The 72,089-nt window shown below is 39.2% G+C and overlaps 3 protein-coding genes and 1 pseudogene across 3 annotated transcripts in view; 2 read left to right on the forward strand and 2 right to left on the reverse strand.

Annotated features, from left to right (window-relative positions):
* The first annotated feature begins 20,720 nt into the window (after positions 1-20,720).
* AWAT1 (acyl-CoA wax alcohol acyltransferase 1) lies at positions 20,721-26,839 on the forward strand. The gene is made up of 7 exons (XM_004694454.1): positions 20,721-20,831; positions 22,342-22,449; positions 22,727-22,797; positions 23,907-24,111; positions 24,786-24,957; positions 26,273-26,472; positions 26,685-26,839. The coding sequence occupies exons 1-7, from the start codon at positions 20,756-20,758 to the stop codon at positions 26,837-26,839; spliced, it is 987 nt and encodes a 328-aa protein (XP_004694511.1). The 5' UTR covers positions 20,721-20,755.
* Positions 26,840-44,450: 17,611 nt separating this feature from the next.
* On the reverse strand, positions 44,451-46,080 carry LOC101637337 (annotated as a pseudogene).
* A 19,124-nt stretch (positions 46,081-65,204) lies between these two features.
* P2RY4 (pyrimidinergic receptor P2Y, G-protein coupled, 4) lies at positions 65,205-68,090 on the reverse strand. The gene is made up of 2 exons (XM_012733916.1): positions 66,986-68,090; positions 65,205-65,263 (listed from the first exon to the last, which is right to left on the reverse strand). The coding sequence occupies exons 1-2, from the start codon at positions 68,088-68,090 to the stop codon at positions 65,205-65,207; spliced, it is 1,164 nt and encodes a 387-aa protein (XP_012589370.1).
* Positions 68,091-71,922: 3,832 nt separating this feature from the next.
* The window catches only part of ARR3 (arrestin 3, retinal (X-arrestin)), an 18,663-nt gene continuing 18,496 nt past the window's right edge, over positions 71,923-72,089 (forward strand). Inside the window, 1 exon segment of the mRNA XM_012733917.1 lies at positions 71,923-71,971. Within this exon segment, the coding sequence (XP_012589371.1) occupies positions 71,923-71,971 (49 nt within the window).

The following is a 72,089-nucleotide window of genomic DNA, read 5'->3' on the forward strand; positions in this document are numbered from 1 at the left end:
AGGTAAGCACAAGATCTCAGATAGGAGATCCAGGAGCAAAGAGATATCTTCACCGAAGATACTGAATATGTAAAAAAAAGCCACAAAAAAAAGATTCTGAATTAATTGCAATCAAGTATAGTGTTTTAAATAGCATCAAAAAGGCAGAAGAATTTCAATGGTAGAAGACTCAAGTAAACAAATTACACACTTATTAGAGCGTCAAGACAAATGCAAATGAGGAAAATACGAGAAATATCAGACTCAATACACCTTACAGGAGAAAGCATGCAAGCATGCATTGTACAAAAATGAACAATAATTTGTGTGTGTGTGTGTGTGTGTGTGTATGTAATAAAAACAAATATCAGACTGAACTAGAAGAAGAGACATAAGAGTGATTGGGATCCCCCAAGATGAAGAAAAAGAAATAGCAGTAGAAACCCTATTGAAAATATAATAACAAATGAGAACTTCCCAAACCTATGGAAATTCAGCAAGCAGAGAGAACACTTAAATTATTAAGCACAAAAGTCCTACACCCAGATACATCATTGTCATACTATCAAAAGTTAAGACAAAGAAAAAATTTTGCAAGAAGCAAGAACAAAAATAACTTGTAAAGGCTCCCAAATTAGGATTTCATTTCAGACAAACTGTAGACAAAAAAGAAGAGTGGGATAAAATAGTCACAATCCTAAAACAGATGAATGTATAGAGAAACTGTGGAGCATACATTCTATGGAATTTTACACAGGTGGGAAGAAATATGAAACAGTAGCACTTGGGACAAAACAGATAGACCTTGAGGTGATTATATTGAGTGAATTCAGTCAAAAAGTTAAAGACAGATTTCAGATGGTTTCACTCATGGGCACAAAATAAACATCCCCAAAAGAATGATATGCACACAATAGTATTGCCACGTCCCCTCCCGCGGCGCCTAAGTTAGAAATCCTTAGAGCTTGGCACAGTCAAGGTACTGGGCACACGGGGAGGAATACGTGGCCCTCCAGGAATAAAAGAATTGCTGATTCTCGAATGGTCACTGTAACTTTTGATTTGTTTCCCGATTCTGCAGACACACACCGTACTCAACCAAAGAAATGTTATGAACACTGTGCTTCGTTCTAATGATACTCTTGAAAGGAATGTAGCCTCCTCTGTTCTCGAAAGTGATTTAATACTGAGAAACTTTTCTATAATCTTTAATTCTATTAAACTATTAACTCCTGTATACCAGGTGGCTTGTGAAAAGAATGGAGAGCGCAATTAAAAGGATTAGCAAGGCAAAAGTGATAGATAGGGCATTTGTTTAGCACCATTGAACCTTGAATACACAATGGTTTCTCAGGGCCCCAGGTTGGTTTCGGGCCCCTGACATCATCTCAGAAACAATTAAAAAAATGTATTATCAGTCATGGTTCTATTGAAAGAATCATTGTACCCCTATATTTGCTTACCAAGAAAAATTGTATAAATGCACTGCACTCTTAAAAATAAATTACATTCATATATGCACTCCAAGAAGTCATGTCTGTCTGTCACTCAACCTCATCCTTGTCCACCCTGCGCCAGAATTGCCATCCCTGAAACTTGTCTCCTGCTCCTGCTGTGCTGGTCCATGGCATAGGATAAATAAAAATTTGAATTTAGCAAAAAGAAGATAATATCTACAAGAATGAACAGGGGAAATAGTGCAGGGGAAAAAAAGAAATATGAATAAGTAAACATTTATTTTGTCAAGGAGGTGGCTTAAATTCCTTTATTGATTTTTGGTTTTAAATATAGAAGTCTTAAGGAAATATCACTGTTTTGTTTTCTTGTCATTAACCTGTTTGCATGCATTCAAAAATCCCAGAACTTTGACACTGAATTAAAAATGATGGTATTTACTAGTGCTACAATGTCACAACACATACCACAATTAGAAGGCAAACCACAGAGAGAAGGAGAAATGCAAACAAAACAAGCCAAAGAGCAGTCATCACAAAAGGAAAACTAACAATCAGAACACAAAAACAATGACATAGAAGATCTCCACAATCTATCAGAGAGAGTTTAAAACTACCATAATAGGGCCCTCCCTGGTGGTGCAGTGGGTTAAAGCACTGCGCTGAAAAGCTAAAGCCACTTCCGCATGAGTTCAATTCCCGCCTGCCCGGTGACCCACATGGTGTGGCAGACCTCTCCTGACCCGCCCGCTGCTCCCCTCAGCAGTGTACTCTGTCAATCTGCCTGTTCTGCTCACCACTCTGTCTCTGGTGAAGCCTCTCGCAACCCCTGAGCCTCTGCTCTGTACCCCAGTCCTGTATGTACAAATAAATAAATCTTTTTAAAAAAAATTTTAAAAAACTACCATAATAAAAGTACTGAAAGAATTTATAAAGCAAAAAAATGATATGAAGAAAATAACTAACAATCAAAAGAATGAAATTGAGTCCCTAAAGAGGGGAATGAAAAAATGCAGGCAATTGAAAGATCACTGGAGGAGCAAAAGAACTCTGGGAAAAGCATTGAAAACAGAATATATGAAATGGAAGAACAAATCAGCACTCTCAAGGATACAGAAATAAAAAGAACAAAACAGAAAAAGAAAGAGAAGTGTGCAGGTAAAAAAATAATAATAATAATCGGCCCTCCCTGGTGGCGCAGAGGGTTAAAGTGCAGCACTAAGATTCTAAAGCCACTTCAGCATGAATTCAATCCCTGCCCACCCCGGAGGTGATCCACATGGCACAGCAGACCTCTCCTGACTAGCCCGCTGCTCCCCTCAGCAGTATACTTTCAGTTGGCCTGTTCTGCTTCCCACTCTGTCTCTGGTGAATCCTCTCACCAGCACTGCACCTCTGGCCTGTACTCCAGTTCTGTATGCATAAATAAATAAATCTTTTTAAAAATCAACAAGCAATGCAAGAAACATGTGTCTCCACGAGGAAAGAGAATATACGAACTATAGGAATACCAGAAGGAGAGTAGAAAAACATAGAGACAGAGAAAATATTTGAGGAGATAATCAAAGAGAATGCCCCAAGAATGAAGAAGGAGATGAAAACAGACATACAAGAAGCAAGAACACCTAACTTTTTTGATGAAAGGAAAAATACAGCAAGACATATAATAGTAAAGCTCTCAAGAATCCAAGACAAAAAAAATAATGAAGTTGACAAAAGAGAAGAAACAGATAACATACAAAGGAAAAACAATCAGTCTGGCATCAGACTTCTTTGAAGGAACACTACAAGCAAGAAAAGTATGCAGGGATATATTCAACAAACTTCAAGGCAAAAAATGTCAACTGGCAATGATTTACCCTGCAAAGATCTCTTTCTTCTATGAAGAAAAAATAAAGACCTTCTCAGACAAATAGAAACTCAAAAAAGTAGTTATAACTAAAACCCCCACTCCAAAAATTACTACAGGGAGCCCTGAAGCTAGAACAAACAAATGAACGAACAAGAAGAGCAGATTACGGCAAGAAATAAATCCAAAAAAGAAACAAAATGACAAACACAGACACCAACATATCAATATTAATCCTAAATGTAAATGGTTTTAACTCATCAATAAAAAGGCAAGTGTAGCAGGTTGGATTAAAAAAAATTCAAATTTTCTCTGTATAAAAGAAACACATCTAACTACAACAGACAAATATAGACTGAAAACAAAAGGTTGAAAAACAATTCTACAAGCAAATGGACCTAAAAAGAAAAGAAGCTATAGTTATATCAGATGAAACAGACTTCAAACTAAAAAAAGTAAAAAGAAACAAAGATGGTCACTACATTATAATTAACAGGAGAATACATCAGGAAGATATAACACTTATCAACAAATACTCACCAAATGAAGGAATGCCAAAATATATTAAACAATTATTGTCATCTCTGAAAAATGACATTAAAGAGTATATATATATATATATAGAGAGAGAGAGAGAGAGAGAGAGTAGGATATTTCAACACCCCACTTTCAACAGTGGACAGATCAATGAGACAAAAAAATAGACACAAGACCTAGAGACCTAGACCACATGGGCCTAACAGACTATAGGACACTGCACCCCCAAAAATCCGAGTACACATTTTTCTCAAGTGTATACAGATCACTCTCCAGAATCAATCACATATTGGGCCACAAGACAAACATCAAAAGATACACTATGATCAAAATCATAGCAACTGTCTTCTCTGATCATAAAGTCATCAAACAAGATATAAATCATGATAAGAAAACAAGGAACCCTCCACCTTATGAAGACTGAAATCCTCTCTTCTGGAAGACCACTGTACTAATGATGAAATCAAAGAAGAAATTAGATTACTTTGAGTTAAATGACAATGAAGACACCAAATTCCAGAATGAATGGAATGCAGCAAAAGCAGTAATAAGAGGAAAATATAGAGCAAGCAATACAGGCCCCCATCAAAAAGCAAGAAAGAAATCAAAGAAACAACCTAATATCACACCTCACAGAACTAGAAAAAGAACAACAAAGAAACCCTTAATCCAGTAGAAGAAAAGAAATAATAAAAATCAAAGGAGAAATAAATGAATTAGAAATTAAAAGATCAATTCAAAAGATAAATGAATCCAGAAGTTTCTTCTTTTAAAAATAAATAAAATAGACAAACCTCTAGCCAGGCTCACAAAAAAAAAAAAGAAAGAAAGAAAGAAAACACACATTAATAGAATCATAAACAAAAGAGGAGAAATCACAACAGATTCCGATGAAATCAAAAGAATAATCAGAGACTACCATGAACACCTATTTACAAACAAATTCAAAAACCTAGAAGAGATGTACAAATTCCTAGAATGATATAAACATCCAAAGCTAGACAAAGAAGAAATAGAACCGCTAAACAGACCAAATACGTGCCGTGAAATTGAAGCAGTAATCAAATCACTCCCCCAAAATGAAAGCCCAGGGCCAGACGGCTTCACAAATAATTTCTACCAGAAGTTAGAAATGATTCAGAAGTTAATTAATACACAATCTCTTTCAAAAAATAGAAGAATGAGTACTACCAAATAAATTCTATGAAGCCAATATTATACTAATACCAAAACCAAAGATATCACAAAAGAAAGAAAACTACAGGCTAATCTCCCTAATGAACACTGATACAAAAGTCCTTGTCAGTAGAATCCCACAATGCATCAAAGAGATAATACACCACAATCAAGTGAGATTCATCCTAAGGGCACAAGGATGGTTCAACACATAAAAAAGCAATAAATGTCATCACAACATATCAACAAATATAAAAATAAAAACCACAGGATCATATAAATAGAAAAAGCTTTTGAAAAAGTCTAACATTCATTTATGATGAAGGCCCTTGAAATTCTAGGGATAGAAGGAACATACCTTAAGATGATAAAAGCCATATATGACAAACCCACAGCCAATATTATTCTCAACAGTGAAAAGATGAAGGTCTTTCCATTAAGATCAGGAACAAGACAAGGATGATACCCACTCTCACCATCCCTCTTCAATATGATACTGGACATCCTTGCCAGAGCAATAACACATGAGAAAGTCATACAAGGAGTTCAAATAGGGAAAGAAGTACAACTATCACTATTTGCTGATGATATAATAATAGACAGAGAGAACCCTAAGAACCCCACAGAAGAACTCTTCAAAATAATCAACCAGTTAAGCAAAGAAACAGGGTACAAAATCAACACACAAAAGTCAGTAACTTCCTCATACACAATCAATCTAAAGAAACAGAAAACCATCCCTTTTAAAATTGAAACAAAAAAAAAATCAAATGCTTTGGAATAAACCTAACAAAATATGTGAAGGACCTATACAAAAAAATTATAAAACACTATTAAAAAAATAGAAGAAGACACAAAGAAATGGAAAAATATCCCCTGCTCATGGATTGGAATAATTAACATTATTAAAATGACCACCTTACTAAAAAAAAAAAAAATACAGATTCAATGCTATTCCAATAAAATTATCAATAACATTCTTCAAAGAAATAGAACACTGATGAAATTCATATGGAACCACAGAAAAACAAGAATAGCCAAAGGTATGGTGATGAAAACAGAGGAAAATCGAGGTATCATACTTCCAAACTTCAATCTATACTACAAGGTCATAATAATTAAAACAGTGTAGTACTGGAACAAAAACAGACACACAGACCAATAGAACCAGCTAGAAAGTCCAGATATAAGCCCACACTTATATGGACAATTAATCTTTGACAAAGGAGCAAAGACTATGCAATGGAACAAGGACAGTTTGTTTAACAAATGGTGCTGGGAAAATTGGACTATCATAAGCAAAAGAATGAAACTGGACCACTACTTGACACCATGCATGAAAATCAACACAAAATAGATAAAAGATGTGGGCATGAGACCTGAAACCATAAAATTTATAGAAGAAAATATAAGTAAAACACTACAAGAAATACATCTCAACAACATTTTTAAAGACTCTTCATCCAAAGCAAAGAAAATGAAAGAAAGGATAAACACACAGGACTACATCAAACTGAAAATCTTCTGCACAGCAAAAGAGAAATTAACCAAGACAAAGAGACACCCTACTGACTGGGAAAAAAATCTTTGCACTCCATACAGCAGACAAAGGACTGATCACATAGATATACAAAGAGCACACTCAAATCAACAAAACAAATCAAACAACCCAGTCAAGAAATGGGCAGAGGAACTAAAAAGACACTTAACCAAAGAATTGCAAATGGCCAACAGGCATTGAAAAATGTCCAGCACTCCTCATAATCAGAAAAATATGAATCAAAACCACAATGAGATACCACCTCACAACAATGAGAATAGAACATATCAAAAAAACTAAAAACAAAAAAAGTTGGTGAGGATGTAGTGAAAAAGGAACTCTCCTGGGCACTCCCTGGTGGCACAGCGGGTTAAAGCACAGCATTAAGAAGCTAAAGCCAAGCCCTCCCTGGAAGTGCAGCAGGTTAATAAAGCACAGCACTAAGAAGCTTAAGCCACATCCTCAAGAGTTCGATCCCTGTCTACCCCAGAGGAGATCCACATGGCATGGCAGACCTCTCCTGACCTGCCCGCCCTCTGCTCTCCTCAGCATTGTGCTTCATCAATCTGCCTGTTCTGCTCCCCACTCTATCTCTGGTGAATCCTCTCACCCTCCGCATCTCTGGCCTGTAGCCCAGTTCTGTATGAAAAAATAAATAAATCTTTAAAAAAAAAAAAAGCTAAAGCCACTTCAGCATGAGTTCAATCCTTGCCCCGGAGGTGATCCACATGGCACGGCAGACTTCTCCCTTCAGCAGTGTACTTCATGGAACTGTCTGTTCTGCCCCCCACTCTGTCTCTGGTGAATCCTCTCACCATACCTGCACCTCTGGCCTGTACCCTAGTTCAGTATACATAAATAAATAAATCTTTAGGGAAAAAAAATAAGAAAAAGGAACTCTCCTATATTGCTGGTGGGAATGCAAACTGGTCCAACCATTATAGAAAGCTGTATGGAGTTTCCTCAGACCACTAAAAACGGAGCTACCATACAACTCAGTATTTCCACTCCCAGAGATCCACTCAAAGGACCCAGAAACATGAATTCAAAAGGATACATGCACCCCTATGATTATTGAAGCACTACTGTCCAAACTAGATGATTGGATCAAGAAGATGTGGTATATATACATAGACAATGGAATACTACTCAGCAATCAAAAAAGATAAACTCATGCCATTTTCAGCAACATAGATGGAGCTGGAAGTTATTATGCTCAATGAAACAAGTCAGAAGGAAAATATTGAAGGTTTCATTTATAGGAGGAATTAAAGAGAACCAAAGATGACATGGAGGGAAAAGGTGTATTATTATTATTATAATACAAAACAGAACAAAAACAAACAGTTGTAAATTAGAGAGATCCTACAAGGGAGGGGGATAGAGAGGGATCAGAAGGAGGGAGGAGTGTGTGTGTGTGGCTATGGTGATGAATGGTGGGGGGAGTAAACATTGTAGCAAATGAAAGATGTAAATAGATATATCAATAAAATAAATAAACCCACATAAACAATAAATAAGTAAGTAAGTAAGTAAGTAAGTAAATAAATAAATAAATAAATAAAATGATGGTATTTATACCAAAATTAACTTACACTCATTTACTATTACAGTAATATACCCAAATGTCCAAAAATAGATGACTGGATTAAGAAGATGTGATACATATAAACAAGGGAATATTACTCAGCAATCAAAAAAGATAAACTCATGGCTTTTGCAGCAACATGGATGGAGATGGAAGGAGTCACACTTAGTGAAATAAACCAGAAAGAAAAAGAAAAATACCAGATGATTTCACTTAAAGCAGGTGTATAAGGTATCAGGAGAAAAAAAGGGGGGGGGGGCAACTATAAGCCAGAGACATTTTACAGGGGGTATAGGGAAATAGGATCAAAGCTGATGTGGGAAGAGCACACAGTACTATGGTGATGGCACATGGGTGAATTAGTGGTGGGAAGTCCACGGGTATTACAACCGAGATGAAAAACTGCACAAAATGAAGAATTAAGTAAAAATAAATAAAAATAATAATTTTTAAAAATATCTATTATTGATAGAATAGCTATTAAAAATGTGAAACTGTACCAATAGATATCAATCGGTCATCTATGATAATAAAGATGAGATGAGAGTGAATATAAAAAAAAATAGAAACTGCTGTATTTCTATACTCTAAATACAAACTACAAAAAAGAAAAATTAAGAAAAGAACTGCATTTATAACTGTATCAAAAAAATAAATAATAAAATAGCAAATTCCAGGTAAGATGGTGACAGAGTGAAGATACTGGGCTCATCACCTACTGATATGCACAATATACAGATATAAAACAAAGCTAGAAAATTGGATATCAGTTTACATACTGAAACCATCAGCCTGACTGAAAGCAATAGGAAAAAGTCTAGGTGAACTTTGCTTAAAGTGATGATGGGGGCAAGAACCACCAACAGTTGTCCTGCAGGAGCAAGAATACACAATCTCAGCAACATAGCTGGAAGCTAGGGACTGCACCACCCCCAACCCTTGAAACTAAGAAAAAGAAGTCCCCACAAACAGATAGAGCCTGGTAGGGTGGCATGCACAGAGCAGAGTGGGGCTTCTGCAGACACCTGTCCAGAGACCTGGAGCTGAGCTGGCCAGGGTGAGGGACACTGGCAGGTTGTCCTAACGACAGCAGAAAGGCACAGCCTCGGCACCATAGCTGGAAGCTAGGGACCACACCCACAACCTTTGGAACTGAAAAGGGAGTGCCCCATAAACAGGCAGGGAACTATGAGGTGGCATGCACAGAGCAGAGCAGGACTTCTGCAGACCCTGAGCCTGGGATCTGGAGATGAACCAGCAGAGACAAGATACACTGGCCCCTTTGACACTTGGACTGTACAGAAAATGCATGGGGAATGCATAGTCCCTGTGCCTCAGCTGAAAGGTAGGGACTGCAAACCGCCCCCTGCCATCCCCAGCATTGAGTAAATAGAGAGAGAAGGGCCTCATCAGGGACAAAACCCATCAAAATAACCACAGCAGAACTACACTTGTGGAGTGTTGGCACAATGGTGTTAGACTAGATCTGACTACCAGCAGCTCCCAACATCCCAGAAGGAGCATCATGAGAGATACCAGCCAGTCCCAGTGTGGCACAGTGTCCCAACACATAGCATATGTTAGAAAACAGACACAGAAAAAGAAAACCGAAAAAAGAGCAAAGCAAGCCCTCAGGGGAAGGAAACACCACAAAATAAAACCAACCACTAGAACCCAACAACAATGACCTGGAAGAACACCTCAACCTGTCAGGCACAGAATTTAAAATCACCATGACTGAAAAACAGAAAGAAGATGAAAAGTAAAGAATGATGCCAAGAAAATAATAATCAGAAAAATGAAATCGAGTCCCTAAAGAGGGAAGTGAAATAAATGCAGGAGATTTAAAGACTAATGAAGGGGCTAGAGAATTCTGAGAAAAGTAATAAAAAGAATAGATTCAATTTGAAAATGAGTAAGTGCTTTCAAAGATAGAGAAATAAAAAGAACCAAAACAGAAAATAAAAGAGAAATAGAAAGGAAAAAGGATGAAGAAACACTTTGAGAACTATCTGACTGCATGAAGAAAAGAAATATGAGTTACAGAATACCAGAAGGAGAGGATAGATACATAAGAACAGAGAAAAGATTCAAGGAGATAATAGAAGAGGACTTTCCAAGCTTGAAGAAGGAGATGAAACTAAACATGAAAGAAGCAAGAAGAAAACCAAACTTCTACAATGAAAGGAAAAATACAGCAAAGACATATGATAGTAAAGCTCCAAAGAATCCAAGTCAAGGATTATTATGAAATAACAAAGCTGACAAGATGGAAGAAACAGATAATTTATAAAGGAAAACCAATCAGGCTGACATCAGACTTCTCCAAAGAAACACTTTGGGTGGATGGGCATATTCAACAAACTACAAGACAACAAATGCCAACCAAGAATGCTTTATCCTGCAAAGCTCTCCCTCCTCTATGAAGAAAAAATAAAAACCTTCTTAGACAAACAGAGATTCCAGAATTTCATTGTGACTAAACTCCCACTCCAAAAAGTACTACAAGAAGTCCTAAAGCCAAAACAGAGTGATAAATAAAAAGAACAAGACAAGATAAGGAATAAAATTACAAAAAGACCAGCAAAATGGCAAATATAGATGCCAGCTTATCAATATTAACTCTAAATGTAAATGGAGTAAACTCATCAATAAAAAGACAGAGTCATGGACTGGATTAAAGAACAACCCAACATTTTGCTGTCTTCAGGAAATACACGTTACTACAAAAGATAAAAATAGACTGAAAGTAAAAGGATGGAAAATAATACTACAAGAAAATGGACCAAAAAAGAAGGTAGGAACAGCTACACTTTGACAAAATAAATTTCAAATTAAAAAAAGGTAAAAGAGACATAGATAGTTATTAAATTATGATTAAGGGGATAGTACATCAAGAAGACATAATACTCATTAACATATACTCACAAAATGAAGAAGCACCAAAATATATCAGACAATTATTATTATCTCCATAAACAGAAAGTAGAGAAAATACATATGTAGTGGGAGATTTCAACACACCACTCTCAATAATGGATAAATCAATGACACCAAAAATAAGTAAGGACATTAAGAACCTAGACCTCATGACATATATAGAACATTGCATCCCCCAAAATCTGAGTACACATTTTTCTCAAATCCACATGGATTGTTCTCAAGGATTGATCACATACTGGAATGCAAAGCTAGCATTAACAAGTACACTAAGATCAAAATCATACCAACTTTCTTCTCTGACCATGAAGGAATCAATCTAGAAATAAACCATGAGAACAAGGCAAGGAACCCTCCTACAGCAAGGAGGATGAAACTCACACTACTGAAAAACCATTGGATCAATGAAGAGATAAAAGAAGTAATTAAAATTACTTTGAGATGAATTATAATGAAGACACAACTCTCCAGAACATATGGGGCACAGTAAGAACAGTTATAAGTGGAAAATATATAGCAATACAGGCTTACATGAAGAAACAAGAAAGAACTCAAAGAAAAACCTAATTTCCCACCTTAAATAACAACAACAAAAAAACCCCAAAGCCAGTAGAAGAAAGAAATTTAAAAAAAAAATCAAAACAGAAATAAATGAAATAGAAGTTAAGAAAACAATCCAATATATCAATGAAATTGAAGGTTGGTTCTCCGAAAAAATAAACAAAATAGAAAAATTTCTAGCCAAGCTCACATGGAAAAAATGGTAGAAAGCACAAATAAATAAGATGATAAAAGAGAAATCACAAGAAACACAGCAGAAATCAAAAGACTAATCAGAGATTTCTATGAACAGTTACATGCAAACAAGTTCAACAATTTAGAAGAGATGGACAAACTCCTACAACTTTACAATCATCAAAAGCTAGATAAAGAAATAAAACACCTACACAGACCAATTGCAAGCAGTGAAATTGAAACAGTAGCCAAAACCCTCCCCCAAAACAAAAGCCCAAATTCTACCAAACATTTGGAAACAAACTAGTGCCTATCCTACATGAACTCTTTCAAAAAATTAAGAAGGAAGGGATAATACCAAACACATTTTGAAGACAACATTGCACTAACACCAAAATGGAAAAAGGACTTCACACAAAAAAAGAAAGGTACAGCCCAATCTCTCTAATGATCACTGATGCAAAAATCCTCAATAAAATCCTAGCCAACAAACTCCAACAATGCATCCAAAAGTTAATTCATCACCACCAAGTAGGATTTATTCCAGAGACACAAGGATGGTTCAACATCCAAAAATCAACTAATGTAAACCAACACATCAATAAAAAGAAAAATAAAAAACAGTATGATCATATCAATCAATGCTGTGATCATTCACCAAAGTTCAGCATCCACTGTTGACAAGGCACTCAAAATTCTCGGGATAGAAGAAACATTCCTTAACATAATAAAGGCCATATATGATAAGTCCATAACCAATATCATCCATAATAGTGAAAAGCTGAAAGCTTTCCCCTTGAGATATGGAACAAGATAAGGATATCCACTCTTATCACTCCTTTTCAATATAATAGTGGAAGTCCTAGCCAGAGCAATTAGACAAAAGAAAGACATACAAGGATTCCTAATAGGAAATAAGTAAAACTATCACTATTCACAGATGATATGATAATATATAAAGAGAAGTCCAAAAACTCCACAGAAAAACTGATCAAAATAATCAACCAGTTTACTAAAATAGCAGGATAAATAGTCAACACACAAAAACCAGTAGCTTTCCTATATGCAAACTAAATCTGAATAAGATATTCAGAAAACCATCCCTTTTATAATTGAAACAAAGCAAATACCTTGGAATAACCCTAACAAAAGAGGTGAAAGACCTATACAAAGAAAATTATAAAGTATTGTTAAAAGAAATAGAAGGGCCCTCCCTGGTGGCACAGCAGGTTAGGACACAGCACTAAGAAGCTAATGCCACTTCCACATGAGTTCAATTCCCGCCTGCCCCGGAGGTGACCACATGTCGTGGCAGACCTCTCCTGACCCGCCCACTGCTCCCCTCAGCAGTGTACTTCATAGATCTGCCTGTTCTGCTCCCCACTCTGTCTGTGGTGAAGCCTCTCGCTGTCCCTGAGCCTATGGCCTGTACCCCAGTTCTGTATGCAAAATAAATAAATCTAAAAAAAAAAAAAAAGAAATAGAAGAAGACACAAAGAAGTAGAAAGATCTCTCCCCCTGCTCATGGATTGGAAGAATTAACATTATTAAAATGGCCATCTACCAAAAGCAGTTTACAGATTCAATGCTGTTCCTATAAAATTTCAATGACATTCTTCAAAGAAATAGAACAACTGATAAAATTCAATAGGCACTACAAACCCTTAATAGCCAAAGCTCTCCTGACTAAAAAGAAGGGGGGTGGAGGTATCACCTGCCAAGACTTCAAACTATACTACAAAGCCATAATAATTGAAACTCCATGGTACTGGAACAAAAACAGACCCACAGACCAATGCAACTGAATAGAAAGCCCAGAAATAAACCTACAGATTTACAGAGAACTAATCTTTGACAAAGGAGAAAGAATTTTCAATGGAAAAAGAAACTTTGTTCAACAAACTGTGCTGGGAAAACAGGACTGCTACATGCAAAAAGAATGAAGATACACTGCCCTTCACACCATGCACAAAAACCAACTCAAAATGGATAAATGACCTGAATGTAAGACCTGAAACCATAAAATATATAGAAGAATATATTGGCAAAACACTACATGACATAAACCTATGTAACATCTTAAAAAACTCATCACTCAAAGTAAAGCTAGTGAAGGAAAAGATAAACAGCTGGGGGTACATAAAATTAAAGAGCTTCTGTACAGGAATAGACAGTAACCAAAACAAAGAGACACTCTCCTGATTGGGACAAAATTTTTGCACAGAATGCTAATGGTAAGGGATTAATCACAAAGATCTACAAGGAGCTCACATGACTCAATAAAAAAATATAAACAATTGAGTCAAAAAAAATGGGCAGAAGAGCTAAAAAGACAATTCTCCAAAGAGGAAATGCATATGAAAAAATTTTCAACATCATTTGTAATCAGGGAAATGTAAATCAAAACCACAATGAGATACCACAATGAGAATGGCACATTTAAAAAAAAAAAGCCAGCAACATCAAACATTGGCAATGATGTGAAAAAAAAGGAACTCTCCTATGCTGCTGGTGGGAATGCAAACTAGTCCGATGACTATGCGAAGCTGTGTGGAGATCCCTCAAACTGCTAAAAATGGCGCCTCCATATGATCCAGCAATTCCACTCCTAAGGATCTACACAAATGACACAAAAACTTTAATCCAAAAGGACACCTGCACCCTTATGCTATGGCAGCATTATTTGCAATAGATAATCTATGGAAACAATCCAAATGCCCAAAAATAGATGACTCGGTCAAGAAGATGTGGTATCCATACACAATGCCATACTATTCACAGAAAAATGGATGAAACTGGAAGTGATCATGCTCAGTGAAATAAGCCAGAATGGGAAAAAAAAAAAAAAAAGATGGTTTCACTTATAGGAGGAATGTAGTGGATCCAAATAAAGGATCAAGAAAAAGTTAACTATATTAAAGTAAAAACCAAAATCTACAGGCTACTATAAACCAGAGACACTCTATGGGGGTCAGGGGGGAGTAGGATCAAAACAGGGGTAGGAAAAGCACAAGGGACTGTTGTGATGGTACACAGGTGAATTGGTGGAGGAATTTCACAGGTACTATACCCAAGATTGTAAATCATACATTGTATGAAAAGGAATGATGTGAAATATATAAAAAAATTTTAAAAGAATAAAATACCTAGGAATAAATTTAACAACAGAGATTGAAGACCACTGCATGGAAAGTTGTAAGACATTACTGAAAGAATTGAAAACACATATAAATCAAATGTGATTCAGTTAAAAATAAGTTAGAGGGCCCTCCCTGGTGGCACAGTGGGTTAAAGCACAGCACAAAGAAGCTTAAGCTACTTTCGCATGAGTTCGATTCCCGCCTGCCCCGGAGGCGACCACATGGCGTGGCAGACCTCTCCTGACCCACCCGCTGCTCCCCTCAGCAGTGTACTTCGTTGATCTGCCTGTTCTACTCCTTGCTTTGTCTCTGGTGAATCCTCTCACCCTCTGCATCTCTGGCCTGTACCCCAGTTCTGTGTGAATAAATAAAATAAATCTTAAAAAAAAAAGTTAGAATGGTTAACTTATTTTATTACAATAAACTATTTATATGCCCATACTACCCAAAGCATTAATTCATCTAATTGCAGCATGTAAAACAAGCTTGGAAGGAATAGACAGATAGCCAGAGGCAAGGAGTGTCACTTGGTGAATAAGCTGAAGTTGGCCAGTGACACTGCATGACAGGTCACATTTCAAAGCAGATGGAAAAATAGCAAGACTTCTTCCTGTCTGATTGTTCCATCACCTGGACAGAGACATCAACATCACTTGTCTTTCTGTCTCCACTCACCTTTGAGCTAGAACTAGAACTGAGTAGTTTCTACAGGTTGTGTCACCTTTTGGAATGGCCCTGCCTTTGGTTTTTCTTTATATCTTCACGTGGCTAGGCATTGGTGGCAAAAGGAACATTAACACCTGTCTATTCATCTCTGTGACCTACTTTGGCTATATGCTTTTCTCATCCTACTGTGGCAGAACGCATTTGGTGCTGCTCTGATGAATCCTAACCAGGTCAGAAAATGAAGATAAGAGAAAGAACTCCATTATCAAAAATGTACCATGAAGACAGTAACTTTACCCCTTGGAGAAGGAAGTGAAGGCCAAGGTCAGACAATTAGCTGCTAGAGCTAATTGTGAGCCAGAGGAAAGCAGTAAAGTGTTCAAGAAGGAAGAACCTACTGGAAAAATATGAATTGAGATGATGGATGGATGGATGGATAGAGAGAGAGATAAACAGACATAAAAGAGAGGCACCCATAAAATGAGGAGAGTATATCATCAGGCAAGAATAATGATTAATATAATCTATGAGGTTACATTAAAAAGGAAGTAAAGAAAGGATAATTGTACTTATAACAACCAATTCTCCACATTTTCAGGTTTCCTAATTTCTTTTGAACTCTACTTTCTGTGGTAGAATTCAGGATGACCAAAGCTATTATACTACACTAAACAAATCCTCAATTCCTGCCACTCCCAACTTGGCTGTTTCTGCCCACATAATACAACATGAATTCATCTAGAATGCCCCAGAAATTCCCTGGCTCCAGAAACTAAAAATCACTCACACCTTTACTTCAGGTGGGACTAGATTGATCTTTTACTCAAAAAAAGAAGAAGAAGAAGAAGAAGAAGAAGAAGAAGAAGAAGAAGAAGAAGAAGAAGAAGAAGAAGAAGAAGAAGAAGAAAGCATAAAAGCCAACATGTTGATAAAACAGATTACTTGCCCCAGATTTTCCTGGGTATAGGCTGATCTCAGTGATCCACAGTTTATAAGTCATTGTTTTCTCAACACACGTTAGTCCTGGACTTGGTTTGCATTTAAACATTCCCTTAGAATGAGCCAAGACCCTGCAGGTGTCATGGAGTTTGGGGCACCTTCATGATACCTGGTTCCTGAGCTCTTTAGAGAAGAGTATCAGCCTTCTCTCGGAGCCAGTCATCTCACTGGAGAGAGTGGCTGACTGCACCTGGGCTACCTGGTCCCTGAACCTTGTCCAGGTTAATGGAAGTTTGTGAAATCATCCCACTTGCTGCAACATTAAGTCCTAAAAAGTGCTGGGAGAGAGGAAACTGAGAAAAGCTACTTCAAAGGCTAGATGTGAGTGAGCTCTGCTCAGGAGAGCTCTTACCTACCATCAAAGACCTAAAGTTTGACTAGCTAGTAGAAGAAGCATGTCTAAAATTAGTGCTTCCCCCTAAGAAATTGGTCAGGTAAATTACAGGATATCCATACAAGAAAATGCAGTTTATAATTTTGACATGAAAAATGTCCATGATATTCTATTAGGTGAAAAATAGTATGTAGAATATGAATTCATATTGGCCAATAAGTTATTTGTAAAAACTAATATTTATTGAGCTTTAAATATTAGCATAAACATGGGGAAGGCACTGAGCAAAGTGCTTTGCATGAATTACCTTACTCATTACAACCTCATGATATAGGTAGGTATTATTATCCTATTTTTACAAATGAGGAGATTGAGACACTAAACAGGTTAAGAAATTTGCCATAATTCTTTTACATGGCAGCAGTGAGAGACATACCTAGTGTTGCACACATGAGACCAACTCTTGACAGTGACACTATATCAATCTCTGTATCTGTACAGAAAAAAAAGAAGAGAGATACTAGGATGTTAATTCAACTGTGATTATTTCTGAACAATGAGATTATGAGTAACCTTTGTTTCCTTTATGCTTTCTTGAGTAACCTGAAACGTATTAGTTACAGGGTTATTATTACAAATAAATAAGAACAATAAATCAATTTTATTTGGGGGAAAAAGCAGCAAACCACTGGGAAAGGGGGGATAATTTAATTGTTACAAGTTTCAGGAAATTTCTCCATGTCACAAGCATTTTCAACAATGAATAAATAATATGCTTGCACGTATTTTCCCTAAATATTGTCATCATGTGTACTCAAAGTACTTTAGTTTATTATAAAGTTCTCAATCAATAGATTTTAACAATACAACTGTTATCACGTGTAAGTTTATGACACTAGAGCAAGGTATGGTATCTGCGACTAAAAGGAAAAATATACGTCCAGTTCAACTCTAAACAACAAACTTTTTTAAAGGCCAGCAGGAAATAGAAAAAACTGAAAATGCACATATTATTAAAAGCTAAGCCAGGAGAAGTTCTGCAAGCTTGTGAGAACATGGAGAGGGAGTGGATGTAAGTTCAGAGAATTCTGTCAAGGAGAGATGAAATGCTAATATCATCTGCATTTCCAGGAGCTAATCCCCACCCTCAACCACAGGAATGCTCACACTACAGCTAGGGGACACTGAGTACCTGAGTGCTCACATTTGCTAAAGGGCCATACTGGCATCCAATCCGGGAAGACCTGGAGTGGGGGGGACCCTGCCAGTTATCCCAGAGGGAAAATGTGCCAGACTTCATCTTTTGTCAAACTAACTCGAAGGTCAGTGCTTGCCTTGCTTTCTCTCATTCTTCCTTCTCCCCTTTGGTAATATGCACCATTGTCCCCCACTCCTGTCCAAGAACACAGTATTTCTGTGCATTTATTACACATAAGAAACCATCCTGGTCACAAACTTCAAACTGGAATACTCACTTATTGATTGTTCACTCAATACAGGGGACCTAAGGCTTTCCAGACATTAGGGACAGGTGCACTGACAAATAAAATATGCCTTCTACCCCTTCAGGTGCAAAAGCAAAAACTAAAGTCCCACAACTCCGTTTTCTTCAATGAGTATGCTATATCAAGGTATGAAAGAAAGAAGCGAATTTTCTATGTTCCTCCCAATGGCACCTCTATTCATTTGGGACTCACCTGAAACCAGACTTCACACTCTACCACTGTTCCTGAGAGCTGGTGCTAAAACCTTGGCTTACTCCAGTAGAGAAAATTATTCAGCAGGTCAATGGCATGCAGAAAAAAAAGAGGGTTTCTTATCTGTGATAGCTATACCATGATTATGTAAGATGTGAACATAAAAGGGAAGAGGGGTGATAGGGAGCTGTGCATTTTATCTTTGTAAATCTCCCATAGATGTAGAATTACTCAAAAATAAGAGTTAAAAAAGAAAATTCATGGATATCAACTTTTGTAATGGGTAAGGTTTAAACCAGTCAGTAGAGCAGTACATCTGGGTAATAAAGGCACAGAAATGCAAAGAAAATGTTACTCTAAATGTAGGTATAATAGTTACTTTGGGAGGGAGACGAAGGTTGTCATCAGAATGAGGCATTTAGGGAGGTTTTCAGGGTGAGGAAAGAGTTTTAGTTCTTATCCTATACATCATATGAAAGATAATTCATCAAGTCCTGAATTTCTTTTAGTTTTTTTGTATCTGGGTTTTCTTCCATAATAAAAAAATTAGAGCAAGACTATCAAAACAGCACAAAAATACTAATTCAAAAGGAAAGCTGGACTTTTATATTTATTGAGCCACTGTTTACAACAGCCAAGATATGGTGGGGTGGGGGGGAAACCTAAATGTGCCAGAACAGATGACTGAATCAAGAAGATGTGGTATATACACAATGGAATACTATTCTGTGATCAAAAGATAACTCATTTGCAGGCCCTCCCTGGTGGAGCAGCGGGTAAAAGCGCAGCACTAGAAAGCTAAAGCCTCTTCAGCATGAGTTCAATTCCTGGCCAGGAGGTGACCCACATGGCGTGGCACACCCCTCCTGACCCGCCCACTGCTCCTCTCAGCGGTGTAGTTCATTGATCTGCCTGTTCTGCTCCCCACTCTGTCTCTGGTGAATCCTCTCACCATCCTTTACCTCTGGCCTGTACCCCACTTCTATATGCATAAACAAATAAATCTTTTTTAAAAAGCCAACCCTTGAGAACTGACCACTGATTTTCAGCTTTCAGAGAGTGAGGGGAGGAAAGAGGAGAAGTGAGGGATGAAGGACTACATAACAGACTCTGGTGGAGAACTACGGTTGCTTCAGAGGTGGATGTCCTATACTGTCAAAATACTAGGAAGGATGTAAAATAATGATACTTTGATAATAATTAAAAATAATTGTATATAGAACATGAACTTAGACTATAAACCTCAAAAAAATACAGATATTTAAGAAACATAGTATCCAAATATAATCAGTGGCTCTTTGGATACTGATTCAATTGAACCAACTCTAAAATGACATTTGAAGTGGATTAGATAGTACATATTATTAGAGAATTATTAAACATGTTAGATAATAGTGACATTCTTATCACAAAAGAAAATATCCATACTTTGTAGATGTATATTGAAGTAATTGGCAATAGAATGGCATATCTTGGAATTGCTTTAAAATATTCCAAGAGAAAAATGAATGGTATGATAGATGAAACTAGCATGGTGAAATGTTATTAGCTATTGAAGATGAGCACAAAGATGAAATTTATCACACTGCCTAGTTTGGTGTATATTTAGAAATTCCTAAAATAGAACGTTAAAAACAGGGGACAGCCCCATGCAGTCTGCCTCATGACAGCCATCAGTCTCAATAAACATAAGCCCAGGTACCCATGACCCCCAAGCCCACAGAGCTTCCTTCCCAGCAACCATCTATCTCACTGAGGTCACAACTCCTGAGTGGCCTGTGTATGGTGTGTCTCCTCTCTGGACCTTTAGGTCACTAGGACTGGATGGCAGTCTTTGTCACCTTTCTCCACCCTGATGTCCTAATAATTCCAGGAAAGAGGGTCAGAGATCAAGTGGGCAGGGCCCAGGGCTCGGACCTGATGGGGCAGTCCTTGGTAGTTCAGAGCCTGCCCTCTGCAGTGGGTGGTAGGTGTGGGACAGAACAAGGAGGGGAGAGGGCAGGTGAAAAATCCTTATAGTTATATGTGTTCAGTATCAAGTGTGCTTCCAGAGGCTGGTGGCATCTTTGGTGGCTGAAACACTGCTCTGGGATCTTCGTTTTCCTCAGACTCTTGGGCATCATGCATTGTTCCAAGCAGCCTAGATACTTCCAGAGTCTATTGCTTCTGCATTGGCCCTTGAGCTACTTTGCCATATGTAAGTACCAATCTAAAAGTACATGGCAAGTTGCCAGAGTAAGAGACCAGAGTCAGATCTGGGGCGATTTTTATGTTCATGGGAGGTCTCACCTCTCGCCTTACTCATCTAAGACGGCACTACAGAGTAAATAGTCAAGGAGTTTTGAGTTCTGTGAATGTGATGGAGAAGGAAGAAGTAGAGTTCCAAGAGAAGGAGAGGATGGGCAGTGGAGTTGATAGGGTTGTGATGGATATGAAGTAGATCTTGTTCATTTCAGCCACTTCCTAACCCTCACTCTCTAAGAGAGAGAAAGAGGTCCAGAGAATAAACATGATATAAAGAAGCATGGGAAATGGGACAGAGGAAGATCAGCACTACAGACTTAGAGAAATATTGCCCGTGTTCAAACCATAGAGTCGTCCATTCTGGAATGGGGGTGGTGATAGCGTGGGTGGGGGAAGAGGGAAGACAGACACAAAGCAAAGAATGGTAAATGGCAAAAGGACATGAATGGTAGATGGGAAACTGTGGAAGGGCGCAGATGTCCTGTGGGTGATGGATGGAGAAATATGGGTAGTATATGGGCAAGAGAGAGTGGACTGAGGATTTAATGAGGGAGCAAGGATGATAGAGAGGAAGGGAGACAGGAGACAAAAGAGAAAATACAGTGGTCAAATTGCAGGAAACTGGTGACAGGCTGGGAGCAAGAGTAAAGGAATGGTGAGTACACAGGGGGCAAGTGGATAAGGATGGCTTGTGGTAAGCAGAGAAATAAGGGTGGTGTCTGGCTGGTGATTGAGGAAATGTTTGAGGGACACATAAACAAAAGTAATGGATGGGTGGTAACTGGATTGTGCAGCCCAGGACAAGAAATTTGAGTAGTTTGGAGGATTCTTCTGGTTTTCTTTCTTTCTTTTTTTTTTTTTTAAGATTTATTTATTTATTCGGACAGAACTGGGGTACAGGCCAGAGATGAGGAGGGTGAGAGGATTCACCAGAGACAGAGCAGGGAGCAGAACAGGCAGATCTACGTAGTACACTGCTGAGGGGAGCAGCGGGTGGTTCAGGAGAGGTCTGCCTCGCCATGTGGCTCTTCTCTGGGGTAGGCGGGAATTGAACTCATGCGGAATTGGCTTAAGCTTCTTTGTGCTGTGCTTTAACCCGCTGCGCCACCAGGGAGGGCCTGGTTTTCGTTTTTAAAGATCTATTTAATTATGCTTACAGAACTGGGGTACAGGCCAGAGGTGTGGTGGGTGAGAGGATTCACCAGAGACAGAGTGGGGAGTAGAACAGGCAGATTGACAAAGTACACTGGTGAGGGTTGCAGCAGGCGGGTCAGAGGAAGTCTGCCACACCATGTGGGTCAGCTCCCTGGCCAGGGATCGAACTGTGCTGTAGTGGTTTCAGAGAGCTTCATAATGCATTGTGCCACCAGGGAGAGCCCAGTTTGGAGGATTCTTAATGGGTCTGGACATGGCCCACTTGTGCTGACACCACAAATTAGGTCTAATTTCACTTTCTCCATCAGTTTTCATCTTGCTGCCATTGTTCGTTTACCTGCTGTTTACTTCATTTTGGCTGCTACCAGTTCTTTATTTTGTCTGGTTTTTCCTGGACTGGAAAACCCCAGATCAAGGTAAGACTTATGGACTTAGAAGAACAGGGCCTGAACATGTTCCACCTTAGCATGTAACCTAGGAGTCCCACTCACCATGCCACAAGCATCTCATCTCAGTTCCCAGAACCACAGAAGCTCATGAAGTTATGAAGTCAGTCATAACTACCCTGGGCCCTCTTCCTGTTCCACCAGCAGAAGCATTCCCACCACCAAGCTGCTAGGGAAACCTGGAGTGAGTGGGATGGGTGGGATTGGGAAACACAGACACTGTCCCCTGTTGCTATTTCTGTCTCAGGTGGCAGACGTTCAGCCTGGGTAAGGAATTGGTGTGTCTGGACCCACATCAGGGACTATTTCCCCATCATGGTAAGTGTTTCTTCCCTAGGGTCCTTTACATTTTCCCAGCTGCTAGGTATTTATGCCAAATGTCTAGGATCATCCCTGAGGAAAACTAACATCCTAAAGAACTCTCAGTGCAAGCTAGAGGATCCACCATTTCAGCTGGGCCACGCTACTCTACCGGAACACTTTGGATGTCCTTGGCATGATTTACCACTTGACATGGGCAGAAAAACAAATTCAGTTCTGCTCAGTTTAACAGATATGGGTTGAATGCACACTCTGCACCAAATGTTTGGGGTACAGAGAAGTGAGTAGGATATGATCTGCCATCAAAGAGCTCACAGCTACTGGGGAGTATGGGTGAGTATGCAAGGAAGACAGGTATTCAGATGAGAAGTTAGGAAAGTCTTTGCTGATGTGTTGTTATCTAAGCAAGGTTTTCAAAACTGAATAAAAATGACTTAGGAAGTTCAGGGGAGAAAATACCAGGAAGAGGTAGAAATTGACTGCTAATGATCTTCTTAGTACTCTTTAGAGAAGACACCCTGCCCTGATTTTTTAAAAGATTTTTAAATTTATTTATGCATACAAGAACTAAGGTATAGGCCAGAGGTGCAGGGGTTAAGAGGATTCACCAGAGACAGAGTGGGGAGAAGATGAGGCAGATAGACTGAAATGCATTCTTGAGAACAGTGGTTGAGACAGGAGAGGTCTGCTGTGCCATGTGTGTCACCTCCCTGGCTGGGGATCAAACTCAGACCACAGTGGCGATAGCTTGACAGTGCTGAGATTCTAACCCCCGCATGACCAGGGAGCCCTGCTGCTCTGACTTTTACGGTGAGTTATCCAAACATTTTTTGCATAAGAGCAACCATAAAAAGTAATAATGTACTTAAGTGTGCCGACATGAGTGGACAGGACTACTTCCAGTCATAGACATGGCCCAGCACGTCTAACTACCTGGCTTCTCAGGACTTAAAGTTAAAAAACCCATAGATAGCCCTCATGGCCCTCCGGACTTGGCTATTGCCAAGCTCTGCTTTAGAGAATTCCCTGATCTCTGAAGGTCTTCACCCTTGCTCCCCCATGTGATCTCATTCCACCACCTCTGGCATTTCTCTCCATGGCTGCAGATAGTGAAGACTAAAGACCTGTCACCTGAACACAACTACCTCATGGGGATTCACCCCCATGGCCTCTTGACCTATGGCGCCTTCTGCAACTTCTGCACTGAGGCTACAGGCTTCTCGAAGATCTTCCCAGGCATCACTCCTTACTTGGCCACGCTGTCCTGGTTCTTCAAGATCCCCCTTATTAGAGACTACCTGATGGCCAAAGGTGCTCATGACCACACTTACCAGAGTTCTTTCCCATTTCTCTCTTTAGAGATGCACCTTTTTAAAGTTTCACTCCTTACCTGTCAACCCCATCCCCTACCTCTCACTCCCACTCCCCAGAGTATCCCCCGTTGGCATAATGCAGTAGGTAAAAGCCTATGTTCTGCAGTTAACCTGCCTGGACTTGAATCCTGACTCTGCCTCTTACCATAAGGTCTCAGGCAAACCACTGAGGCTGATGGTTTCAGTTCCCCATCTGTAAGGCAATGCTGAGAATAACAGTCAGACTTCAAATGTGGTGTGGTGACTAAGTGATATAATACAAAGCATGTGGTTGCTATAGTGCTTGTGACAGAGTATATGCTCGATCACTAACAGTTCTTGCCAGTAATAGCAATTATTTGCTATTAAACATAATAGTTATACTTGAGATTCCAAAAGTCCTTCTGGTTATCCAACCAAAAACCCAGTGCCTCCTGTAAAGTGGAGATATTACCTCAGTGAAATGTGTTGTTTGCCTACAGCCTTGTCCCATTTCATTGACTTTTCTCCTGAGACCCATGGAAACAGAGGGCATGTGAACAAGCCAACGAAGTGTAGAGTGGAGGGGTTCCCTCTCAGCCACTGTCCCTGCTTCTCATCACTTTGTGCCTCTTTCCACTTCATTCTCTTTAGGCGTGTGCCCTGTGAGTCAGTCAGCTATCAACTATATGCTGAGCCATGGTACTGGTAACCTCGTGGGCATTGTAGTGGGAGGTGTAGGAGAGGCCCTGAAAAGTGTGCCCAACACCACTACCCTCATCCTCCAGAAGCATAGGGGGTTTGTACGCACAGCTCTCCAGCACGGGTAAGTGTGCTTCCCAGGGAAAAGGTAGAGGGCCTTATCTGAACAGTATGACCTAATAGGGGATACCAGTATGCGTCAGACTTGAGTCTTGCCTTTGAGGAACTTACTAGTGAGTGGGGGAGCTAGCCATAGAATGTCAAAAAGGTTAAGGTCATCCAGTCCTGAGTTAGCTGAATCACTTCTTGAGAAGTCAAACTAGAAACCCAGATTCAACATCAGTTGGCTAGGGCTCCTATAGCACAGCGATGCACCCACGTTTCCTTACTACTATACCTACATCAAAGGGCCATCGTGGGCCGAAAGAGCAAACCACATAACAGAAAACACCCACCATGTGCATGGCACAGAAGAAGCAACTGACAAATGTTAGCTACTCTGACTTAGAGGCAAAGAGAGGAGGTAAGGAATAGAGGCCAAAAATTAGAGCTGGGGGTGCGCATTCCACCAACAGGCCAGCTCACTGGCCTGTTGTATTGGGGAATAGATGAGGCCCTGAGAAGTTGGCCCAACACCACTACCCTCATCCTCCTATGCGCAGCAAAGAGGGACTATTTCTTCTGAGGACCTGCTCATCAATTTGAAGTATAATGTAGAAGAGAGAGTTCTGAACAGGGAGAAAGGAGTCCTGGGTTCCAGTTCAAGTCCTGCCACTCACTGACTACTTGAGTGAGCTTTCCCTCCTGAACCTGGCTCCTGGATCTGTAAGATAAAGGAAATCTCCTCCCCATATCCTCCAATATCTCTGCAATGAGGAACCAGCGAAATAACATGAATCAGAGTGCTGAGAGTTTGTTACTAGCAACTCTCTATGGTTTGTATTAGAAAGACTGGGTTCTCTTTTCTCTGGAAAGAAATTTCCAGAGCTTGATATCCTACCTAGGACACTGTCATGGTGGATTCCCCTGGCCTTTGAAAGCCAAGCAACCCTTCTCGGGTCTAATCCTAAAACAGAATACCTTACACATAGCCCCTGTGGATGAGGGGCAATCATATATAATTGTCGCAGCAACATTATCAATGCCTCTGTACTTCCTCCCTCCCTAGAAGAAGCAAAGTCAGGTAGTTCCTTCCGGTACCTGGAAACTTTGCTTTGCAGGATGCAGGTCTGTGGGGATCTCTGCCCAAACTCCTCTTCCCTCCACCCCCATGCCTTGCCCTTGTCATCCTGGCCCAGTGATGGCACTTTCACTATCCTTGAAATTTTCAGGACCAATAACACTAAATATGGGTGCTGTTTAGTGCAAGAACAAATGTTCTTCCCGAGTACTTTCTACCCTAACCTATGTCTCAGAAGTAAATTGGGGTTTTCCTACAGGGCTCACCTGGTTCCTGCCTTTGTTTTTGGAGAAACTGAGGTGTATGAGCAAGTGCAGTTCCATCAGGACAGCTGGATGTACAAGTTCCAGAGCTGTTTCCGCCGTATCTTTGGCTTCTACTGCTGTATCTTCTATGGACAAGGTTTCCGCCCAGGCTCCATTGGGCTCCTTCCATACAAACTGCCTATCATCACTGTGGGTGAGTGATGCTCTCAGCCGCAAGGTCACCTCAGCTCTTTCTCAACCTCAAAGCCAGTCCTCCCCACCCTGCCTCTACCAAAGAATGGCAGCAGGACTTGGGGTGGGGAGCAGAGCTGACCGGGAATGCTATAGAAGATGAGGCAGAGGAAAGGCGGTTCAAGGAAGAGAAGACTAATGCTTTCCATACTCCTTCCCCATCTCTCTTAACAGTCGGGGAACCTCTGCCACTGCCCAAAATTGAAAAACCAAGCCAGGAGGTGGTGAACAAATACCACACACTCTATATGGAGGCCCTGCACAAACTCTTTGACCAGCATAAAACCCAGTATGGCTTCTCAGAGACTGCAAAGCTGCTTTACCTGTGACTGGAGGGGCTGCATGCCCAAGAGCGTGTGCCTTCAAGGGGAGACTCGCTGCTTGTTAACCACAACAGGGAGGAGATGAGGCAAGCATTAGGCATTCCTCCCTTGCCACAGACCCTTGCACTTGTCCCTGAGGGGTTTTATTCAGTAATTCCTCAGACAAGCATCTCTCTACGCTCTGCACCAAACTAGCTTCCCTCTCTGAAGCCCAACCCCCAGGTCCCGCAGGAAGCCAGCAATGACTGGTAACCCAAGGCCACCACTCTTGCTGTCACTGTTGACTTGTCTTAATGCATTTTTAAAATGAAAGATATGTCTCATCCACAAATTTAACCATTTAAAGTATAAAATTTAGTGTTCATTATATTCCCAGAGTTGTGCAACTATGACCACTCTAATTTTAGAACACTTTTCAGCACCCCAAAAAGAAATCCAGTACATTAGCAGTCACTCCCCACTATCCCCTATCTCCCACCCCCTGTCAACTGCTACTCTACTTTCTTTCTCTATGAATATGCCAATTCTTGATATTTCATATAAATGGAATTGTACAATATGTGGTCTTTTGTGATTGCTTTCTTTCTTTTAGTGTAATGTTTTCAAGACGCATCCACGTGATAGCACTTGTCAGTGTATCACTCATTTTGGAGCTGAATAATATTTTATCGCAGGTGTATACCACATTTTTTCTTATCCATTCAGCAGCTGATGTCCTTTTGGGTAATTTTCACTCTTTGGCTACTATGTAGAATGATGCTATAAACTATGTGTACAAGTTTCTCTGTGGAAATCTCCTGTCTCCTAAAGAAAAGTTTCATTGTGTCCTTACCTCTAGGTTAAAAAAACATACCTTTCAGATAAATTGAAGGGATTTTAGAATTGTTTTTCTGTTGGCAAAGGCAATTGACATAGTTCACTTGTCCTCATGATAGTTCCCTAATACCATAGTTCCAAAGTATTTGCAGCCATCCTGAGAATCTACTACGGGAGATCTGCTCTGTATTTATATTTCAAATATTTACTGAGTTCTGTTTAAAAGTTTTTCTTAAAGTTGTCATCTGAAAATTTTAAAAAAGCAAATAAAAACACTGATGTCTTTTCCTTTACAAGGCAACCAACAAAGAACACACTTAAGAGCACAACAAAGCAGTTCCAGACCCTCAGGAGGGATCCTGAAGCACTATGGCAATCATATATAAGCAACACTCCCTCAGTCTTCCCCCCAGAGTCATATCTATAAGCTGGGGAAGAGGCATGTGCAAATCTTTCAAGAACAATTAGATTTAGGGACTTAAGTGACATACCCTAGGGCTGTAAAGCACTGTCACAGCCTTCTAGTTAGAATGGGGCCATATCAGAGCCAGGCAAAACAAAATACAGATAGCAAAAAAAAAGTTAACAGGCCACTTAGAAACTCCAAGAATTCAATAGCTAAAACACACAAACAAAAGGAACAGTTAATCTAATTTAAAAATTACCAGAGGACTTGAATAGACATTTTCCCAAAGACAACCAAATCACAAATGTACATGAAGAAAAGCTCAACGTCACTAATTTCGAGAAATGCAAATCAAAACCACAATGAGATAGCACCTTACAGTGGCTAGAATGGCTGTTAGCAAAAAGAAAAGTGATAACAAATGTTGGTGAGGATATGAAGAAACAAGAAGCCTTGTGCACTGTTGGTGGGATTGTAAATCACTATTAAAAACAGTATGAAGTTTCCTCAAAAAATTAAATGCAGAACTACCATATGACCCTGAATCCCATTTCTGGGATATCCAAAAGAAATGAAATAACTATTTTGAAAAGAAATCAGCATCCTCATTGAAGCAATTTTCCTAAGTTTGCTGCTTTGATTCTGCTACTTTCCCAGACCTGCTACTTAGGGGAGTCTATTGCTGAAAGTTCCTGCAGTATGCTACTTTGGTCCCCTTCCCAAACAATAAAGAATGCTTATGCTATGATGGATGGGATGACAAGGTTCCTCCTAATACAACCTGTATAGAACCTTACCATTCCAGTGATTCGGGGCTCAGCCTTTTGGGATCGATCCCACTGAGGCCACCGGTGTGATAAATAACCCCTCCCCCCCGCCCCCACCTCTCTGAATGCCTTCTGCTTTCTCTGGGAAATTACGGTAACATTTTGACTCCCTGACTGGGAAGCCAGCCGCACTGGCTGCTTTGGCCCAATGATACTCTCTTGAGCGAATGAGGTAGCACACCACACGCCCTGTGTCTGGTCCTCCTTCCTGACTGAGGTGAACAGAGCTGAGCACTGTCTTCCTACCTTACCTGAACTCGCAGAGACAGGTGGACAGACAGACCCCACCAGGATTTCTGGATAAGGATTACCTGATAAGGTAAGGCCCCAGGACCCTGCTTCTAGTTAGGCCCATCCCAACAGATGGAAGGAAATCCTGACCACCTCTCACGCCCCCTTTTGGCGCCAGGTAGAATTTCCTGATGGGTATAACACATAGCTTCTGTTTGTGTGTGTGAGTGTATGTAAACGGTCCCATGACTTCAGTTATGGGATCTGAGTGGTTTTGAAATTGCCATAATACATATTCACTGTAGCATTATTTATAATAGACAAGATATGGGGACATCAACAGATCATCCATCAACAGATGATCAGGTAAAGATGTGATGCAACAGAGAGGCGGGGTGAAGATATTTTTTCCCATCCCCTCCCATCTCACACAATTGAATGTTATTCAGATATATAAAAGAAGGAAATCTTGCCATTTATGACAACATGGATGGTCAGGAGACCATACTAAGTGAAAAAAGTCAGAAAGAGAATATGAAGGAGATTATACTAAGTGAAATAAGTCAGAAAGAGAACATGAATATGATCTCATTTATACATGAAACCTAAAAAAAAAAAAAGTTAAACTCACAGATGGTTGCCAGTAGCTAGGGAGTGGGAGAAATGAGTTGATGTTGTTGAGGAGCTATTTATAATTAACAATAATATAATATATACTTGAAAATTGCTAAGAAAACAAACCTTATATATTGTCCTGCAAAAAAAAAGATAAAATTAAAACCAAAAACCCTATAATTACACGAAATTATGAATGTGTTAGTTAACCTTATAGTGGCAATAATTTTGTGATATATATGTATCATATCATCATGTCACATACTTTAAGTTTACACAGTGTTACTTGTCAATTATATCTCAATAATACTTGAAAGATGGGGAAACAATATTTAGATTAACATATTTTCCTTTTATTAACACTTAAATATTGGGCTTAGATGGCGTCCCACCCTTTTCTCTCACTTTACAATTTTGGGGGTCTGAAAATAGTTGTTTATAAACCCAGATTTTCCTCATAATTTCCTTCAAAGCCAGTATATCTAATTTACCAATATTTAACAGGCACTTTAACCTCTGTATACCAATACCAGATGAATCATCTTAGTCTCCCATTTTATCACCAACTCCTACCAATTCTAATACTTCAATATCAATCCAGTTTGTCTCCTCCTTCTCCATGGACTTGGTCAAAAGCCCTCACCCACATCACTAGACTATTACCACTCTTCTAGTACAATCTTAAAAATCAATCTGTCATGCTTCCATTAAGCTGCTCTTGTTCTCTTGTTAAAATTTAAGACTGACTTGTTAGTCCACTATTTATAATCTTTTATTGTTCTTACAGTGTTTCTATCAAAATATCTTCAGTTATGTTCTGAGTAGCATGGTTATCCCCATTAAGGGTATGAAGGAGAACTTTGAAATTTTCAGTACTAACTTTGCTGAAGTTATGGATGAAAATCATACGATGTTAGGATGCATATCTTTTGATATTTTCCTCACACATCAAGTGTCTTCTTTATAATGCAATTGGTGGCCTCTTGGCCTCTGCCCAACACTCTTGATAGATATCAGAATATGACAATTCTGGTAGGGAAATTTTTTTTAATATATGGCACCAAGTAATACAATAGATAATGTAGACTTGACATTAAATGATAAGAATTTAGTGAACAGGACAAGAAATTATAGTTTGAAGTATACATGATTCATTCACAGCAATTATTCATGTAGCTGTGTTAAAATGTTCTTTATAAATAAAAAAGGCAGAAATTCTATGTATTATAATCACAGGACACAGGATCCAGTACAGTAAACTTAGAAATAAATAACAATTATACAATAATTGTCCCCAACTGAGTAGGAATTAGAAATAGTCCACTTAGAACAAACTCAGAAATCTAGAGACAATAATAGAGTATGGTACAAAAAATGAACAAAATTTTAAAAAAGCATATAAGAGATGGAAATATACAATCATCCTGGAGCATCTTTAAGTGTCAGAAAGAAAGGAAATACTAAAAAATAAATACTAAATACTATATACTAAATACTAAAAAAACATAATAATAATAAGCCAAGATTGAAGCATGTAAAAAAGACACAGCAACCTAGGAAGTGTTCTCAATAGGCAAAATGGAAACTATTTGAATAAGATAATATAGTATTATTTATTATTCAATGTATAAAATAAATATACTTAAGTGCAACTGATATAAATAAACGATTGAATAAACAAATGGTGAGAAAGGAGTAAATCTTCCTTGCAGAAAATTTACAAATAAATTATGTAGACACTCTTCCACTCCAGGAGATATAACTTAATCTGCTCTCCATCTCCCAAATTCCATAGTAGGCTAGACTTACCAACTCAATTCTAAAAAATAGAATGAGGAAAGAGAAAATGAACTTCCATCGGAGAAATCAGGCAAACACAAACTTAACCAATCAATCACGATTAACCTCACAAGCAATAAGACATTTCACCTCCCTTGTATTCTTCAAACCCATAGACCCAGTCTAATTATGACAAAAATAAGAAGGACATTTTACTAGATACCTAACCAGATCTCCTCACATAACACCGAGGACATGAAAATAAGAGAAGACTAAGAGGATATGATGGTTAAATGGAATGTGGTATACTGGATGAGATGCTGGACCACGGAAAGGATGATAGAGGAAAACCTGATAAAATCAAAATAAAACGTGAATTTCAGTTATAGTTATGTACCAGCATCAATTTCCTAGATTTTACAAATGTGTGTGGTAATAAAATCTATTAGCAGTAGGGAAGATTGTGTGAGCAGTATAAGGGAATTCTGTGTATCATCTTCACAGTTTTTCTATAAATGTAAAATCACTCCAGTAAACAGCTTAATTTTAAAATTTATGGGCCAAACCAATACTATGGGAAAATTGATCACTTTGAAATGTTCTTATTAGAACTGTCAGAGTGAAAACAACAGGCTTGACTCCTCCATGTATACTAGATTACACCCGAACAAAGCCAGTAACACCTGAAGGAAAATAAAGTAGACCAGGCAAACAACACACATGTAATAGAGACAGCAGACATTGGCAAGCAGAAGATCAGAACTCAACAGCAGCACAGATTTAGTAGGCCCCAGAAAGTCCTGAAAGGTTCTAGTAAACAACAGACCCCAGCAAGGAGCTAGGACATACAGACACAGTAGATCATAGCAAGCAGTGGAGCAAGCCCTGGCAAGTGCCATATATGCAATCGATCCCAGCAGCAGCTACATCACCTAGCCTCTACTAGCTGCTGTTCTTGGTGCAGTAAACCAGAAGGACACTGCATGAAAATATAGTGCTCTGGATAGGAGTGGGATTTGAGCATCCCGTGGACACCAGTCACCAGTGCAGACTTCAATAGGGGCGACAATAAAGATTCATCAGAAAGGAGGTAGGTAGGCCGAGAAGTCTGGGAATTGTGATCTAGAGTAGGGGACACTGGTGGCAGGGCTATCAGATAAGCTAAAGACCAAGGGAAGGGGGTTATAGAAATTCTATGGAGACCTATGCCATTAAAGGAGGAGAAAGACTTGCAAAGAGGCTGGGTGCTTCACACAGTCTGGCTCCCCAGTAAAGATAAAAGCAAAGCAGTACTCTGGTAAACACTATCCCTTCACCACTCTTAGGACTGGTGCTTACCTTGTGAGGCACATTGAGAGAGCACAGTGACTGCTGAGACTGTCATTCTAAACACCAGAGTGGATGAATATCAGCAGTGGCACAAATATGAATCAACCCCACCCCCACTCATACATATTGACATCTGGACCCCTCTTAGCCTATCCCACAACTTGCTGGCTCAGCAACTGCAAAGCCTATCTGAATACATACAGAAGCCAGCAAAGCCCCCAAAATAAACTAAACTCAAATAAACTATAGTACTACAAGTAGGAAAAGTAAAATATCTCAACCCCTTCAGTTACTGGTACAGGTACCTGAAATAAATTAAATTAAATTAAATAGGGAGATAGCAAACAGAAAAATGGTTAGACAAAAAAAATCAACACATGACAAAACATCTTGAGAGAGAATGTGTCATCACAAGACAAAATATTGAAGGTGATGAGGTAGGAACTTATAAAGGATTGTAACTTACAAGGTAGTTACAAAGATTGTAACTTACAAAGATAGTTCCATCAGACTTATATCATACTTCTCAGCACAATCTATAGTCAAAGAGAAAATTGAATGATGTATTCATAAATGCGCACATATAAAATCTGTCAGACAAGAAAATTACCCTGCAAGACTCTCAGATACAAGGGAGAATTGGTTGTCTTTCCAATCAAAAGCTGAAGGAGTTTGCAAACATTAGACCTCCTTACAAGAAATGTTGAATAAGCAGTCCTATCTAAATCAATAGTAAACAAAGAAGCAGTAACAGACCCCCATAAACATAAATGTATATGAACTGAACTGACCAATCAAAAGCAAAGAATAACTGGTTGGATCAAAAACCAAAACCAAAGTTTCTGTCTCTAAGAAATCATCTCAGCTCCAGAGATGAACATACCCTTAAGCACTGTGTCAGGAAGACATAACACTCATCAATATGTATGCACCAAATGAAGCAACACCAAAAAATATTTTATTTATATATGTTTGTGTATAGATATATGTACCATTGTTCATTTTTGTACAGTGTGTGTTTATATGCTTTCTTGTTTCAGCTGTATTCTCCATAAAATTCATACCACCAATTCACCAACGAACCATCACCGCAGTCCTCTGTGCTCTTCTCTCCCCTGTTTTGATTCCTCTATCTCCCCCTCCATTGCAGAATGTCTCTGTCTATACTTACCTGCTAATTTTGTTTTAATTCAATATATTGTAATTTTCTTTCCCTGATCCCTTCTTTGGTTCCCCTATATTCCTCCTGTAGGTGAAACCATTCAACATTTTTCTTTTCCTTCTGGCTTAATTTGCTAAATATAATCTCCCTCAAGCTCCATCCATGTTGGTGCAAATGACATGAGTTTTTCTTTTTTGATATTGCTTATATATATATATATATATATATATATATATATATATATATATATATACTACTTCCTCTTAATCCAGTCATCTATCATCTATTTTGGGGCATTTGGGTTGTTTGCATATATTACCTACTGTAACTAGTGCTTCAATAAAGATAAAGGTGGAGGTATCCATTTGAATTAGTGTTTCTGTGTCCTTGGGTAGAGCCCTAAGAGTGGAAATGCTGGGTCACATAGTATCTCCATTTTTAGTAGTTTGAGGAACCTCCGCACAACTTTTCATTATGGTTGCACCAGTTTGCATTCCCACCAGTAGTGTAGGAGATTTCCTTTTTCTCCACACCCTCACCAACATTTGTTGTTGCCTTTTTTTTTTTAATATATGCCTTTCTCACTGGTTTGAGGTGGTATCTCATTGTAGTTTTGATTTGCATTTCCCTGATTATAAGTGATGAACACTTTTCATACACCTACTGATAATTTACATTCTTCTTTGGACAAGGATCTTTTTAACTCTTATGCTCATTTTTTGACTGGATTGCTTACTCTGTTTATGTTAAATAATGTGAGCTCTTTGTAAATCTTTGTGATCAGTCCCTTATTAGTTGTATAGAGTGCAAACAATTTCTCCTAATCAGTAGGATGTCTCTTTGCTTTGGTTAGTGTCTCCTTTGCTGTATAGAAGCTCTTTAGCTTGATGTAGTCCCAGCTGTTTATCTTTTCCTTTACTTTCTTTGCTTTGGAGATGTGTCTTTAAAGATGTTGCTGAGGTGCATATCATGTTGTGTGTTGCCTATATTTTTTATATATATTTATGGTTTCAGGTCTTACATTCAGGTCTTTTATCCATTTTAAGTTGGTTTTTGTGCATGGTATGAGGTGGTAGTGTATCTCAATTCTTTTGCATGTAGCAGTACTACTTTCCCAACATCATTTATTGAGCAAACTGTCCTTGTTCCATTGAATACTCTTTGCTCCTTGTCAAAGATTAGTTGTCCATAAATCTGTGGGTTTATTTCTAGGTTTTGTATTCAATTCCCTTGGTCTGTGTATCTATTTTTGTTCCAGTACCATGATGTTTTAGTTATTATGGATTTGTAGTGTAATTTGAAGTCTGGGAGTGTGATACCTCTATTCTCCTTCATTTTAGTCAAGAGGACTTTGGCTATTTGATGCTTTCTGTGGTTACATATGAATTTCATCGATACTCATTCTTTCTTTGAAGAATGTCTTTGAAATTTTTATTGGAATGGTGTTGAATCTGTACTTTGCTTTTGGTAAGATAGCCATTTTGATAATTCTTCCAATCTAGGAGCAGGGGATGTCCTTCCACTTCTTTGTGTCTTCTATTTCTTTTAACAGTTTCTTATAGTTTTCTTTGTATAGGTTCTTCACCTCTTTTGTTAAGTTTATTACCAAGTATTTGATTATATTTGTTTTGATTATAAAAGGGATAGTTTTCTTGATTTCTTTTTCTTCAGATTGATTGTTTGCATATAGGAAGGTGACTGATTTTTGTGTGCTAATTTTTTATCCTGCTACTTTACCAAACTGGTTGCTTATTTTGATTAGTTTCTCTGTGGAGTTTTTAGTGTTCTTTATGTATATTATCATATCATCTGCAATAGTGATAGTTTTACTTCCTCTTTCCCTATTTGAATTCTTTATATGTCTTTCTATTCTCTATTGCTCTAACTAAGACTTCCAGTATTCCATTGAAAAGCAATGGTGAGAGTGGACATCCTTGCTTTGAGGAACACCAAAATTTATGAGATGACTTTTAGCAACCAAAAACAAACATTGGCCACAACACAATAGTGGTATGTGACTATTCAACACCCCAACTATATCAACAGACAGTTCAGCCAGACAGAAAATCAACAAGCAAACAATGGCCTAAGATAAAGGATTTAGACCAGTAGATATTTATAGAGCATTACACACCTAAAAGCTGAGTACACATTCTTCTTAAGTACACATAGAATACATTCAAGGATATGCTACATGTTGGGTCACAAAACAAGTATCAATAAATTCATGAAAATTGAAATCATATCAAGTATCTTCTTTGATCACAATAGTATCAAATTAGAAGTCAACCACAAAAAAAGAAAGCAGGAAAAAAATCTCCTGTTATGTAGAAACTGAACAACATACTACTGAATAAGAATTCATTTCATGAGAAGATCAAACAAGAAATTAAATACCTGGAGATAAGGCAAAAATTAAATCATGAGCTACCAGAACACATGTGACAAAGCAAGAGTATATAGCAATCCAACCCTTCATCAAGACACAAGAGAAAGGTCAAGTAAGTAATATTAGCTTAAACCTTAAGGAACTAGGGGAAAAAAGAACAAGTGAGTCCAAACCAGCAGAAGGAAGCAAATAAACCATAGAACAGAAATAAATAAATAAATAAATAAATAAATAATTTATAAAGACAATTAAAAATATCAAAGAAACCAAAAGCTTATTCTTTGCAAAAAATATACAAGCTAAATTCACTTTAAAAGGAGAAAACACTAACATAAAACAGAAACAAAGAAGTTGCAATAGACATCTCAGAAACACAGATAATCATAAGAGACTACTATAAACATCTTTATGTCAGTAAGTTAGAAAATATGGAAGAAATTGACATATCCTTAGAAGCCTATAACCATCTGAGACTGAATCAGGAAGACATAGAGAACACCAACAGACAAATTACAAGCAAGGATATAAAAAAAATGTAGTCAAAATTCTCCAAAAAGAACAAAAGTCCAGGACCAGATGGTGTCACTATTGAGTTCTACAAAATCTTCAGAGGAGATACTAATCTTTCTCAAACACTTTCAAATTCCTGAGGATGTAGGAATGTTCCCAAACATACTTTATGATATTAATGTTACTCTGATATCAAAAGCAGAGAAGGCTTTTCACAGAAAAAGAAAGTCACAAACCAATATCCTTGATTAACACAAAAGAAAAAAATCCTCAAAAAATCTTAGTAAACCAAATTCAACAATATAGTAAGAAGATCATACATCATGACCAAATAGCATTTGTACCTGGGATGCAAGGATGGCTCAATATATGCAAATAAATCAATGTAATTCACCATGTCAACAAATTTAAAGACAAAAATCATTTGATCATGTCAAGAGGTGCAGAGAAGGCATATGACAAGATTCAATATCTGTTTATGAAAAAAAATCCAAAAATGGTGCTAGATGGAACATAACTCAAAATAATAATTGCCTGACATGACAAATGCACAGCTAACACCATGCTCAATGGTGAAAACAGAAAACCTTTCCTCTAAGAGCAGGTACCAGACAAGAATGTCTAATTATATCACTTCTAGTCTACATATATTATAGGAAGTCCTTGCTAGAACAATTGGACAGAGAAGGATATAAAAGGAATTCAAACTGTAAAAGAAGAAGTAAAACTATTACTATTTGCAGATGACATAAAGCAAATAGAAAATATTGAAGACTGTTCACTCATATGGTAGAGGATGGAAATTTGGCTTTGAGGGTGACTATGATATGTTGTACACAGATGGTGATTTATAGTGTTGTGTATATGAAACCTCTATAATGTTATAAACTATGTGACTTCAATAAAAACAATTTTTAAGTGTGATAGGAAGTGCTTGCAGTTCTTATCAGAGCATTCACCGTATTGCCACTATCCTTTCTCCCCTGTAATAATCATTTTAAATTAAGTCCCCCTTTGCTATTAGTATTACTACTGATAATAGCATTATCAGTAAAAATAATAAAGTTTGACAGAAACTGAAAAAAAAGAAAATATTGAAGACTCTCCAAAAAAATGAGAAATAATAAATCAGTGCAGTAAATTGACAGATTACAGTCAATATACAAAAGTCTGTTGCATTCATATATACAAATAACAATTTAGAAAGGAAAGAAACCAAAAAATAATCGCATTTACAGTAGCATCTAGAAGTACTAAATACCATCCCTCCTTGTTGGCACAATGGGTTAAAGTGCAGCATGATGAAGCCATCCACAACCACTGTAACCATGAGCTCCTTCCCTGGCCAGGGAGGTGACCCACATGACATAACAGACCTCTCCTGTCCCACCTGCTTTTCCCCTTGGCAGTGTATTTCAGTAGATCTGCCTGTTCTGCTCCCTACTCTGTTTCTAGTGAATCCTCCTACCTCCACCACCCACACATCTGGCCTATACCCCAGTTCTTGTGTGCATAAATAAATAAATCTTTTTTTAAAAAGTACTATATACATAGTGTTAAGGGGAAGGATGTCCTAAAGGAACTCTGCAGAGTCTTGTGGACTCCACCCCCTACTCTGGCTTTCTGGACTTTACCCCCTACTCCAGCGATTGGAAACTACAACTCCCAGCAGTATCAGGGAGAGAACTGTGAGGACCAAGGGTAGAGCTAAGCAGGCATTCTGGGACATTGGGAAATAAATAAGGAGCCATTTCGTCCAATGTTCTCTCTTGCTCAGGAAATGGCTCTCCGGACCACATGACTTGGGGCTTTCAGTTAGTTATCATAGCTCCAAGTCAGCTGAGCTGGTAAGATATTCCAGTTACTTTGTATCCCACTCTCTTTCCCTGGGGTGTTACTTTTCCTTTCCCCTTTTGTCAGTAAACCCATTATTGACCCTTTTGTGTGTGCCTGCAGTACAACTGAATGTTAAGTATGCAGGTGAGACCTCACAGACAAGCGTCCCAGTTCACACTGGTGTGCCCTGTATCAGTAGGAATAAACCTAACCTGTTCAATGAAAACTGTAAGACTGTTAAAAGAAACACAAGTAAATGGAAATTTATTCACTGCTCACGGATTGGAAGAATTAACATTATTAAAATAACCATCTTACCTGAAACAATGTATAGATTCAATGCAATCCTTATCTAAGTTTCACTGGAATTCTCCAGAAAAATAGAGCTAACATTTTTGAAATTTATATGGAATCACAGAAGATCCTGAATAGTCAAATTAATCTTGTGAAAAATGAGGAAGAATGGCAATATTGTACTACCAGACTTCAAAATGAACAAAACACTATTGTAATTTTAAAAAATGGTATTGTGTTAAAAAAAATTCAGATCAATTGAATTGAGAACCCAAATAGAAACCCACAGTGGTATGTGTAGTTAATCTATAACAAAAGAGCCAAGAGAATACAATAGAGAAAGAAAAGTTTCTTCAACAAGTGGTGATGGAAAACTGGACAGCTACATGCAGAAGGAAGGAATACAGGAGAGGAGGGTGAGGGGGTAAGGAAAGCAAGAAACTAGACCACTTACACAGCATATAAAATAATTAACATAAAATGGACTGAAGAGTTGGGTTTAAGACCTGAAGCCATAAAGTACATAGAATATATCACAGGCAAATCACTTCATGACATTGACTTCAGCGATGTCCTTGGGGACTTCAATATCAAGGGGAAGCAAAAGCAAAGATTAAAGGACTACATGAAACTAAAAAGCTTCTTCACAGAGAAAGAAGTCATTAAAATTAAGTGACATTCTACCAAATGAGAAAAAACTGTTGCATATCATACATCCAGCACGAGGTTAATATACAAGTCTATAAAGGGCTCATATAACTCAAGAAAAAGAAAATAAAGAACACAATCAAGAAATGGGCAGAAGAGTTTAACATTTCCAGAGAAGAAACAAAACAAAGGGACAGACAAAACGAAGCCAAAACAAACTTTAGAACTATGTCTTCAGAATTATGAGTACTAGAAAGGGAGGATGGGGCTGGACAACAAATGAGGGGCTCTTGCAATGTTTTGTGGTGGAGAATCATGTGTGCTTTAGTGGTGGGTGTGGTGTGCTAACATACATGTGAGGAGGTGTGAACCTATTCCACAAAATCACACGGTGTTGTGAACCAATGTTCCTTATATTAAAAAAAAAAAAAGTCACACACACAAAAATAAAGCACAGCAAAAATAGTTCTTAGACTGTGAAAAGTATCTTGGTTACCAGAGGGAATAGCGAGGTAAGGAGGTGGAAATAAGGGAGGAAATGTGACAGTGTATTGGCACTGGTGCTTGGTGGAGGTTGAGTGAAACCTGTATACCTATGGAGTTGTGAAATTGTACTTCTCAAATTATATAGTCATATACATGACTGACAGAACAGTTTGAGGAGAAATATAAATAAAAATAACTGTGCATCAGGGCCCTCCCTGGTGGCACAGCAAGTTAAAGCACAGCACTAAGAAGCTAAAGTCACTTCAGCATGAGTTCAAACCCCTCACACCCGGGAGGTGATACACATGGCACCGCAGACCTCTCCTGACCTACCCACTGCTCCCCTCAGCAGTGTACTTCATTAGTCAGCCTGTTCTGCTCCCCACTCTGTCTCTGGTGAGTCCTCTCACCATCCTTTACCTCTGGCCTTTTACCCAGTTCTGTATGCACAAATAAATAAATCTTTAAAAAAATAACTGCACATTAGTAGAGCTAAAAAGACACTTCTCCGAAGAGGAAATGCAGATGGCCAACAGGCATATGAAAAAATGTTCAACATCACTCGTAATAAGGGAGATGCAAATTAAAACCACAATGAGATACCACCTCACCCCAGTGAGAATGGCACATCTTCAAACAACTAGCAACAACAAATGTTGGCGAGGATGTGGAGAAAAAGGAACTCTCCTGCATTGCTGGTGGGAATGCAAACTAGTACAACCACTATGGAAAACTGTTTGGAGGTTCCTCAAACTGCTAAATATGGAGCTTCCCTATGACCCAGCAATCCCACTCCTAGGTATCTACCCAAAAGACACAAAAACACTGATTGAAAAAGATACTTGTACCCCCATGTTTATTGCTGCTTTATTTACAATTGGAAAAACATGGAAGCAGCCCAAATGCCCAAAAGTAGATGACTGGATTAGAAAGATGTGGTACATATATACAATGGAATATTACTCAGCAACCAAAAAAGAGAAACACATGTCTTTTGCAGCAACTTGGATGGAGCTGGAAAAGATCATGCTTAGTGAGATAAGCCAGAAAGAGAAAGAAAAATACCGGATGGTTTCACTCATAGCAGGAGTATAATGGACCAGGCGAGAAAATAACAAAAATAATGAACAACCATAGGCCAGAGACATTCTGTGGGGGTGGAGTGGGGAATGGGATCAAAAACGGGGGGGGGGGAAGGGAAGGAAATGCACGGGACTATGGTGGTGGCACAGGGGTGATTTGGTGAGGGGAAACCCGAGGAGATTACAATTGAGATGAAAAAAAAATGTGCAAAATGATGTAAAAATAAACTTTTTAATAAAAAAAATAGAATTATTAAAAAAAAATAACTGCACATCAGTGAAGAAACATCCAAAAATATAAAATGCTAAATACATCTATGCACTGGAACACTATGTAGTCATTAAAAGTAACATTACAGAGTTATTCTTTTTGATAGGAAAAAAGCCATAAATACATTAAGTGAAAAAGTTTACCAAAAGTATGCATAGAATTACTGGATGTTTGTAAAAATAATACATTAGTGTGTATGTGCATGTGTGTGTGGAAACAGACAGAAACAGAAATAGAGGGGTAGAGAGAAGCATACAAATCTCTTCACAGAATACCAGCCTCGAACTAGGTTACTCTGACATCATGATAAAGTATAACAAAACATTTCTTAATTTTGTCTAAATACAGTTGCAATACATTGCTCTGCTGCCCACAAAATACCTAGAATACTGGAATACTGTTACATGAGCAAAATGAATGTTTTTTTTTTTTATACCAGCTACAATCTATTCCCATTCTACTCTCCCCTCCCATAAATAAGATTGATTTAGATACCCAACACAGAACTGCTCCTACTGCTTTTGGGGATTTTTTTAAGCTTGAGATTTATTGTAGTTTTTTTATTATTAAAATTGTCAAAGTGGTTATTATTGTCAAGTTGGTTATGACAGTATCCCACATGGTATACCATCACCTGCCAGAACCAAAGTAAGATGGCAGAGAGAGCAAAGACATAAGAATGCCATCCACAAAAACTTCCTCTAATTGGCCCTCCCTGGTGGCGCAGCGGGTTAAAGCACAGTACTGAGAATCTAAAGCCGCTTCCTCATGAGTTCAGTTCCCGCCTGCCCCGGAGGTGACCACATGTCATGGCAGACCTCTCCTGACCCGCCTGCTGCTCCCCTCAGCAGTGTACTTCGTCCATCTGCCAGTTCTGTTCCCCACTCTGTCTCTGGTGAAGCCTCTCACCGCCCCTGAGCCTCTGGCCTGCATCCCAGTTCTGTATGCACAAATAAATAAATCTTAAAAAAAAAAAAAAAAACTTCCTCTAATCATGCCTCCATCTTTGACCTTCATGTATGTTTTCCTCCTGGGGAAAGTATCAGAACAGTGCATGTGCTAGTAGTCAACCTGGCCTCTTAACCTTTCTTAGTAACAAGACACTTAAACAGAGGTAAATGAATTCAACTTGTATTCCCCCTGGGTTTTATTGGTGTGCATTTATTTTAGGTTAATTTACATTTTAATTTCCTACAGCTATACAGGAGAGAATATAATGACCAAAGAGAATGGTGAATCAGAATCAACCAAATACATATATGATCTAAAGTAATATTTTAATTGACTCTAAAGAAATGTGCCACCCCAACAGTTTGAGACATAGGCAAACAACATTTTGGGGGAAGGGAGGAAAGAATTGTAGAAAAACTGAATGTACTTAGCATTGTTAAAACTATTTTTCACTCCTGAATAATACTTCATTGCTACACTATATATACTATATGCACAGAAATGCTAACAGAATCTCGGTTGCCGTATTTACAGTATAGATTCCTGCCTGCCCCACCCATCTCCATTCCCCTTCTCTGGGGCTCTAAGAAGCACAATATTTAACTATTTCCCAGTAGAACTACCAAAACACTTCAAAAACAAGGTGTTCACAAATTAGTTTAAATTCATGTATTTCCTGTGCATGGGAAAACTGTTAAATGCAAAAGACAGTTAAATTTCTATATAGCCATTAAACATAACCGACACTTTCAGTGAAAGCAACATTTCAATTACAAAGTAATGTTTGTTAAACTACCTAAGGAATATACTGAAAAGTCCTAGGCAAATGCACTTTTGGTGGGGTAGGGGTGGTGGGGAGAGGAGGGCATTATATATCATAGTGCTCCTTCATTTTCCGCATAATGAAATGTCCTTAAATAAATAGCCAGAATCAGCTTTTCTACTGTATTTTTAACAAACCTAACTGGCACTCTTGCTGAGAGATGTTTATCAAAGATGCTGTATGATTAAAAAATACTCACCTTTAAAGTATTCCCTCATGTTTATTTTCTTGGTGATTTGCTCAGATAATCTACTGCAGTGCTTCTAAAAATGCAGCCCCAAAGTGCATGGTATATTGTTCACAAAGAAAAAAGAGTAGTATAAATTATTAGTATAGCATTTTGTTTGTAAAACTACATGCAAAAGTCTCACTAAGGAATATTGTACCACAAATTATAGAATGCAACTGGTTTGCTTCCAAAAATGCTTTTACTTTACACAAATTACTACCATAGGTCAATGTTTACAAAGAAGATAAGCTGGAGAGATGTAGACAAAAATCTATTGATCCAAGTATAAAATGTGACAGTTTTTTTTTAATTACAATAAATGCCAATTTATTGTGTTTGATGCATGCAGTAGTTTTTTTTTAAAGATTTTTATTTATTTATGCATACAGAACTGGGGTTCAGGCCAGAGGTACAGAGTTGGTGAGAGGCTTCACCAGAGACAGAGTGGGGAACAGAACAGGCAGATCGATGAAGTACACTGCTGAGGGGAGCAGCGGGCGGGACAGGAGAGGTCTGCCGCACCATGTGGGTCACCTCTGGGGCAGGGATCGAACTAGTGCTGCAGAGGCTTTAGTTTCTTAGTGCTGTGCTTTAACCCACTGTCCCACCAGAGAGGGCCTGCATGCAGTAGTTTTAAACAAACAAAAGAGAAATTGGCTCCCACTGTTAAAAAAAAAAAAAAAACACCCACACATCTCAACATCTCACTGCACTCCACCTTAAAAGGCATCATCTTGGGTTGTTTCTAACCACACAAAATTCAAAGAGCCAAAATGAAATGAAGTGGGTGTTTTAAAGATTTAAGAGCTGTTATCAAAAATAGATATTTTTCAAGATACAGAAATGCTGTTATGGTGGCTGGAAGCCAGTAAGCTTTTTCAATAGCCTCATTGATATCACCTCCTGTTGCTGTTAGCACTTACAAACCTTGCTTCATGGTTCAAAAAACCCCATTGCACTGAGCTGTTCCATTTGTTACTGAAATCTGACTTTTGGATTCTGTAACAGAGGATTTACTCTAGCAAAAGCCTGCAGCATTTGTCTGATAAAATGATGGTGTCCGGTTCGATGGTTCAGAATGTGGGACTTGTGTTTTCACTAGGTGCAAAACTAGACCTCTTGGATCTTGAAGAGTCTCCAGTGCTTCCTAACACCCCCAAGGATGGGGGGGGGGGAAGGTTTCTATTGCTCATGTCTGTAAACCCTGCTGAATCTGTCACAAGGCCCGCATTGCTTTACGATTTGGCATTGCTGATAATATGCAAGAATTCTGCATCTGTGCAGCAAGGTTGGGGTTTTGGCTTCAATATTTGCATCATGCTTCTCATTTAAGGGGCAGACAACTTTTGCATAAGTTGTGAGTTTTTATTTAAATGTTGGAACAGACTCTGTATTCCTGGTGAGTCGAACATACTAACTCCTACTCCAAGCCCCAAATTTAGTATAGCAGAGCTCTGCCCAGCAGTGTCACCAGTGCCTCCTCACACTGCTGGTGGTGCCACTAGAAGCTGATGGATTCAAGAAAGTCTGTGGAGTCCATGGATTGGGTAATAGATCTCTATTTTCTGCATGGGAATGTTGACTAGCTTCACCTAGAGATGGAAGCAAATGGACTGCCACCGAACTGTTCTTATGAAGAATTCAGAATTGACTCCTAAGTCCCTGCGTACTTGCCTGTGAAGCATGACATCCCCTCTTGGACACTTTCTCAGTTGCTCAAGAGTGGACCCTGGTTTCTCATCATTTCCTGAAACATTTCATGATTCCTAGCAATTTCCAATGTTTGTCTCATAATATCTGGATTATTTAGCATATGGTTAAGTTTTGGATTTCTCTGTACTAACAGCTGCATTTATGGACCATAATGGTGTGCCTTATCAGGTCAAGATTTAAAAGCAAGCTCTTGGACAAAGGTCCTCTCCATAACCTGGCCAGTCATCTGGAATTGGACATAAGTCGCCACTGCATCTCGCCTTGTAGATCAGAGAAGTTGGTGATATGCAAACCCAAGTTATTCAGACCTGCAAGTTCTCCACTAGCAAGATTGCTGGTGGTAGCGCCCACTGTTGTGTTAGGAGCTCCTGATTTTGTAACACAACTTTGGCTGATATTTGCTGGGTGATCTGAATGATCCTGCCATCTGTTTTGTGTTTTGATGAGTGGAACAGCAAGTCCCTCATGAATTCCATCCAAGACTCAACGTATCCTGAGCTTTTGAAAAATTTTCCAGCAAATATCAACACAAATTGGGCTTCATGGAGAGAGTGGCCATGGGAGCTTAGAGGGCCACCAATTTCAACACTCTTGGCTTTGGTGGTGGTGGGTAATGACTCAGGAACACAGGAGGGATTGAAGAACCAAAAGGAGCTAGAAGTTAGGGCCAATGCATCAGCATGGTAGAGAAAGAGGGCATGGCCACCTCAGTGGGAACTGATGCCCTGCCTCGCTAGTGAACTAGGCACAGCCAATATGCTCTTGGGCTTGTGGCATGCTGGCCACCGTGTGTTCCTTTAGTTGCTGCTCATTTGCAACTGTGTCTACAGGTACGCCTTAGCCTCTGCATAGCGGTTTGTAAAAGTATCCAATCCAGAGCAAATCCCTGCGTCCCCAAACCACCCAATTCACCCCCAAATCCTATAAGAACCCTATGGACCTTTATGACATGTGTTCTTTGCAGTAATGAATAATAAAATTGTTCAAGTACAGATATTCCTGGTAAGATTTTGCTGGAGTGTGTTGATTATATATGCACATGTAAACTCACATATATGCACATATATACACATGTATAAACATATTTGTGTATGTGCTTATTCACAATTTAATTGCTATTTCTCTAGCCCCTGAATTTGTCTGTAATCAATGATCATGTGATTTCCTGGCTAACATTATATCTAATCAGCATAACATCATACTATTATGAACAGGGAATTTTATTGGATTTGTTAATAATGTCAGCTGTATACTTCCAAATATAAATATTTGAAATACAATTGGAGTTAAAACTTATAGAGTTATAAGTTGGAATTCTATCAAAGTACAAATGCATACTTTAGAGATATATTATGTTACACTAAACAGTACAATAATTAATGATAACTGTGAAATCTGTTAATTTTGTTTACAAAAATAATGAAGGCTTTTCAAGTAGCTACAAATAGAAGTAGATTGACAGCTAACATGAACACTAAGCAAGAATGTGTTATCTAGATAATGTTAGAAAAAAATGCTATATATATCCTATTTGAAACAACACAAGTCTGAAAATTTTAAGCAAAAATGATGAAATTATACCTCCACTCTAATTTTTTGTATTGCCATGGAACATTTTCAATATTCACTCAGTTTCAGCACTGACTATACTATTGTCCAGATAAAGCCTCCTGTTTTCTATTCATCCATAAGATTTCCAGTCACCCTGATTGCCCTCCCTGGTGGCGCAGCGGGTTAAAGCACAGCACTGAGAAGCTTAAGCCAGTTCCACATGAGTTCGATTCCTGCCTGCCCCAGAGGTGACCACATGGCGTGGTAGACCTCTCCTGACCCGCCCACTGCTCCCCTCAGCAGTGTACTTTGTCGACCTGCCTGTTCTGCTCCCCACTCTGTCCCTGGTGAATTCTCTCACCCTACGCATTCTGGTCTGTACCCCAGTTCTGTATGAATAAATAAATAAATCTTAAAAAAAAAAAAAGACTTCCAGTCACGGAGAGGACAAAAATGTATTTGCTGGCCCTCCCTGCTGGTGCAGCGGGTTAAAGTGCAGCACTAAGAAGCTAAAGCCACTTCAGCATGAGTTCGATCCCTGCCCCAGAAGTGACCCACATGGCACAGCCGACCTCTCCTGACCTGCCCACTGCTCCCCTCAGCAGTGTACTTTGTCAGTCGGCCTGTTCTGGTTCTGCTCCCCACTCTCTTTGGTGAATCCTCTCACTGCCCCTACACCTCTGGCCTGTACCCCAATTCTGTATGCATACATAAGTAAATTAAAATATATATATAGGGCCCTCCCTGGTGGCGCAGCAGATTAAAGCACTGCACTAAGAAGCTTAAATCACTACCGCATGAGTTCGATTCCCACCTGCCCCGGAGGAGATCCACATGGTGAGGCAGACCTCTCCTGACCCACCCGCTGCTCCCCTCAGCAGTGTACTTCGTCAATCTGCCTGTTCTGCTCCCCACTCTGTCCCTGGTGAATCCTCTCACCTTCCACATCTCTGGCCTATACCCCAGTTCTGTCTAAATAAATAAATCTTTAAAAAAAAATAAATATATATATATATATATGTATATATGCATGTTTCCATGCATTTTGAAAGCTCTTCTGTCAGATTCTGTTTTAGTTCCAAGAACTTGGATATGGGTGTTGCTCTACAACTACATACAGTGTAAGATGGTGCAGACTCCTAATTTTTACAGAACTGCTCAATGTACTATTATGAGCAACTCTGAAATAACTTTTGGGAGCCATCTTTAGAATTTAGCTACCTAATTCCACTTAGGCCATACTATGGGTTATGCTCTTTCACTGACCTCAGCTGGAAGTGATGTTTTATTTCACAACACATTTATTCCACAAATGTGGAAAATGGCAAGCACAGGAACCATGGAATAGCCATAATGCTGAGATGTAGTTCCAGCACTGTGTTGTCAAATTACTTTATAGCTGATTCTGAAAATGTGCAGTTGTAATACTATTTTTTAACAGAATTTCAGCTTTATTCTTCTATCCCAGGAATTCATGCTAGAATGGATCATATTCAGCTTTGTCCTGAGCTTCAACTGAATACTGACTTTAATGCTTAACCACTCAACATTTGACCAAAATATGTTCACAATGTCCCTTGTATCTGTGCATATGAGAGGATCTGGAAGGTTATACACTGAGGTCTGAACAGGGATTAATGACATTATTTTTCCTTATGGTGACCTTTATTTTTTAAATTAATTTTAATTATGAAGTTACATTTTTGTTCCTCCATTTGTATACATGTTCTGCTCACCTGTAGGTGGTCTTTATGTATCTAACATCCTATTATGAGCATTTTCAACCATGCAGACAAAGTAAATAATGTATACAGTGGCCTTTTACTTTATTTTCTGTTATATATTATTCATCAGTCAATCTTGTTCAATCATTTTAAACATAAGAATTTCACACAAAAATACTTTATTGCTAATTAAATGTCTATATTTATTTGCTATTTTTAGGTTTAAAATATTTATGAACAGTTAAATGCACAAATACTAACTGTACCATTACATGAGTTTTGCAAAATACATAGACTTGCATCACTTAGATCCCCATCAAATATAGAACATTACTGCCATCCAAAAAGTTTCCCCACACCTCATCTCTGTCAATGCTCCCAGATGCAGTTTTTCCGATTATAAGTTATTTTTGCCTGTCCTGGATTTTTACATACATTCCATACTGTATAAACTCTTGTGTCCAGCTCTTTCCCACGGCATAATGTATCTGGAGTCCATCCGCTGTGTTCTGGCAGTGCTCCTTTCCTTGGTATTGCTGTTTGGTGTAGATGGACCACAGTCTGTTCATCTATTCTCCTGTTGGTGGTTACTGAGCTGTTTTCAAGTTTGGGGTAATTGTAAATAAAGCTGCTATAAATACTGTATGTGGACATATGTGTCTCTTGGGTAAGCACCAAGGAGTACAATTCCCCGGTTGTAAGATAGGTATACATTTACTTTTATAAGAAACTACAGGTTCTTTTCAAAAGCGGTTGTATCATTTTTCTCTCCCATCAACCATGTCTGAAATTTCTGACAGCTTTATACTCTTACCAAGATTTGACGTTAACAATATTTTTCATTTTAGCCATAATCCATTGAAAGGATTATGTAATGATAGCTCATTGTTTTTTTTTTCTGTTCCTTAATGTTGCAAAAATTTCAATATTTACTTACCATTCATATATCTGCTTTTTATATCTGTTTACAAATCTGTTGCCTATTTTATGGGGTTGTTTATGTTTTTATTATTGTTTTGATAGTAGTTCTTTACAGATCATGGATACCAATCTTTGGCCAGATAGACAGTTTCTGAGTATTTTTGCCTAGTCAGTGGTTTGCTTATTCATGTACTTAATGGTTTCTTTTAAAAAAAATATTTGTTCATACAGAACTGGGGTACAAGCCAGAGGTGCAAAGGTGATAAGAGGCTTCACCAAAGACAGATTGGGGAGCAACACAGGCAGATCGAGGAAGTACACTGCTGAGGGGAGCAGCAGGCGGGTCAGGAGAGGTCTGCAATACCATGTGGGTCAGCTCCGGGGCAGGGGATCAATTTTACACTGAAGCCACTGCAGTTCGCTTGCAGTGCTGTATCTAACCAGCTGCCCCACCAGGGAGGGCCCCAGGTTCTTTCTTTCTTTTTTTTAAGGATTATTTATTTATACATACAGAACTGGAGTAGAGGCCAGAAGTGCAGGTGCAGTGAAAGGATTCACCAGAGACAGAGTGGGGAGCAGAACAGGAGGATCCAATGAAATACACTGCTGAAGGGAGCAGTGGGAGAGACTGAAGTCTGCAGCACCATGTGGGTCAACTCCCTGGCCAGGGATGGAACTCGTGCTGAAGTGGCTAGCTTTGTACTGCTGCACTTTAACCCATTGTGCAACCAGGGGGGGCCTTTTAGTGGGTAAATTTTTTGTGTATGTTTTAAAGGATCTTACTGTTTAGAGCAGTCTTGGACTTACTGAAGTGTTGAGAAGATAGTGCAGAGAGTTTCCATATACTCTACACCCAGTTTCCCCTATTATTAAATCTCACATTCATGCGATATATTTGGGACAATTAGTTAACCAGTAACAATACATCACTGTTAACCAATATGCACACTTTACTCAGGTTTCCTAAGTTTTTTTTGTTTTGTTTTGTTTTAAGATTTACTTATTCGTTCAGAACTGGGGTATAGTCCACAGATGCGGAGGGTGAGAGGATTCACCAGAGACAGAGTGGGGTACAGAACAGGCATATCGACGAAGTACACTGTTGAGGGGAGCAGCGGGCCGGTCAGGAGAGGTCTGCCGCGCCATGTGGTCACCTCTGGAGCAGGCGGGAATCGAACTCATGAGGAAGTGGCTTAAGCTTCTCAGTGCAGTGCTTTAACCCGCTGCGCAACCAGGAAGGGCCCAGGTTTCCTAAGTTTTTAACCTAATGTCCTTTCCCTGTTCCCAGGCCCCACCCAGAAAACCACATGACATGTAGACTTCATGTCTCCTTTAGGTTCCACTTTGTTGTGACAGTTTCTCTAATTATTTGTAATGCTCATGACACTTTTGAGGATTGTTGGTCAATTATGTTGTAGGATGTCTCTCTATTGGAAATTGTCTGATGTATTATTCCTGAGTAGACAGGGATTATGGGCCTTAGGGAGGACACCCACAGAGGGAAAGTGACATTTTCATCATATCATATCAAGAATACCTACTATCCAGAGGGTGAGGAAGAAGACAGAACTTGCAAGTTGACTATAGATATGAGTCATCCAGCAGGGGAGGAGAGAAGAGGCATCAAAATAAGAGAGGGATGGGCCTCCTTGGTGGTACAGTGGTTAAAGTCAGTGCTATCAAGCTATCCTTAGCCACTGTTGCACAAGTTCGATCCTCGGCCAGGGAGCTAACACACATGTCACAGCAGATCTCTCCTGTCTCCCTCGCTGCTCTATTCAGCAGTGTATTTCTGTCAATCCACCTGTTCTGCTCCCTCTGTCTCTGGTGAATCCTCTTACCATCGCCCCTCTAACCCCACACCTCTGACGTACACCCCAGTTCTTTTATACATAAATAAATCTTTAAAAAGAAACAGGGGAGGGAAGGACACAAGGGACTATGGTGATGGTACATTAGTGCTACCCGTGGGAGAAAGGTGGGGACTACACCTGAGGAGAGAAATAAATTCTGTCCAAAAATGAACAGCAATATAAGAAAATAAACAAACTAAATACACATTATTAACATGACTTAGCACTGTTGATGTGTTAACCTTGCTCACCTGACTGAGATAGTGTTCTTTAGTTTTCTCCACTGTAAAGTTAGCCCCATCCCCTTTCCAGTCTACACTTTTGTGAAAGCAGTCTACTCATAGCCCATACTTAAGGAATGAAGAGTGATACTTCCCCTCTGGAAGGGTGGAGTACATAAATTCTTCAGAAAAATAATTTCATATGGCCATTGTTTTCTGGATCCTAAGAAAATGTTGCCTCTCCTATGGGTTTCTTCTTGCTTGTTTGTATTTTCTGATCCTTTTGTGACAAAAATGAAAAACAATTTTTGTAACAATTAAAAATTACTTTTTAAACTTAAACAATGTAAAATAATCCAGACTCTTGCAGATGTGAATTTTTTTTTCTCCTACTTTGTTGTGTTATATTCTGTATATTTGGACAGGCATGACAGTTCTGTTGGCTTCATAAAGTCTCCATAAATTGAAAATGAAAGCAAGCAAATTTTAACAAAAATGGCTAAAGATAACGAAAGTTTTTCAATACCATTTCTGAGGCACCACAATTACAAGATGTGAAGAAGCAGTAACAAATTGCTTTTGAATAATTGTTGACTGGTCCATTTTCTGCTATCTTCTCAACTGGCCGGCTGGTCATTGCTTACTGTGGGACTGATAACTGAGGACCTTCATAGATCTTCCTAGACACCTCAGACATTATTATTCATTCACTCATTCACTTTGTGCAGTAATATTTATTGATTACCTTATAAGTGCTAGGCTCTGGGAGAAACACAAAAATAAGTCAGATACCTCAGTCTACTGAATGGATATTCAAATGTAGTTCACAGGTACTAATGTTGATATACTCAGCAGTCAGCATTCTCACATGAAAACTATAAATCTTTGCATGAAAGAGATGTGATGATGTCAGACAATAATATATGCACTGTAGTATATGACAATTGGAGGAATTAAAATTCTTGAGTTTAAGATTCACTGTATTCTTGGTTTGTCAAAAAGCTGCTTAATTTCATACTGCATTTGACAAAAGATTGCACACCGCTAAGCTTGCTTTTGTTACTATGCTGTTTAGGAAGGTTTAATGTGTTACAAATATTTACCGTGGGAAAACCAGTTTTTAAATCAGAAGTAAGCTAAGCAGCATGGAACGTCCTACTAGTCCTACCATATCCTAATACAATACCCATAATCCCAGTCTGAATTACTGAAAGAACCCCAATTTGGTTTGAATAGTAATATGCCCAACTTCTCGCTGGGTGACCATGTAGATGCATAGCTCAATACATATATACCTTGGGATGGCTACATGACCTAGCTCTGGCCAGTGAAATATAAGCAGAAGTCTACTGGGCAAGGTTTCTGGAAAGGCAAATGTTTTCCTAATAAAGAAAAACAATTTACCAGATCCTTTAGCCTTTGGCCACAATATGCTTTTACCCTTTCTTCCTGCACAGAACACAGTCAAGGTGTTTGGAAGTTGATCAGCCTTTTACAACTATAATGATGAAAAACACACATAAAAAACATGGTGAAGCAGGAAGGTGAAAAGATTATCTTGAGCTGCTGTACCCACCCTTGGACCACCTGTCTCATTATTTTTTGTTGTTGTTGCTGTTAAATATAAAACTATTTTGTCAAGCTACCAAAATAGTGTCTCTGTTTCATGTGCACCAAAAGGAAAAGGTTTGCAGGAAAAATATTTTACTTTTCAGTAAAAGAAAGAGAAAAGATCTTCTTTCAGTACTTTTCTTGGTCTGTATCGGCCCATAATGGAGAGTAAAAAATCTAGGAGAACAAGAGAGATAAGCTAACGTCTGCCCTCTGATCAAGTAGAATTGACATCCTAGGTTCCACTTACTGGATTAAAATGTGTCTCTTAAAATGTGTCCTGGCTCGGGAGGATCTTGGGATGCATTCAGGTGTTTTCACATTTGAGATTTCTCAGTCTTTTTAAATATGGCATGTGAGAATTGAGAGCAGAAGCAAAAGCCAAGTTTATTTCAAGAGAGTGAAAGAGTCCCTGGGGAGAGCTCTTGGATAGGCAGTGTCCAGGGAAGAACAACCCTGAGGAAAGACAGAGGGCTCCTGGTTTAAGTGGGTGGCAGGAAGCTGCCCACTCAGCCCCCTCCTGGGGTGTACAGTGCGGGTGTTCAGGTATTTCAGCAGTGTTGGTTCATCCGCCCAAGCAGCAGTTTCTAAGACACTCCCCCTTCAGCTGTGCCCTGGGGGTGTAGTTTTATCAGCCCCAATAGCAGGCTGGGGCAGGGATCTGCTTCCTTCTTTTGCCCCTTCTTGTTCAGCTCAGGCTTTATTGACCTGCTGGTAGGTTCGGGTAGGGAACGGAATGCCTTTCTCTCCTCTGGGTGTTTCTTAGCTTCCCCTGGGCTTTATCAGCTCTGGCACGAGTTTCCTAGAATCCTGGATACAACTGGCCATTTAATTTTCTTTAAGTATCACCCTCCCTCTCTAAATAGAACAACACAAGAAAATGACCAAATGCTTCCTTGGTCAACAGGTTTGGTAGATATTGCATATAGAATCCTTTCCTTTTAGAGATCCATAACATATGATGTTAAAGGTTCTAGTGAAGAAACTGCCTTAGCATTGTTTAACCCACATCCTTAAAAACTTATTAGCATCTATTTTCATCCTGAAAGGTGCTTGGGAAATTTCATTACAATAAAGATGAAAACCTGTAAAATCAAACTAGCATAAGCCTCCAAAGAGCCAGAGCAATTGGTTACCCCTGGAAAGAATCTAGATAGATTCAGTGGGGATAATTAAATTTGTTATTCACACTGGAAGTAGAGGACTATTGAAAGAAGAGAATGAGGCTTACAGTGAGCAGTAAGTAAAAAACCAGTGACAAGTGTAAAACAAATGGAGGTGCCAGCAGCATGATGCCTTAAGAAGGCATAGTTGATTTTTGTCTCTGGTTTTCCAAGTACATCTGGTTTCTCCTTCCCAACAGCAGACCCAGGAGCAAGAGTCAGGCCTCAAGGAGTGCTACATTGACAGTAATAATACTCATCTTCTTTTTCTTGAGAGTTCCCATGATTAAAGTTTACACTTTGAACCAAGCAGGGATAATTGGTCTTTTTCTTACTCTGTGGACTAAACAAATAATCTCTGAAAATCAAATGTACACCAAGCTGCCATTCTTTGCTAGTCCTCAAGTATTTTTGTACTTCCTCTTTCCATAGGTTACAGCAAGAAAGCTGTTCATGGTTTATACAATAATCTTTGGAAAACGATAGCGGTGCCTAGGAACTCAAAAGGAAGGAGGAGTATACATGCAGGTAAACAGATCTCGAATACAAAGGCCATTTGAGACAGACTTTTTAATTAATGTAATTGGATAATACATTTTGTATACATAAACAGCAGGTGATAGAATTAAATATTTTGTTAATATTTTTGTTTTCTTAACATTTTATCCTCCCTGAATTCCCTTAGATATTGACACTGTTCTTATTTTCATAATCTTTCTTTCTTTTTTTCATTCAACGTTCTCTTTAAGAAACTAACATTCTTAAACTTTAAAAAAATATTTTATTTGATTCAATGCCAATATGTTTCCTCCCAATTCATCCCTCTAACCATCTCCCAGTGATCAATTCTTAGGCTGTGCTTCTCACGATTAAGGCTTCATTCTTATGATAAATTCATTTATCATGATTTTCACTATCACTATTAAGTAAAACCACATGCAAATATGCAGTTCTGACACCATGCCCTGTTACCTTAAAGGTGAGAACTGTTGAAAAGAGTTTCCCATTATGGAAAATGTAGGTCATGCCTCTTCATCCATTATTCCATTGACTCTTCACAAGAACCTTGAAAAATAAATATTCCTATCACCAATTTACTGACAATGATACCAAAGCTTAGAGAAATTAAATTAACTTGCCCAAGGTCAGGCAGCTAGTATGTGTAAATCAAGGATTCAAAACGAAGTCTACTTGACTGTAATTTTTTTTTCGACACCTCATTATACCCATTACCAAAATTCTGCCTTTCATCACATCAGTGAAAGAGACAAGAGTTCTAGGTAAAGTATTTAGCCTAAGCAATTGGGGATTGTGAAACAAAGAATACAAAATGTGGGAGAAATGAAAACTCATATAAACTGTTTCCCCCCACTCTCCACATCAAAGTTAGCCTGAGGCAGGCCAAGTAGTGAATAGGCAAGGTAGAAGAATGTGAGAGATGTTGGGGACATCTACTTTCTTTCACAATATCTATCCAATGACCTCCCTAGTGCCCCTGCTACTACAGTGCCCCCAGATAATTAGGTTCTTGAGGTTCTGGTGGCCTATGAAGATACCCAAGAAAAGAAACATTAGATTGAATACTGACATGTAATCATTTGACAAATATTTATTAAGCATCATTTATTAAGCAGCCTGTATGATATAATCATAACTATATTTGCAGAGTCTCACAACATGCTAAAGTACTGGAAGATTAGCTTGTGATACTCATTTTACAGATTATGAAATTGTAGCTAAGAACTTCTTAGTGACACACCTGAGCTCCACTTTCATAACCAGGGTCAAACTTTGTCTTCCAATTTTCAGTCCTGTTTTTGTTTTAATTTCTGTCATAGTAGCTCAAAGGATTTTCAGGCAGGAACTCAGCAAACACATGTTAAATAACAGAGTTAAATAATAATACAAGATAATAATAACTATGTAATAATAGTAAATAATGTCTGAGATATATGTGCAAAATGACTGTTCTGGGCAATCCTTACTATAAGAGTACCAGGAAGTTCATGAGTGAGTGATGAGAGCAGAGAAGGCCTGAATGAGAAAGTGGAACTTAAGCCTGAACTTGAAAACAGGATAGGAAAAGGACAGTTGAAGAAGAAGGAAAAGCCTTCTAGCTGAGGGAAGAGGGTATAATAAAGATGCACTGATGATAAAGTGCAAGTTTGGTTTTGAGAAAGAATGAGAAAATCACTCCAGCTGGAAAAAAGAGGTTTGCAAGGGGAAGGAATGGAAAATAAGACTAAAAAGGACTTCTTGAATGTGTAACTAAAAGATTTCAACTTGTCGTATAGACAATGGGGAAGCATGAAAGTTTTGAGTAAGAGTGAAATAGCAAAAATGGTGTTTGAACTGATTCATTTGACAATATGCATCATATAGGATGTGTTTCTTTAAGACCAGGGTTCAGGATGTTAAGAGGCTATGACAGTCAGTCAGGGGTAAAGTGCCAAGCCAGTGTTAGAATAGTAGTACTAAGATCATAAAGGAAGGCCCATTGTAATTGATATGATAAAAAAAAAAAAGTAGTGTTGGCTGTTAAAAGAAATACAAGAAAATACAAAGAAATGGAAAGACATCCCCTGCTCATAGATGGGAAGAATTAACATCATTAAAATGGCCATCCCACAGATTTAATGCTATTCCAATAAAAATCTCAATGACATTCTTCAAAGGAATAGAACAAATATTGATGAGTTTCATATGGAACCACAAAATAACCCTTGAATAGCCAAAACTCTCCTGAATAAAACAAGAGAACTGAAGTACCACATTCCCAGACTTTAAACTATACTACAAAGTCATAATAATCAAAACTGCATGGTACTGGAATAAGAACAGACATACAGACCAACAGATTCCAACAGAAAACCCAGATATAGGAGATGGCTCAACAGAATCCAATAGAAAACCCAGATATAGGAGATGGCTCAGCAGGTGCATAGAGCCCAGGAGTTAAAGAGAGACAGCTCTGTGGTTGGCACAGCTAGGAGATTTGCAACACTTCTACCTGCTTCCTGCCCCTACCCACACACAGCCAGCACGTAGAGCCCAAGAGGTAAAGAAAGATGGCTTGGATGCTGGCTTGGTGATGACAGCTCGGTGGCTACGGAGGAATCCTGGGACATGAGAAGGCTAAAAAGTTCAATAGGTGAGCAACTGGGAGCAGCAGGGCTGCTACAGGATGGGGCTGGCTGGCAGGGAGCCCTTCTTTTGTCCTCCCCTTTCCACCTCTTCCAGAGACCTGAGTGAATAAGCCCAGTTCTGAAAACTCACTGAGAAAAATCTCTGGTGCCATCTAGTGACCAAAACAAAATCACAAGCCACACTCACCTGAAACCAGGTGGCTTACCTGAGGGAGAGCCATCATGAGGAGAATTTTAGGACCAACCCTTACAATGGAGGCCTCTAGACACCACAAGCCCCTAGGTAGAAAGAAACCTCAGGAGCTCCTTTACTTGCCCAACTACCTAAGGAAATTAAAAAGAAAGCCAAACAAAACTTCAGACTCTGGGAAGGCTACTCTACCCAGTTGTAGGGTGCTCCCCAGGGGACTATCTTACAACCACAAGGATTAGCTAACTGGGATCCATCAGATGTCTGAGAGAGAACTCTCCCCTATCTATGGATGTGTTTGTTGCTTGTTTGTTTGTGTTATTCCTGCATTGCTCAGCTGGTAGATTTCTGTGCCCTTCCTTCATTTTTACCCTGGTTTTCTATCTAGCTTCCTCCTTCCCTTCAACATTATCATTACTGCTGTCTCTTCTATTTCTGTTACCTTCCCTCCATTTCCTCCTCATTTTCCCTCTACCGCCATTTAACCTTCACCACTTCCTATCATCTTCTTTCCTGTTATATTTCCATATCACCCTCCCCTTTCCTCTAAACCCTCCTCTCACTCCCTACTCTGCTTTAACTCCATTATTTTGTCAAGACACACCTAGAAGAAGCGAGAAGTTCACCAGAGAAAATCAGCCCATCCAGGCACTTCTTGCAGACACCTCCCAGAGATGAGGACTCAACTTGTTACTGGAAGAAGCAGAACCCCACAAAAGACCACAGGCTATTACTGGCTGAGACAAAGGTCCAATTTCACACAGTGGAGGCTGGAAAAATAGAAGATCTTGGAACAAAGCACAGCTCAGTACATCTTCTACAACTGAAGTGACTGGGCGTGTACACAGCCACAGAGGTTTAGACACCAGGTGGACATATTCACACTACAGCAACAGTAATTAGAAATCATGCTCACCAGCAACAGCAACACAGGGGTACTTAGAATAGAACAAAGCAGACACTAACAAAAGAAATAAGAAAAAAAAAAAACCACAAGTGATCAAGCAGTCCCCTCTGGAAATAATATACCACAGAGAAAAAGTATTTCCTCAGAAAACAATATCATGGAAACAGAAGAACTCCTCCACCTAACAGACAAAGATTTCAAAAAGGCCATGATGGAAATAATTAAGAGCTAAAAGAACAAATAGAAAGAAATAAAAAATACAATCAATGAGCTGAGGAAGAGAGTGAAGTATCTGGAGGATAATCAAAGACAGGTGGAGGAACTCAAGAACTCTGGAGAAAGCCAAGAAAAAAAGAACAGAAGAAATGGAAGAATAAACAATTCAGCATTTTTGAAGATTCAGACAAAAAAAAAAGGAAACCATTTTTCCAACAAAGGGGAAAAAACTGAAAAGGCAATCCAAAAAATATAAGATGCAATGAGTAAAAGAAATATAAAAATCATAGGTGTCCCAGAGGGTGAAGACAGAAAACAGGGAGCTGAAACACTGTTTGAGGAGATAATTGAAGAGAATTTCCCAAACATGAAGAAGGGAATGAAAATAGAAATACAAGAATCCAGAAGAATATCAAACTACCACAATGAAAAGAAAGCTAAAGCAAGACACATAATAGTAAAACTTTCAAAGGTCCAAGATAAGGAAAAAATAATGAAGCTGACAAGGAGGAAGAAACAGATAACATACAAAAGAAAACCAATCAAGATGACATCAGATTTCTCCAAAGAAACACTACAAGGCACAAAGAAAATGGAGGGATGTATTCAACAAACTTCAGTCAACAAATTCCAACCAAGAATAATCTACCCTGCATAGCCCTCCTTCCTCTGTGATGGAAGAATAAAAACTTTCCATGACAAACAAAATCTCCAAAAATTCATCACCACTAACCCCCCCCACTGCAAAAATATAATATTGGAAGTCCTAGCAAGAGCAATAAAACAAGTAAAAGGCATACAAGGAATCCAAATAGGGAAAGAAGTAAAACTTTCACAGTTTCAAAATGACATCGTGAATCCCAAAAACTCCACAGAAACACTTGTCAAAATAATAAACCAGTTTAGTAAAGTAACAGAATACAAAATCAACACACAAAAATCAATAGCTTTCCTATACACAAATAATCACTTTGAAGAAGAAGAAATCAAGAAAACCATTCCCTTATAATTGAAACAAAAAAAGATCAAATACTTTGGAATAAACCTAACAAAAGAGTGAAGGACTTCTACAAAGAAAAATTATAAAACATTGTTAAAAGAAATAGAAAAAGACACAAAGATATAGAAAGAGTTGCCCTTGCTCATGGATTGGAAGAATTAACATCATTAAAATGGCCATCCTACCAAAAACAACTTATAGATTCAATGCTTTTCTATAAAAATGTCAATTATGGGGCCCTCCCTGGTGGCGCAGCGGGTTAAAGCACTGCACTAAGAAGCTTAAGCCACTTTCGCATGAGTTCGATCCCCGCCTGCCCCGGAGGTGACCACATGGCGTGGCAGACCTCTCCTGACCCGCCCACTGCTCCCCTCAGCAGTGTACTTCGTTGATCTGCCTGTTCTGCTCCCCACTCTGTCTCTGGTGAATCCTCTCACCCTCCACATCTCTGGCCTGTACCCCAGTTCTGTATGAATAAATAAATAAATCTTAAAAAAAATGTCAATTATGTTTTTCAAAGAAGTAGAAAAAATATTGATGAAATTCTTATGGAGCCACAAAAAAAAACTCAAATAGCCAAGGCTCTTCTAAATAAGAGAGATGGGGATGGAGATTACACATTCCCAGACTTCAAATTATACTACAAAGCAATAATAATTAAAATTGCATGGTAACTGGAACAAGAACAGACATACAGACCAATGGAGTCAAATAGAAAACCCAGATATAAATCCACAGCTTTATGGACAGTGAATCTTTGACAAAGGAGCAAAGAATATGCAATGGAACAAAGAAAGTTTGTTCAATAAATGGTGCTGGGAAAGCTGGTCTGCTATAAACAAAATAATGCAGCTACATTGCTACCTCATGCCATACACACAACCCAACTCAAAATGGATTAAAGACCTAGACATTAGACCTAAAACCATAAAATATATAGAAGAAAATATTGGTGAAACACTATACAAACTATACTTCAGTAACATCTTTAAAGATACATCACCCAAAACAAGGCTAGCGAAGGAAAGGATAAACAAATTGATTCTGTACAGCAAAAGAGACACTACATAAAACAAACAGACATCCCATCGACTGGGAGAAAATTATCGCACATAATACAAATGATAAAAGACTGATCACAGAGATATGCAAAGAGCTGATGAAACTCAACAAATAAGAAGCAAACAACCCCATCAAAAAATGGGCAGGAGAGCTACGAAGACACTTCTCCAAAGAGGAAATGCAGATGGTGAACAGGCATATGAAAAAATGTTCAACATCACTTGTAATAAGGGAGATGCAAATTAAAATCACAATGAATACCAACTCACACCAGTGAGAATGGCACATAGTAAAACAACTAGCAACAACAAATGTTGACATGGATGTGGAAAAAAGGAACTGCTATAGTGCTGGTGGGAATGCAAACTGATGCAACCACTATGGAAAGCTGTGTGGAGGCTTCTCAAACTGCTAAAAATGGAGCTTCCCTGTGATCCAGAAATTCCACTCCTAAGGATCTACCCAAAGGACACAAAAATAATAATTCAAAAGAACACCTGCACCCCTAGTTTATTGCTGCCCTATTTATAATAGGGAAGATGTGGAATCAACCCAAATGCCCAAAAATAGATGACTAGATCAAGAAGATGTGGTATACACACACACACACACACACACACACACATACATATACTGGAATATTATGCAGCAATCAAAAGGATAACCTCATGCCATTTGCAGCAACATAGATGGAACTGGAAAACATCATGCTTAGTGAAATAAGCCAGAAAGTAAAACAAAAATGCTGGAGAGTTTCACTCATAGCAGTGATCAAAAGGGATCAAAAGGTGGGGGAGGGGAATGCAATCAAGTATAGACAAAAATCAACAATTATAAGCCAGAGATATTCTCCAGGGGTGAAAAGGGGAATAGGTTCAAAACTGGGGTGGGAAAATCACATGTGACTATGGTGATGGCACATGGGTTAATTGGTGGCAGAAAGTCCATGAGGATTACAACTAAGATGAAAAAATGTACAAAATGAAGATGTAATATATATATATATATATAAAATCATATAAAAATTTTTAAAAGAAAGAAAAAAGAAGTGTTATAACCTGATAAAATCGGGAAGTTCCCTGAGAATTTCAAGTCTAAATTACTGAAGAAAGAAGATGCCATGAGCAGAAATGAGCAAAAAAGGCAGGGAAATTGGTTCAGGGAATTTAGTTTTTGACCACATAAACTGGAAGAACAATGGAAGATGTAAATGAAACTATCCAGTGAGCAATTATGCATTGAGAGAAAGGTCAGGCCTCAAACAGCATGACATTACAGGAGCTCTGAGAGTGAGCCAACTTGAGACTTAGTTTCTGCTCTGCCACTACTTACTAAATCATGTTCAAATCTTCTCTTTTGGTCTGTTTCCTCCTTTGTAAAGTGAGAAGGAAATATGTGATCCCTAATGTACTCTCAGGGACTGAGTCGACTGAACTGTATGCACACGCTATATATATATATTCTTTCCAAAGGAAAATCCAGGAGCAGAAGGCAGGCTAGGGGGATTAAGTAATCCCCAAAAGTTCTAACTGTGAAAATCACAGGAACTCTATTCACTTAGGGAATAGAAGAGAAATAGAAGTCAGCAACGGAGACAGCAAGGAAGAATAAGTGATAAAAATAAGAGGAAAGAAATTCAAAAGCAAGGGAATAAAATAATGAAAATGTAAGGTATTATTATAAATGAAATAAATATTTATATAAAATATGACAAAGGGTTAAAATGTATGCTAAATAAAGAATACATTTAGATATATAAGAATAGCAGTAAGTTGCCAGCTGGAGAAGGATATGAACAGCTGACATAAGAGGAAATGCAAATAATAAACACATGGGAAAGTGTTCAGTCCCATGAATAATCAAAGAAATGAAATTAGAAAATTAATGTTAATGCCATGCAAAAAGATTTGTTAAAAATTCAAAGCTTCAAGGGAACTGGAACACTCATGTGTCTTTGTGGTGCTGAGAATTGTGCAGTCCTTTGGAAATCAAGGTCCATAAAAACATTCATGCTCTTCGATCTGGTAATCTCACTCTTGGGAACTTGTCCTAGGAACAGAATTACAAAGAAGAAGAAAGATATATGCATTAAAATGTTCAAAGCACAAAAATGTTTGGAATTACCTAGATAGACATCTAGGTAATAATAGGGGAAGAGTCAACCTAAACAGAATCTATTTATGAGTCCATTTATCTATTATCTATTTATAATTCTATGCCACTCTATGCAAGACTATTGCAACAGGGAGAATAGTTGCAATAGAAAGTTTCTTAATATCAGGATTTTAAAAGGTACATACACTATGATAAGACTTATATATCTGTACACAAACTGAAAAAGCTAGGGACATGGAACATGAAAACAATTGTCTAGGGTTTGGAAGTAGAGCGTTTTTTCTTTTTTCTTTCAAAGTTTCCTTTAATGTCACAGTGTAATTTTTTGTGATATTTAAATGCATTTTATTTTAGAAGAATAAAGCTAAGAAGGCAAACAGAAATTAACCCTTAAAGCAGCATCATTGAGCTAAAGTGTTTCCCCTTATGCTCATTAATGTTCTTTTTTTATTACTTATATGCATTTTATGTTATTATTCAGTTTTCTTTTTTTTTTTCACAGTGTTTGTTTTCTTTTCTCAGGTGTAGTCCCCTTAGAATTTCTACCACCAATTGACCCGTGCACCCTCACCAAAGTCCCTGGTATTCTTCCCACCCTCAATTTGTTTTCTTTCCCTCCCACACCCCTGCAGAATGTCTCTGATTTATAGTTGTCTATTTATTTTTGTTTTGTTGTATGGTGTTTTCTCATTGTTATTATTTTCCCCTGATCCTTTAATTCCCATATATTAATCCTATAAATGAAACCATCCAGTAGTTTTCTTTTACTTCTGTCTTATTTCATTGAGCATGATCCCTTCCAGCTCCATCCATGTTGCTGTGGTTGGCATGAGTTTATTTTTTTTGATTGCTGAATAGTGTATAAATACCACATCTTCTTGATCCAGTTACCTGTTATTGGATTGTTTCCAAGTCTTGCCTATTACAAATAGTGCAATAAACATAAGGGTGCAGGTGTCCTTTTGAATTAGTATTTTTGTGTCCTTTGTGTAGATCCCTAGGAATGCAATTGCTGGATCATATGGCAGCTCCATTTCTAGTAGTCTGGGGAAACTCAACACAGCTTTCCATAGTGATTGCGCCAGTTTGCACTCCCACCAGCAGTGTAGGAGAGTTCCTTTTCCACCACATCCTCACCAACATTTGTTGTTTCTAGCTATTTTTAATATGTGCTATTCATACTGGTATAAGGTGGTATCTCATTGTGGTTTTAATCTTCATTTCCTGATTATGAGGGATGTTGGGTATTTTATCATATACCTGTTGGTCATTTGCATTTCCTCTTTGAAAAAGTGACTCTAAGTTCTTCTTCCCATTTTGACTGGATTATTTACTTAGTTTTTATTGAGTTGTGTAAGTTCTTTGTAGAGTTTTATGATCAATCCCTTGTCAGTTGTGTGGAGTGCAAAAATCTTGTCCCAATCAATATGGTGTCTCTTTGTTTCAGTTACTGTCTCTTTTGTTGCACAGAGCTTTTTAATTTGATGTAATCCCAGCTATTTATCTTTCCCTTCACTTTCTTTGCTTTGGGGATTGAGTCTTAAGATGTATGTCTTGTAGTGTTTTACCTATATTTTCTTCTACATATTTTATGGTCTCAGGTCTCATATTCTGTTCTTTTATCCATTCTGAGTTGACTTTTCACAGTGTAATTTTTGAATGGTGTTCTTAAAAATTTAAAGAAGATATGCAAGAGTGTCATGGAAAATAGAGACACCAATGAAAGTAGAGAAAAGATCATTAAAGGTCATGCTTATGAGATGGTTTGTGTTCTGTGGGTACAAAAACATGTTGGAAGGAAACAAGATTCAGATAGTCAAAGGGTAACTCTGTGGTGAGGAAATGGGGTTTATAGTATCCTTCCTGGAAATTTGGCAATGACATGAATAAGAAGAATAGCAGCTAAAAGAGACAGCAGGATTAAGGTAGTGATGATGCTTTCTTTTAGCTTGCTTGGTTTTATTGTGTTTTTAAATACAGGATAAAATCATTTATGGAAAATACTGAAAATGATGAAGAGGGAAAACAAAAGAACATGAACTAGGGCTACTTATTCTAGGGCTGCGGGGGGGGGAGTAAGATAAAATGGATATAGAAGTAGAGTTATTGTGAGTGAAGCAGAGAGAACTTGAGGCATTTTGTCATCTCAACTTTATAGGCTGTAAGGTCATAGAATAGGGTGGACTTAGAGCCTAAAGAAGATGGAAAAAAAAAAAAAACAGTTGCTCTGAAATGCTCAGAAGTTCAGCAGCACCAGAGGAATGAGAGCTTAGATGAAGTTCCAAGATATGAAGCTACCCTTGTGGGTAAAACCAGCCTTGTGTTCTGGCTTCATCCTCAATACCTTCCAGTCCTAGGAGAAAGGAGAAGACTGGTATGAGGTGAGAGTCAAGGTGTTGAAATAACTAAAGTTAGAGCATGAAAGAAGAAGGCAGCTCTAAAGTAGCAGACCACAAGCTTGGGCATTTAGTCTTGATTGAACATGTGGGAAGTATATGGCTGCAGAACTGGAGGAGGCTAAATTAGTTATGATGGACAGAGACGTTTTACTCAGTGGAACTGAAGGGCTGAAGATATGATGGGCTAGGAGACTGTCATAAGAATGAGAGAGTACAGATAAGTATTAGGGTACATAATGATCTGGGTGTGGCCACGAGACTGGGAGATTAGTAAGAAGGCCGGTTCATCTAATCCTAATGGAAGGGATCTTGAATAATAGGCAGCTCCTGGATGCCTAGGAAGGAAGGTGGCGGGGGGGGGGGCGGCTCTTAAAAGAATGAAAAAGGGGACTCAGGAGGCACTGGAGTCATTTCTTCCTGAATACAAGCCCTAACCTTATTCTCTAGAGACCACTTAGAATCCAGTAGACAAGAAAGAGCCCAAAGACAGGTCAGCAAGGGTAGAGCAAAAGTAAAGGAAGGCTGGAGATTCAAGAAACCAATGGACTGAAAGGCAACTTCTGGGGTGAGATGTCTAGAAGCCTTAGCCACCTTTCTCATGAAATTCTTACTTCCCCAAAACTTCCCAAGGGTTGGGGGTTAACTTCAAATTCTGTATCCCCCTCCACTCCTGTAAACCCATTAGCACTACAGTAGATGTGGGAGCTGTCATAATCCCAGGGCCCTGTGCTGGCCTCAGAATCCTAAAGCTTTATCTCCAAGATCTGGTAACATAGTTATCATTTATCTAGGGCAGGGACTAGAGAAAGAAGAGAGACCAGTGAAGAGCCAGCTCTGGGTATCGATCCCGGTTTAGAGGCCAGTCTCTGAACAAACCTGCTCTACCCCTCCGTGCTGGAAAACACAGTCTTAGACATAAGTGCAACTCCCTCTCAGCCTGAGCCATCCATTTTTTCTTTCATTATGTGAAGGAAACTGTTAAATATGCTCTCAGCAGTCATTGTGATGACACTCCCATTCCTGTATCATTGGCATGGGCCCTGGCCCTGGAGTCTCCTCAGTGTTCCCACCCCACAGTTATGACTCAGGGCTCCCTCTCTTCCTCAGGGCTACACACCACGTGGGGCCCTGATATCCAGGGTCTCTGAGATTATGCTCTATTTCATCACCTTGGTAAGCAAGACTATCCTGTCTTTGAGAAGAAATCAGGACATGGGTGCGGTCCTTAGTATCTGTGATATGCTGGTATCCCCACTTCCTGGCTCTCTCACCATCAGATAAATCGGCCAATCCTGAGATTACTCCAGCATCCCCACCCCTCCAGTTCAATGCTCTGGTCTGGCTGGAGAAACACATGTGTTCCAAGGATGTAGACAAGTAAGAGAGTGGTAGGAGACCTGGAGAAAATTTCCAGGAAGCTGTTAATGAGCAAAAAAGCACAACCAATGTCCCCAGAAATGGGACAGAAAGAGAGAAAGCAGTAGAGAAGGAGGTCTGGCTCAAAAGGAGACACAAGTTAAGGGCTTATGAGAGATTGAGGTCTCATGTGATTTCTCTGGCTCCCCCATCCCTCAAAATGAAGGTCTCTCTCCAGAGAGTGGAAAAGGAAACTGCCAAATCAGGTGCTGCTATTAAGTTCCTCACCTCTGCCCTGCACTCACACCCCCATTTCTCACTTCCAGCATTACAAATTTCTATCCTAGGGGTAGGGCAGCTGCTGCTGTGCGGGGTGGCTCTCCGCCAGCCACTTCTATCATCAGTCAGGGAAACCAGAGCCAGAGAGGAAGCAGTGGTAGGAGGCTGGGGCCTCACACTCCCACAGAGATGCTGGAGCTGACATCGATACTTATCCCCCATGAGCAAGTAGAGCACAGGATCCAGGCAGCTGTTGGCACTGGCCAAGGGCCGAGTCACCTTGTAGACCACATTGATGATGTTCAGCACCTGCCAGTCAGCTTCCAACAAACTTTCCATGTAATAAATGGTGCGGCTGATATGGAAAGGCACAAAGCAGACAGCAAAGACAGTCAACACCATAGTGATGGTCTGAAGAAAACGTAGACGAGAAGGTGACTGGGCAGCCCCTGGCAAGAGCCGATACAGTCGCCGGGCCATAAGACCAGAGCAGACCAGAATAACCAGGCAAGGTATTCCAAAGAGCAGTCCCGAGACTGCTGAGCTGAAGTGCACGTAGTGGTTAAACTCTTCTGGCTGAGTGGTGTCATGGCACAGGGTGGTGGTACCCGTGGTGCTGGTTGTAACAAAAAACAGGCTGGGAATGAGGCAGCTGGCTACCACCAACAAAACTGCCAGGCAGAAAAGGCTTGCCAGGCGTGGGCGGCCCCAGCATAGTCCCTGAAGTGGGTGGCAGATGCTCAGGTAGCGGTGAACACTGATGCAGGTGAGGAACAGGATACTGCAGTACAGTTTCCAATAGAAGAGAAAGCAGATGAACTTGCAGAGCTTGGTGCCAAAAGGCCAGTGGTTGCGGGCCGCATAGTAGTAGATGAGGGTGGATAACGACAGCACATACAAAGTGTCTGACAAGGCCAAGTGGAACATGTATGTAGCTGTTGCATCCCCGGGTCGGAGGCGAAAGAGAAAGAGCCAGAGGGCTGTGGCATTGAGGCCTAGACCCAGCACAAACACAACTGCATAGCTCACAGGCAGCAAGGTGAACTTGAACTCCTCATCAAACCAGCAATCCAGTTCTACCACACTGTCACTGGGATATGAGCCAGGACCCAGAGTTGTGGACAGCAAAGGTTTTGCACTGGCCATGGTCCTCCTAAAAGTGGAATATGAATAAGTGAGTATGATTAAATTTTCCTGGCCTATCAGCCCTGATTGGACACAAAAAAAAAGCAGAGAATGGGAGGTCAATGGTTGAAGCACTACAGCGAGCTAAGAGAAGTGCAGCTGAATACAACCCAGATCAGCCTGGCCACTGACTGAGCTCTTTTGGTCTACTCCAGGGATTAGTGGGCAACGGACAGCTGGGCTTCAGAAAGACAATCAGTGGACCTGGGTTATTCACCTTTTGCAACTGACTGTCTTTCAAAGCCTGGCTAGCTGAAGGAAGTGGAGGCCTACCAAGACTGTTCAGTGCAAGAAGTTCTCCAGACACAAACTAGCTCCTAGCTTAGCACAGCAGTTGTTCCTGTGAAGAAAGCATCTCTCTGTACAGTACCTTCTCTATTCTCAACATGGTCCTGGAGTTTCCATGCTAGAAAACTTTGATGGATGCCTGCCCCGAACATGGTGCAACCCAGGCACCCCATCACCACCTTTACCCAAGCAACCTGGCACATCCCCTACCTGGTTCCCTTGAAGCTGAACACAGCTGACTCTGTCACTCTTCTCCTTGGCAGCCAGAGGGAATATCCAGAAAGGCAGGGTTGGGGCCAGGGACTGTCCCTCCTCCCTACCTGGCCAGTCCCAGGAGATTGTCAGAACTAGATTACCGACGCCCACCCATTCACTGCCCAAATTGGCAAACTGGGACCCAGATTGGTTACTGTTTAACAGCTTCTAAATGACTATAGAAGAGAGTACACGAAGAAAGGTCCAAGGTTATAGATGAAGAGCCAGGCCACTAGAGATTAAAAAAAAAAAAAGCTATAAGGAAGATCATTCAAACCTGTATAAATGAGAAGTGAGAAATTATATATGGGAAATTAACTTAACACAGGTGGGAAAGTGTAAAATAAAACATTAAAAGAGTTTTGAAAACCTAAGCTACTGATATAAATCTTAAGTCATTATGATAAAATTACAACAAATAGTTATTTGACCTTTCTATGTTCAAGGAACTAGTCTAGGTGCTTTATATTCATTAATGGCCTCCCAGGTTCTCTATGAACCTGGGTATTATTATGATTGGCCCTATATTGCTGATGAGAAAATAAAAGCAGAGAGTTTAGTTATATTTTTTAATAATAGTAAAGCCAAGATTTGAATCCAGAGCCTCCCTGGTGATACAGGGGATAAGTCTCAGCATGATGAAGCTATCACCAGCCACAGGGCCTGAGTTCCCCGGCCAGGGAGCTGACCCACAAGGTGCAGCAGAACTCTTCTGTCTCTCCTGGTGCTCCCCTCAGTACTGTATTTCAGTAGATACACCTGTTCTGCTCCCCACTCTGTCTCTGGTGAAGCCTCTCATCCTCCACACTTCTGGCCTAAGCCCCAGTTCTTGTATGCATAAATAAATAAAAATAAAAAAGATTTGTGTCCAGGCAGGCCTACCTTTGAACCAGGGTCTAACATCCATGTTCTTAAAGACTATGCATAGTCGCCTCTGTAAGTCACTAACCATGATCCAGAAAAGAATAAACAAATATTTACTGAGAACCTACTACGTGCTTCGTTTAGTTCTCGGCATTGGTAAACAAAATAAATAAAAACTTGCACTCTGGTGAAGATTACATACTAGTGAGAGGGAAAAGAATGTAATTAATAAGTAAGATGTAGATTGTGGTCATTACTATGGGGAAAAATAAAGGAGGGAGGAGGAATAGAGAAAGAACAAGGAAATCAGAGAGGTTGCTGTTTTAAATATTGGGATGACTTCTGATAAAAGACAGTGATTATAAGGAAGGGGAAAATGTAGAAATGAGCTTAGATAGCTTGGGAGGGACCAATCATGAAGGTTCTTGAATGCCATTGTGAGGACTCCTTGGCTTTTACTTGCAGTGAGTGGGAAGCCATGTAGGGTTTAAAAGAGACAGGCATCACACTCTCAGTTACAGTTTAGAAAGATCACTGGTTTAGAAAGATCACTGTGCTGATAAAAGACAAAAGGGCTTGGGCACAAAAGAAAGAGCAGCTCAGAGCCAATTGCCAATGATGTAATAGGAGTTTGGACCAGGACGGTAGAGATGTTTAGAAGTGATCATACTCTGGCTAAATTTTGAAAGTAGAGTCGATATTTATTCATGTGGTGGTGAGAAAATGAAAAGATTCAAGAATGACTCCAAGATTCCTAGCTTGCCAACTGGAAGGATGGAGCAAATATTGACAGCAAAACAGAGTACTTGCAGGAGGAGCAGGTTTGAGGACAGATCAGTAACTCATTTTTCAGCCCATCAATTTCAAGGTACCAATTACTGGCCTTAAAAGAGCAACACAGCTCATGCCTGAGAGGCACATCACAACTCATTGTCAAACCATAAGCTGGTCTGTGTCAAGCTGCAAGCCACACAAGTGCCCCAGACAGGATGGCAGCTCCATTCAGCTTCTCAGCAGCAGTGGTATGCCAACTCTGGGCGAGGCCCAGAGCACCACTGACTATAAGCACCACATTCTCAGAACTCAACCAAGCCTGACCATTGTGACATAGCTAAAGCAAGCCAACAGACCTTCCTACTGTTCTGCCCCAATATAGAATGCAAAGGTGGGGCAGCACACACAGGGAGTGCCTAGTTCCGTACGGAGGGAACTCCTGAACTCCTTGGGACATCGCCTGAACAAAGACCAATCCCTCAGTAGCAGGGATGTGAGAAAGTGCTGTTGGGCCACAGCTTGAAGCGTGTCCTGGTTCATGATGCCAGCATGCAAGAAAATAGTCAGGAAGCCCTGGTCAGGAGGACAAGTCCTTATTGAAGCAACTGGAGACAAGATACATACCACAGCAACATTTGCAGCGTCCACATTCCCAGGTGACTAGTAGGCATGGGGCACAGGTGGCAGCAGCAGAGGCAGGTAGGTGGCCCTGGGCAGGCTCGGGCCCATCAGGCCCCTTAGGCCACTCAGGCCCCACAACCATGGGAGCAGCAGCAACAGAAAGGGCATCAGTCAGTGGCAGTAGTCCCTCTAGGCTCTGGCAGCAGTAGGTGACCCCCCTGAGGAGCCCTATTAATTTTATATGATTTGTAGACAAAGCCAGCACAAGGCCAACTTTATGCTTAGGTTACAGAGTATGTTTTTGTACATATGAATGATATACATCAAGGTATATGTTATTTTGCTTTCTGCACATGCTATATCCCAGGGCTATATGCTATCTACTAGAGCACCTATGCTGGAAGGTTACAGTGAAAAACAGCCTGAGAAGACTCTATGTATTTTCATTTGCCCTAAAGTTGTCTAATACATATATAGAGGCAAAGACAAATAATCAGGCAGAATGGAAAGATAAACAATTTCCAAACAAAGAAAGCAAGACAAAACAAACAAAAAAATAGAGATAAGCAAACTACCCAATGAAGAGCTCAAGGTCATGATTATAAAGATGTTCATCAAACAGGGGGGAAGATTCAACGAAATTCAAGAAAGAACCAAAAAGAAGTTACAGAGTTGAAGAATGCAATAATAGAATTGAAAAATCCAATAAAGGGGACCAATAGCAAACTGAGTGAAGCAGAGGAGCTGGAAGACAAGCAATAGAACTCACCCAAGCAGGACAGCAAAATGAAAAAAAAATGTGTAGATAAATTTAAAGAACATAAAATTCACAACATCAAGAGGAATATTGTTTACATTTTGGGGATTTCAGAAGGAAAAGAGAGAAAGGGCCAAAAAATTACTTGAGGAAATAATGACCAAAAGCTTCCCCAGTCAGTGAGATATCATCTCACACCCATGAAAATGACATATATTAAAAAGACGACCAACAATGATTATTGGAGAGGTTGTAGAAGAAAAAGAACCCTATTACACCAATGGTAGGAATGTAAAATGGTGCAGCTATTATGGAAATAAAACTGGGTTTACCTTTAAAAACTAACAATGGAAATACTAGATGACCCAGCAATCCCACTCTTGAGCATATATCCAAAGACC

Source organism: Condylura cristata, unplaced genomic scaffold (assembly GCF_000260355.1).
Source record: "Condylura cristata isolate star-nosed mole 26May11 unplaced genomic scaffold, ConCri1.0 scaffold00043, whole genome shotgun sequence".
NCBI classification, from domain to species: domain Eukaryota; kingdom Metazoa; phylum Chordata; class Mammalia; order Eulipotyphla; family Talpidae; genus Condylura; species Condylura cristata.

Coding starts and splice junctions, on each gene's coding strand:
- AWAT1 (XM_004694454.1), top strand. CDS start 20,756: ATGCATTGTTCCAAGCAGCCTAGATACTTCCAGAGTCTATTGCTTCTG. Junction 24,112..24,785: donor AGACTACCTGATGGCCAAAG/GTGCTCATGACC, acceptor CATTCTCTTTAG/GCGTGTGCCCTGTGAGTCAG. Junction 26,473..26,684: donor ACTGCCTATCATCACTGTGG/GTGAGTGATGCT, acceptor CTCTCTTAACAG/TCGGGGAACCTCTGCCACTG.
- P2RY4 (XM_012733916.1), bottom strand. CDS start 68,090: ATGGCCAGTGCAAAACCTTTGCTGTCCACAACTCTGGGTCCTGGCTCA. Junction 65,264..66,985: donor AGAAATTTGTAATGCTGGAA/GTGAGAAATGGG, acceptor CCTTTCTCCTAG/GACTGGAAGGTATTGAGGAT.